The 72089-nt window shown below is 42.8% G+C and overlaps 1 protein-coding gene across 1 annotated transcript; it reads left to right on the top strand.

Annotated features, from left to right (window-relative positions):
* The first annotated feature begins 33391 nt into the window (after positions 1 to 33391).
* LOC143933684 (fish-egg lectin-like) lies at positions 33392 to 40984 on the top strand. Its single transcript, XM_077456669.1, has 4 exons — positions 33392 to 33537; positions 35857 to 36084; positions 37947 to 38280; positions 40587 to 40984. Exons 1-4 carry the CDS (start codon positions 33483 to 33485, stop codon positions 40732 to 40734), a joined length of 765 nt encoding a protein of 254 aa, XP_077312795.1. The 5' UTR covers positions 33392 to 33482; the 3' UTR covers positions 40735 to 40984.
* The last annotated feature ends 31105 nt before the right edge of the window (positions 40985 to 72089 follow it).

Genomic DNA, 72089 nt, shown 5'->3' with positions numbered 1-72089 from the left:
TGGTTCCACCCCCCTACCCACCTCCTAGTAGGGCCTTTTTAGTATATACAGAGCCAAGTAACATTTGTGGTACTAATTTGTATGACATTTTTTTACCACCTCCCGCCCACCGTATAGGCAAATGGCGGCAGCGGGGTGGTTCTACTGTTCTGGGATGATGTCATATGACGTGCCACTCTGACCATGCTTGTGCAACCATGCGAAGATCAGTGGCGCACTGTGTCCTCAGGATGTGGCGCATTCACGATCCTGGTAAAGAGCCGATGACTAGGATTTTTACCCAAGTGATTGGACATAGCTGATCACATTTAAACAAGGAAATGCTGGTTATCGGCTTTTCTCTCCACACAGACAGCGTGTGAGGAGAGGAAAGCCGATCGGCGGCCTTTCCTCCCAGGGGAGACCTGCACAGATAATCAGGGCACTGATTATCAGTGCAGCCCCAACAGTTCCCATTGGCGATGCCAGTCAGTGCCCATCAGTGTTGCCAATCAGCGACCATCAGTGATGTCAATCAGTGCTGTCTTTCAGTCCCCCTCAGTGCCTGCTCATCAGTGCCGCCCATCAGTGCAGCCTCTCCGACACTTTTTTTCTCAGTCTCTTTTCAGCAAAAAAGAAAAATCCCAGTGGCATTTGAGCAAAAGAAAGATCTATCGGTCTCAAAAAAAATATATATATAAAAATGTCATATGGGTACTCTGGCATGACCACGCAATTGTCATTGAAAGGGCGACGGTGTGGAAAGCTGAAAATTGGCCTGGCAGGGAGGGGGTAAAAGCACCCGGTATTTGGTTTCTGCTGGTTAAGATTTATTGATGATGTGTTTGCTATATGGGGGGAACCTATGAGATTCTGACGTTGTTCCATGCCTATATAAATGATCTATTACCCAGGCTAAAGTTTAATATCATATGGCGTAAAGAACAGGTTTTCCTTTCTTGAGAAGTCTTTAAAAATACATGAGAATCAGATAGTGAGTGATTTGTGTACTAAACCCAGTGATAACAATGAATTACTTCATTACAAGGGTTGTCATTTACCTGGGGCGTTTAAATCTGTCCCCAAGAGCCAATTATGTTGGGTTGCTAGAATTGTGACATATCTGGTAAAATGTGAAAACAGGCTTGTAGGAATGGAACAGAGGTTTACTCAAAGAGAATATTCTTCACGTCTTGTATGAAGAGAGAGAGTTAATTTAACCCAATCTCATATAAATACCTCAGGTAGTAAAAAGATACCATTTATATAACAAGCCCATCCCTTCTCCTATAAGATATAATATCCCTAAATATCACCGCTTCATCTTACATGATAATGATCCCTTTATCTCTGAATTCTGTGCCCCTCCTTTACAATCATATAGGAGAGGTAGGATCGGGACTTTTTTTCTCAGAGGATAGGTGAAGGAACTCACCCTTTCTGAGTTACCCCGTGTCTCTGCCCCTACCTACCTCAAAGGACCGTTCCTTGGTTCCACCCCCCTACCCACCTCCTAGTAGGGCCTTTTTAGTATATACAGAGCCAAGTAACATTTGTGGTACTAATTTGTATGACATTTTTTTACCACCTCCCGCCCACCGTATAGGCAAATGGCGGCAGCGGGGTGGTTCTACTGTTCTGGGATGATGTCATATGATGTGCCACTCTGACCATGCTTGTGCAACCATGCGAAGATCAGTGGCGCTCTGTGTCCTCAGGATGTGGCGCATTCACGATCCTGGTAAAGAGCCGATGACTAGGATTTTTACCCAAGTGATTGGACATAGCTGATCACATTTAAACAAGGAAATGCTGGTTATCGGCTTTTCTCTCCACACAGACAGCGTGTGAGGAGAGGAAAGCCGGTCGGCGGCCTTTCCTCCCAGGGGAGACCTGCACAGATAATCAGGGCACTGATTATCAGTGCAGCCCCAACAGTGCCCATTGGCGATGCCAGTCAGTGCCCATCAGTGTTGCCAATCAGCGACCATCAGTGATGTCAATCAGTGCTGTCTTTCAGTCCCCCTCAGTGCCTGCTCATCAGTGCCGCCCATCAGTGCAGCCTCTCCGACACTTTTTTTCTCAGTCTCTTTTCAGCAAAAAAGAAAAATCCCAGTGGCATTTGAGCAAAAGAAAGATCTATCGGTCTCAAAAAAAATATATATATAAAAATGTCATATGGGTACTCTGGCATGACCACGCAATTGTCATTGAAAGGGCGACGGTGTGGAAAGCTGAAAATTGGCCTGGCAGGGAGGGGGTAAAAGCACCCGGTATTTGGTTTCTGCTGGTTAAGATTTATTGATGATGTGTTTGCTATATGGGGGGAACCTATGAGATTCTGACGTTGTTCCATGCCTATATAAATGATCTATTACCCAGGCTAAAGTTTAATATCATATGGCGTAAAGAACAGGTTTTCCTTTCTTGAGAAGTCTTTAAAAATACATGAGAATCAGATAGTGAGTGATTTGTGTACTAAACCCAGTGATAACAATGAATTACTTCATTACAAGGGTTGTCATTTACCTGGGGCGTTTAAATCTGTCCCCAAGAGCCAATTATGTTGGGTTCCTAGAATTGTGACATATCTGGTAAAATGTGAAAACAGGCTTGTAGGAATGGAACAGAGGTTTACTCAAAGAGAATATTCTTCACGTCTTGTATGAAGAGAGAGAGTTAATTTAACCCAATCTCATATAAATACCTCAGGTAGTAAAAAGATACCATTTATATAACAAGCCCATCCCTTCTCCTATAAGATATAATATCCCTAAATATCACCGCTTCATCTTACATGATAATGATCCCTTTATCTCTGAATTCTGTGCCCCTCCTTTACAATCATATAGGAGAGGTAGGATCGGGACTTTTTTTCTCAGAGGATAGGTGAAGGAATTCACCCTTTCTGAGTTACCCCGTGTCTCTGCCCCTACCTACCTCAAAGGACCGTTCCTTCGTTCCACCCCCCTACCCACCTCCTAGTAGGGCCTTTTTAGTATATACAGAGCCAAGTAACATTTGTGGTACTAATTTGTATGACATTTTTTTACCACCTCCCGCCCACCGTATAGGCAAATGGCGGCAGCGGGGTGGTTCTACTGTTCTGGGATGATGTCATATGACGTGCCACTCTGACCATGCTTGTGCAACCATGCGAAGATCAGTGGCGCACTGTGTCCTCAGGATGTGGCGCATTCACGATCCTGGTAAAGAGCCGATGACTAGGATTTTTATCCAAGTGATTGGACATAGCTGATCACATTTAAACAAGGAAATGCTGGTTATCGGCTTTTCTCTCCACACAGACAGCGTGTGAGGAGAGGAAAGCCGATCGGCGGCCTTTCCTCCAAGGGGAGACCTGCACAGATAATCAGGGCACTGATTATCAGTGCAGCCCCAACAGTGCCCATTGGCGATGCCAGTCAGTGCCCATCAGTGTTGCCAATCAGCGACCATCAGTGATGTCAATCAGTGCTGTCTTTCAGTCCCCCTCAGTGCCTGCTCATCAGTGCCGCCCATCAGTGCAGCCTCTCCGACACTTTTTTTCTCAGTCTCTTTTCAGCAAAAAAGAAAAAACCCAGTGGCATTTGAGCAAAAGAAAGATCTATCGGTCTCAAAAAAAATATATATATAAAAATGTCATATGGGTACTCTGGCATGACCACGCAATTGTCATTGAAAGGGCGACGGTGTGGAAAGCTGAAAATTGGCCTGGCAGGGAGGGGGTAAAAGCACCCGGTATTTGGTTTCTGCTGGTTAAGATTTATTGATGATGTGTTTGCTATATGGGGGGAACCTATGAGATTCTGACGTTGTTCCATGCCTATATAAATGATCTATTACCCAGGCTAAAGTTTAATATCATATGGCGTAAAGAACAGGTTTTCCTTTCTTGAGAAGTCTTTAAAAATACATGAGAATCAGATAGTGAGTGATTTGTGTACTAAACCCAGTGATAACAATGAATTACTTCATTACAAGGGTTGTCATTTACCTGGGGCGTTTAAATCTGTCCCCAAGAGCCAATTATGTTGGGTTCCTAGAATTGTGACATATCTGGTAAAATGTGAAAACAGGCTTGTAGGAATGGAACAGAGGTTTACTCAAAGAGAATATTCTTCACGTCTTGTATGAAGAGAGAGAGTTAATTTAACCCAATCTCATATAAATACCTCAGGTAGTAAAAAGATACCATTTATATAACAAGCCCATCCCTTCTCCTATAAGATATAATATCCCTAAATATCACCGCTTCATCTTACATGATAATGATCCCTTTATCTCTGAATTCTGTGCCCCTCCTTTACAATCATATAGGAGAGGTAGGATCGGGACTTTTTTTCTCAGAGGATAGGTGAAGGAACTCACCCTGTCTGAGTTACCCCGTGTCTCTGCCCCTACCTACCTCAAAGGACCGTTCCTTCGTTCCACCCCCCTACCCACCTCCTAGTAGGGCCTTTTTAGTATATACAGAGCCAAGTAACATTTGTGGTACTAATTTGTATGACATTTTTTTACCACCTCCCGCCCACCGTATAGGCAAATGGCGGCAGCGGGGTGGTTCTACTGTTCTGGGATGATGTCATATGACGTGCCACTCTGACCATGCTTGTGCAACCATGCGAAGATCAGTGGCGCACTGTGTCCTCAGGATGTGGCGCATTCACGATCCTGGTAAAGAGCCGATGACTAGGATTTTTACCCAAGTGATTGGACATAGCTGATCACATTTAAACAAGGAAATGCTGGTTATCGGCTTTTCTCTCCACACAGACAGCGTGTGAGGAGAGGAAAGCCGATCGGCGGCCTTTCCTCCAAGGGGAGACCTGCACAGATAATCAGGGCACTGATTATCAGTGCAGCCCCAACAGTGCCCATTGGCGATGCCAGTCAGTGCCCATCAGTGTTGCCAATCAGCGACCATCAGTGATGTCAATCAGTGCTGTCTTTCAGTCCCCCTCAGTGCCTGCTCATCAGTGCCGCCCATCAGTGCAGCCTCTCCGACACTTTTTTTCTCAGTCTCTTTTCAGCAAAAAAGAAAAAACCCAGTGGCATTTGAGCAAAAGAAAGATCTATCGGTCTCAAAAAAAATATATATATAAAAATGTCATATGGGTATTCTGGCATGACCACGCAATTGTCATTGAAAGGGCGACGGTGTGGAAAGCTGAAAATTGGCCTGGCAGGGAGGGGGTAAAAGCACCCGGTATTTGGTTTCTGCTGGTTAAGATTTATTGATGATGTGTTTGCTATATGGGGGGAACCTATGAGATTCTGACGTTGTTCCATGCCTATATAAATGATCTATTACCCAGGCTAAAGTTTAATATCATATGGCGTAAAGAACAGGTTTTCCTTTCTTGAGAATTCTTTAAAAATACATGAGAATCAGATAGTGAGTGATTTGTGTACTAAACCCAGTGATAAAAATGTATTACTTCATTACAAGGGTTGTCATTTACCTGGGGTGTTTAAATCTGTCCCCAAGAGCCAATTATGTTGGGTTGCTAGAATTGTGACATATCTGGTAAAATGTGAAAACAGGCTTGTAGGAATGGAACAGAGGTTTACTCAAAGAGAATATTCTTCACGTCTTGTATGAAGAGAGAGAGTTAATTTAACCCAATCTCATATAAATACCTCAGGTAGTAAAAAGATACCATTTATATAACAAGCCCATCCCTTCTCCTATAAGATATAATATCCCTAAATATCACCGCTTCATCTTACATGATAATGATCCCTTTATCTCTGAATTCTGTGCCCCTCCTTTACAATCATATAGGAGAGGTAGGATCGGGACTTTTTTTCTCAGAGGATAGGTGAAGGAACTCACCCTTTCTGAGTTACCCCGTGTCTCTGCCCCTACCTACCTCAAAGGACCGTTCCTTCGTTCCACCCCCCTACCCACCTCCTAGTAGGGCCTTTTTAGTATATACAGAGCCAAGTAACATTTGTGGTACTAATTTGTATGACATTTTTTTACCACCTCCCGCCCACCGTATAGGCAAATGGCGGCAGCGGGGTGGTTCTACTGTTCTGGGATGATGTCATATGACATGCCACTCTGACCATGCTTGTGCAACCATGCGAAGATCAGTGGCGCACTGTGTCCTCAGGATGTGGCGCATCCACGATCCTGGTAAAGAGCCGATGACTAGGATTTTTACCCAAGTGATTGGACATAGCTGATCACATTTAAACAAGGAAATGCTGGTTATCGGCTTTTCTCTCCACACAGACAGAGTGTGAGGAGAGGAAAGCCGATCGGCGGCCTTTCCTCCCAGGGGAGACCTGCACAGATAATCAGGGCACTGATTATCAGTGCAGCCCCAACAGTGCCCATTGGCGATGCCAGTCAGTGCCCATCAGTGTTGCCAATCAGCGACCATCAGTGATGTCAATCAGTGCTGTCTTTCAGTCCCCCTCAGTGCCTGCTCATCAGTGCCGCCCATCAGTGCAGCCTCTCCGACACTTTTTTTCTCAGTCTCTTTTCAGCAAAAAAGAAAAAACCCAGTGGCATTTGAGCAAAAGAAAGATCTATCGGTCTCAAAAAAAAAAATATATATAAAAATGTCATATGGGTACTCTGGCATGACCACGCAATTGTCATTGAAAGGGCGACGGTGTGGAAAGCTGAAAATTGGCCTGGCAGGGAGGGGGTAAAAGCACCTGGTATTTGGTTTCTGCTGGTTAAGATTTATTGATGATGTGTTTGCTATATGGGGGGAACCTATGAGATTCTGACGTTGTTCCATGCCTATATAAATGATCTATTACCCAGGCTAAAGTTTAATATCATATGGCGTAAAGAACAGGTTTTCCTTTCTTGAGAATTCTTTAAAAATACATGAGAATCAGATAGTGAGTGATTTGTGTACTAAACCCAGTGATAAAAATGTATTACTTCATTACAAGGGTTGTCATTTACCTGGGGCATTTAAATCTGTCCCCAAGAGCCAATTATGTTGGGTTCCTAGAATTGTGACATATCTGGTAAAATGTGAAAACAGGCTTGTAGGAATGGAACAGAGGTTTACTCAAAGAGAATATTCTTCACGTCTTGTATGAAGAGAGAGAGTTAATTTAACCCAATCTCATATAAATACCTCAGGTAGTAAAAAGATACCATTTATATAACAAGCCCATCCCTTCTCCTATAAGATATAATATCCCTAAATATCACCGGTTCATCTTACATGATAATGATCCCTTTATCTCTGAATTCTGTGCCCCTCCTTTACAATCATATAGGAGAGGTAGGATCGGGACTTTTTTTCTCAGAGGATAGGTGAAGGAACTCACCCTTTCTGAGTTACCCCGTGTCTCTGCCCCTACCTACCTCAAAGGACCGTTCCTTGGTTCCACCCCCCTACCCACCTCCTAGTAGGGCCTTTTTAGTATATACAGAGCCAAGTAACATTTGTGGTACTAATTTGTATGACATTTTTTTACCACCTCCCGCCCACCGTATAGGCAAATGGCGGCAGCGGGGTGGTTCTACTGTTCTGGGATGATGTCATATGACGTGCCACTCTGCCCATGCTTGTGCAACCATGCGAAGATCAGTGGCGCACTGTGTCCTCAGGATGTGGCGCATCCACGATCCTGGTAAAGAGCCGATGACTAGGATTTTTACCCAAGTGATTGGACATAGCTGATCACATTTAAACAAGGAAATGCTGGTTATCGGCTTTTCTCTCCACACAGACAGCGTGTGAGGAGAGGAAAGCCGATCGGTGGCCTTTCCTCCCAGGGGAGACCTGCACAGATAATCAGGGCACTGATTATCAGTGCAGCCCCAACAGTGCCCATTGGCGATGCCAGTCAGTGCCCATCAGTGTTGCCAATCAGCGACCATCAGTGATGTCAATCAGTGCTGTCTTTCAGTCCCCCTTAGTGCCTGCTCATCAGTGCCGCCCATCAGTGCAGCCTCTCCGACACTTTTTTTCTCAGTCTCTTTTCAGCAAAAAAGAAAAAACCCAGTGGCATTTGAGCAAAAAAAAGATCTATCGGTCTCAAAAAAAATATACATATAAAAATGTCATATGGGTATTCTGGCATGACCACGCAATTGTCATTGAAAGGGCGACGGTGTGGAAAGCTGAAAATTGGCCTGGCAGGGAGGGGGTAAAAGCACCCGGTATTTGGTTTCTGCTGGTTAAGATTTATTGATGATGTGTTTGCTATATGGGGGGAACCTATGAGATTCTGACGTTGTTCCATGCCTATATAAATGATCTATTACCCAGGCTAAAGTTTAATATCATATGGCGTAAAGAACAGGTTTTCCTTTCTTGAGAATTCTTTAAAAATACATGAGAATCAGATAGTGAGTGATTTGTGTACTAAACCCAGTGATAAAAATGTATTACTTCATTACAAGGGTTGTCATTTACCTGGGGCGTTTAAATCTGTCCCCAAGAGCCAATTATGTTGGGTTGCTAGAATTGTGACATATCTGGTAAAATGTGAAAACAGGCTTGTAGGAATGGAACAGAGGTTTACTCAAAGAGAATATTCTTCACGTCTTGTATGAAGAGAGAGAGTTAATTTAACCCAATCTCATATAAATACCTCAGGTAGTAAAAAGATACCATTTATATAACAAGCCCATCCCTTCTCCTATAAGATATAATATCCCTAAATATCACCGGTTCATCTTACATGATAATGATCCCTTTATCTCTGAATTCTGTGCCCCTCCTTTACAATCATATAGGAGAGGTAGGATCGGGACTTTTTTTCTCAGAGGATAGGTGAAGGAACTCACCCTTTCTGAGTTACCCCGTGTCTCTGCCCCTACCTACCTCAAAGGACCGTTCCTTCGTTCCACCCCCCTACCCACCTCCTAGTAGGGCCTTTTTAGTATATACAGAGCCAAGTAACATTTGTGGTACTAATTTGTATGACATTTTTTTACCACCTCCCGCCCACCGTATAGGCAAATGGCGGCAGCGGGGTGGTTCTACTGTTCTGGGATGATGTCATATGACATGCCACTCTGACCATGCTTGTGCAACCATGCGAAGATCAGTGGCGCACTGTGTCCTCAGGATGTGGCGCATCCACGATCCTGGTAAAGAGCCGATGACTAGGATTTTTACCCAAGTGATTGGACATAGCTGATCACATTTAAACAAGGAAATGCTGGTTATCGGCTTTTCTCTCCACACAGACAGCGTGTGAGGAGAGGAAAGCCGATCGGCGGCCTTTCCTCCCAGGGGAGACCTGCACAGATAATCAGGGCACTGATTATCAGTGCAGCCCCAACAGTGCCCATTGGCGATGCCAGTCAGTGCCCATCAGTGTTGCCAATCAGCGACCATCAGTGATGTCAATCAGTGCTGTCTTTCAGTCCCCCTCAGTGCCTGCTCATCAGTGCCGCCCATCAGTGCAGCCTCTCCGACACTTTTTTTCTCAGTCTCTTTTCAGCAAAAAAGAAAAAACCCAGTGGCATTTGAGCAAAAGAAAGATCTATCGGTCTCAAAAAAAATATATATATAAAAATGTCATATGGGTATTCTGGCATGACCACGCAATTGTCATTGAAAGGGCGACGGTGTGGAAAGCTGAAAATTGGCCTGGCAGGGAGGGGGTAAAAGCACCCGGTATTTGGTTTCTGCTGGTTAAGATTTATTGATGATGTGTTTGCTATATGGGGGGAACCTATGAGATTCTGACGTTGTTCCATGCCTATATAAATGATCTATTACCCAGGCTAAAGTTTAATATCATATGGCGTAAAGAACAGGTTTTCCTTTCTTGAGAATTCTTTAAAAATACATGAGAATCAGATAGTGAGTGATTTGTGTACTAAACCCAGTGATAAAAATGTATTACTTCATTACAAGGGTTGTCATTTACCTGGGGCGTTTAAATCTGTCCCCAAGAGCCAATTATGTTGGGTTGCTAGAATTGTGACATATCTGGTAAAATGTGAAAACAGGCTTGTAGGAATGGAACAGAGGTTTACTCAAAGAGAATATTCTTCACGTCTTGTATGAAGAGAGAGAGTTAATTTAACCCAATCTCATATAAATACCTCAGGTAGTAAAAAGATACCATTTATATAACAAGCCCATCCCTTCTCCTATAAGATATAATATCCCTAAATATCACCGCTTCATCTTACATGATAATGATCCCTTTATCTCTGAATTCTGTGCCCCTCCTTTACAATCATATAGGAGAGGTAGGATCGGGACTTTTTTTCTCAGAGGATAGGTGAAGGAACTCACCCTTTCTGAGTTACCCCGTGTCTCTGCCCCTACCTACCTCAAAGGACCGTTCCTTCGTTCCACCCCCCTACCCACCTCCTAGTAGGGCCTTTTTAGTATATACAGAGCCAAGTAACATTTGTGGTACTAATTTGTATGACATTTTTTCTTACCACCTCCCGCCCACCGTATAGGCAAATGGCGGCAGCGGGGTGGTTCTACTGTTCTGGGATGATGTCATATGACATGCCACTCTGACCATGCTTGTGCAACCATGCGAAGATCAGTGGCGCACTGTGTCCTCAGGATGTGGCGCATCCACGATCCTGGTAAAGAGCCGATGACTAGGATTTTTACCCAAGTGATTGGACATAGCTGATCACATTTAAACAAGGAAATGCTGGTTATCGGCTTTTCTCTCCACACAGACAGAGTGTGAGGAGAGGAAAGCCGATCGGCGGCCTTTCCTCCCAGGGGAGACCTGCACAGATAATCAGGGCACTGATTATCAGTGCAGCCCCAACAGTGCCCATTGGCGATGCCAGTCAGTGCCCATCAGTGTTGCCAATCAGCGACCATCAGTGATGTCAATCAGTGCTGTCTTTCAGTCCCCCTCAGTGCCTGCTCATCAGTGCCGCCCATCAGTGCAGCCTCTCCGACACTTTTTTTCTCAGTCTCTTTTCAGCAAAAAAGAAAAAACCCAGTGGCATTTGAGCAAAAGAAAGATCTATCGGTCTCAAAAAAAAAAATATATATAAAAATGTCATATGGGTACTCTGGCATGACCACGCAATTGTCATTGAAAGGGCGACGGTGTGGAAAGCTGAAAATTGGCCTGGCAGGGAGGGGGTAAAAGCACCTGGTATTTGGTTTCTGCTGGTTAAGATTTATTGATGATGTGTTTGCTATATGGGGGGAACCTATGAGATTCTGACGTTGTTCCATGCCTATATAAATGATCTATTACCCAGGCTAAAGTTTAATATCATATGGCGTAAAGAACAGGTTTTCCTTTCTTGAGAATTCTTTAAAAATACATGAGAATCAGATAGTGAGTGATTTGTGTACTAAACCCAGTGATAAAAATGTATTACTTCATTACAAGGGTTGTCATTTACCTGGGGCATTTAAATCTGTCCCCAAGAGCCAATTATTTTGGGTTCCTAGAATTGTGACATATCTGGTAAAATGTGAAAACAGGCTTGTAGGAATGGAACAGAGGTTTACTCAAAGAGAATATTCTTCACGTCTTGTATGAAGAGAGAGAGTTAATTTAACCCAATCTCATATAAATACCTCAGGTAGTAAAAAGATACCATTTATATAACAAGCCCATCCCTTCTCCTATAAGATATAATATCCCTAAATATCACCGGTTCATCTTACATGATAATGATCCCTTTATCTCTGAATTCTGTGCCCCTCCTTTACAATCATATAGGAGAGGTAGGATCGGGACTTTTTTTCTCAGAGGATAGGTGAAGGAACTCACCCTTTCTGAGTTACCCCGTGTCTCTGCCCCTACCTACCTCAAAGGACCGTTCCTTGGTTCCACCCCCCTACCCACCTCCTAGTAGGGCCTTTTTAGTATATACAGAGCCAAGTAACATTTGTGGTACTAATTTGTATGACATTTTTTTACCACCTCCCGCCCACAGTATAGGCAAATGGCGGCAGCGGGGTGGTTCTACTGTTCTGGGATGATGTCATATGACGTGCCACTCTGACCATGCTTGTGCAACCATGCGAAGATCAGTGGCGCACTGTGTCCTCAGGATGTGGCGCATTCACGATCCTGGTAAAGAGCCGATGACTAGGATTTTTACCCAAGTGATTGGACATAGCTGATCACATTTAAACAAGGAAATGCTGGTTATCGGCTTTTCTCTCCACACAGACAGCGTGTGAGGAGAGGAAAGCCGATCGGCGGCCTTTCCTCCAAGGGGAGACCTGCACAGATAATCAGGGCACTGATTATCAGTGCAGCCCCAACAGTGCCCATTGGCGATGCCAGTCAGTGCCCATCAGTGTTGCCAATCAGCGACCATCAGTGATGTCAATCAGTGCTGTCTTTCAGTCCCCCTCAGTGCCTGCTCATCAGTGCCGCCCATCAGTGCAGCCTCTCCGACACTTTTTTTCTCAGTCTCTTTTCAGCAAAAAAGAAAAAACCCAGTGGCATTTGAGCAAAAAAAAGATCTATCGGTCTCAAAAAAAATATACATATAAAAATGTCATATGGGTATTCTGGCATGACCACGCAATTGTCATTGAAAGGGCGACGGTGTGGAAAGCTGAAAATTGGCCTGGCAGGGAGGGGGTAAAAGCACCCGGTATTTGGTTTCTGCTGGTTAAGATTTATTGATGATGTGTTTGCTATATGGGGGGAACCTATGAGATTCTGACGTTGTTCCATGCCTATATAAATGATCTATTACCCAGGCTAAAGTTTAATATCATATGGCGTAAAGAACAGGTTTTCCTTTCTTGAGAATTCTTTAAAAATACATGAGAATCAGATAGTGAGTGATTTGTGTACTAAACCCAGTGATAAAAATGTATTACTTCATTACAAGGGTTGTCATTTACCTGGGGCGTTTAAATCTGTCCCCAAGAGCCAATTATGTTGGGTTGCTAGAATTGTGACATATCTGGTAAAATGTGAAAACAGGCTTGTAGGAATGGAACAGAGGTTTACTCAAAGAGAATATTCTTCACGTCTTGTATGAAGAGAGAGAGTTAATTTAACCCAATCTCATATAAATACCTCAGGTAGTAAAAAGATACCATTTATATAACAAGCCCATCCCTTCTCCTATAAGATATAATATCCCTAAATATCACCGGTTCATCTTACATGATAATGATCCCTTTATCTCTGAATTCTGTGCCCCTCCTTTACAATCATATAGGAGAGGTAGGATCGGGACTTTTTTTCTCAGAGGATAGGTGAAGGAACTCACCCTTTCTGAGTTACCCCGTGTCTCTGCCCCTACCTACCTCAAAGGACCGTTCCTTCGTTCCACCCCCCTACCCACCTCCTAGTAGGGCCTTTTTAGTATATACAGAGCCAAGTAACATTTGTGGTACTAATTTGTATGACATTTTTTTACCACCTCCCGCCCACCGTATAGGCAAATGGCGGCAGCGGGGTGGTTCTACTGTTCTGGGATGATGTCATATGACATGCCACTCTGACCATGCTTGTGCAACCATGCGAAGATCAGTGGCGCACTGTGTCCTCAGGATGTGGCGCATCCACGATCCTGGTAAAGAGCCGATGACTAGGATTTTTACCCAAGTGATTGGACATAGCTGATCACATTTAAACAAGGAAATGCTGGTTATCGGCTTTTCTCTCCACACAGACAGCGTGTGAGGAGAGGAAAGCCGATCGGCGGCCTTTCCTCCCAGGGGAGACCTGCACAGATAATCAGGGCACTGATTATCAGTGCAGCCCCAACAGTGCCCATTGGCGATGCCAGTCAGTGCCCATCAGTGTTGCCAATCAGCGACCATCAGTGATGTCAATCAGTGCTGTCTTTCAGTCCCCCTCAGTGCCTGCTCATCAGTGCCGCCCATCAGTGCAGCCTCTCCGACACTTTTTTTCTCAGTCTCTTTTCAGCAAAAAAGAAAAAACCCAGTGGCATTTGAGCAAAAGAAAGATCTATCGGTCTCAAAAAAAATATATATATAAAAATGTCATATGGGTATTCTGGCATGACCACGCAATTGTCATTGAAAGGGCGACGGTGTGGAAAGCTGAAAATTGGCCTGGCAGGGAGGGGGTAAAAGCACCCGGTATTTGGTTTCTGCTGGTTAAGATTTATTGATGATGTGTTTGCTATATGGGGGGAACCTATGAGATTCTGACGTTGTTCCATGCCTATATAAATGATCTATTACCCAGGCTAAAGTTTAATATCATATGGCGTAAAGAACAGGTTTTCCTTTCTTGAGAATTCTTTAAAAATACATGAGAATCAGATAGTGAGTGATTTGTGTACTAAACCCAGTGATAAAAATGTATTACTTCATTACAAGGGTTGTCATTTACCTGGGGCGTTTAAATCTGTCCCCAAGAGCCAATTATGTTGGGTTGCTAGAATTGTGACATATCTGGTAAAATGTGAAAACAGGCTTGTAGGAATGGAACAGAGGTTTACTCAAAGAGAATATTCTTCACGTCTTGTATGAAGAGAGAGAGTTAATTTAACCCAATCTCATATAAATACCTCAGGTAGTAAAAAGATACCATTTATATAACAAGCCCATCCCTTCTCCTATAAGATATAATATCCCTAAATATCACCGCTTCATCTTACATGATAATGATCCCTTTATCTCTGAATTCTGTGCCCCTCCTTTACAATCATATAGGAGAGGTAGGATCGGGACTTTTTTTCTCAGAGGATAGGTGAAGGAACTCACCCTTTCTGAGTTACCCCGTGTCTCTGCCCCTACCTACCTCAAAGGACCGTTCCTTCGTTCCACCCCCCTACCCACCTCCTAGTAGGGCCTTTTTAGTATATACAGAGCCAAGTAACATTTGTGGTACTAATTTGTATGACATTTTTTCTTACCACCTCCCGCCCACCGTATAGGCAAATGGCGGCAGCGGGGTGGTTCTACTGTTCTGGGATGATGTCATATGACATGCCACTCTGACCATGCTTGTGCAACCATGCGAAGATCAGTGGCGCACTGTGTCCTCAGGATGTGGCGCATCCACGATCCTGGTAAAGAGCCGATGACTAGGATTTTTACCCAAGTGATTGGACATAGCTGATCACATTTAAACAAGGAAATGCTGGTTATCGGCTTTTCTCTCCACACAGACAGAGTGTGAGGAGAGGAAAGCCGATCGGCGGCCTTTCCTCCCAGGGGAGACCTGCACAGATAATCAGGGCACTGATTATCAGTGCAGCCCCAACAGTGCCCATTGGCGATGCCAGTCAGTGCCCATCAGTGTTGCCAATCAGCGACCATCAGTGATGTCAATCAGTGCTGTCTTTCAGTCCCCCTCAGTGCCTGCTCATCAGTGCCGCCCATCAGTGCAGCCTCTCCGACACTTTTTTTCTCAGTCTCTTTTCAGCAAAAAAGAAAAAACCCAGTGGCATTTGAGCAAAAGAAAGATCTATCGGTCTCAAAAAAAAAAATATATATAAAAATGTCATATGGGTACTCTGGCATGACCACGCAATTGTCATTGAAAGGGCGACGGTGTGGAAAGCTGAAAATTGGCCTGGCAGGGAGGGGGTAAAAGCACCTGGTATTTGGTTTCTGCTGGTTAAGATTTATTGATGATGTGTTTGCTATATGGGGGGAACCTATGAGATTCTGACGTTGTTCCATGCCTATATAAATGATCTATTACCCAGGCTAAAGTTTAATATCATATGGCGTAAAGAACAGGTTTTCCTTTCTTGAGAATTCTTTAAAAATACATGAGAATCAGATAGTGAGTGATTTGTGTACTAAACCCAGTGATAAAAATGTATTACTTCATTACAAGGGTTGTCATTTACCTGGGGCATTTAAATCTGTCCCCAAGAGCCAATTATTTTGGGTTCCTAGAATTGTGACATATCTGGTAAAATGTGAAAACAGGCTTGTAGGAATGGAACAGAGGTTTACTCAAAGAGAATATTCTTCACGTCTTGTATGAAGAGAGAGAGTTAATTTAACCCAATCTCATATAAATACCTCAGGTAGTAAAAAGATACCATTTATATAACAAGCCCATCCCTTCTCCTATAAGATATAATATCCCTAAATATCACCGGTTCATCTTACATGATAATGATCCCTTTATCTCTGAATTCTGTGCCCCTCCTTTACAATCATATAGGAGAGGTAGGATCGGGACTTTTTTTCTCAGAGGATAGGTGAAGGAACTCACCCTTTCTGAGTTACCCCGTGTCTCTGCCCCTACCTACCTCAAAGGACCGTTCCTTGGTTCCACCCCCCTACCCACCTCCTAGTAGGGCCTTTTTAGTATATACAGAGCCAAGTAACATTTGTGGTACTAATTTGTATGACATTTTTTTACCACCTCCCGCCCACAGTATAGGCAAATGGCGGCAGCGGGGTGGTTCTACTGTTCTGGGATGATGTCATATGACGTGCCACTCTGACCATGCTTGTGCAACCATGCGAAGATCAGTGGCGCACTGTGTCCTCAGGATGTGGCGCATTCACGATCCTGGTAAAGAGCCGATGACTAGGATTTTTACCCAAGTGATTGGACATAGCTGATCACATTTAAACAAGGAAATGCTGGTTATCGGCTTTTCTCTCCACACAGACAGCGTGTGAGGAGAGGAAAGCCGATCGGCGGCCTTTCCTCCAAGGGGAGACCTGCACAGATAATCAGGGCACTGATTATCAGTGCAGCCCCAACAGTGCCCATTGGCGATGCCAGTCAGTGCCCATCAGTGTTGCCAATCAGCGACCATCAGTGATGTCAATCAGTGCTGTCTTTCAGTCCCCCTCAGTGCCTGCTCATCAGTGCCGCCCATCAGTGCAGCCTCTCCGACACTTTTTTTCTCAGTCTCTTTTCAGCAAAAAAGAAAAAACCCAGTGGCATTTGAGCAAAAGAAAGATCTATCGGTCTCAAAAAAAAAATATATATAAAAATGTCATATGGGTACTCTGGCATGACCACGCAATTGTCATTGAAAGGGCGACGGTGTGGAAAGCTGAAAATTGGCCTGGCAGGGAGGGGGTAAAAGCACCCGGTATTTGGTTTCTGCTGGTTAAGATTTATTGATGATGTGTTTGCTATATGGGGGGAACCTATGAGATTCTGACGTTGTTCCATGCCTATATAAATGATCTATTACCCAGGCTAAAGTTTAATATCATATGGCGTAAAGAACAGGTTTTCCTTTCTTGAGAATTCTTTAAAAATACATGAGAATCAGATAGTGAGTGATTTGTGTACTAAACCCAGTGATAACAATGAATTACTTCATTACAAGGGTTGTCATTTACCTGGGGCGTTTAAATCTGTCCCCAAGAGCCAATTATGTTGGGTTGCTAGAATTGTGACATATCTGGTAAAATGTGAAAACAGGCTTGTAGGAATGGAACAGAGGTTTACTCAAAGAGAATATTCTTCACGTCTTGTATGAAGAGAGAGAGTTAATTTAACCCAATCTCATTTAAATACCTCAGGTAGTAAAAAGATACCATTTATATAACAAGCCCATCCCTTCTCCTATAAGATATAATATCCCTAAATATCACCGGTTCATCTTACATGATAATGATCCCTTTATCTCTGAATTCTGTGCCCCTCCTTTACAATCATATAGGAGAGGTAGGATCGGGACTTTTTTTCTCAGAGGATAGGTGAAGGAACTCACCCTTTCTGAGTTACCCCGTGTCTCTGCCCCTACCTACCTCAAAGGACCGTTCCTTGGTTCCACCCCCCTACCCACCTCCTAGTAGGGCCTTTTTAGTATATACAGAGCCAAGTAACATTTGTGGTACTAATTTGTATGACATTTTTTCTTACCACCTCCCGCCCACCGTATAGGCAAATGGCGGCAGCGGGGTGGTTCTACTGTTCTGGGATGATGTCATATGACGTGCCACTCTGACCATGCTTGTGCAACCATGCGAAGATCAGTGGCGCACTGTGTCCTCAGGATGTGGCGCATCCACGATCCTGGTAAAGAGCCGATGACTAGGATTTTTACCCAAGTGATTGGACATAGCTGATCACATTTAAACAAGGAAATGCTGGTTATCGGCTTTTCTCTCCACACAGACAGCGTGTGAGGAGAGGAAAGCCGATCGGTGGCCTTTCCTCCCAGGGGAGACCTGCACAGATAATCAGGGCACTGATTATCAGTGCAGCCCCAACAGTGCCCATTGGCGATGCCAGTCAGTGCCCATCAGTGTTGCCAATCAGCGACCATCAGTGATGTCAATCAGTGCTGTCTTTCAGTCCCCCTTAGTGCCTGCTCATCAGTGCCGCCCATCAGTGCAGCCTCTCCGACACTTTTTTTCTCAGTCTCTTTTCAGCAAAAAAGAAAAAACCCAGTGGCATTTGAGCAAAAGAAAGATCTATCGGTCTCAAAAAAAAATATATATATAAAAATGTCATATGGGTACTCTGGCATGACCACGCAATTGTCATTGAAAGGGCGACGGTGTGGAAAGCTGAAAATTGGCCTGGCAGGGAGGGGGTAAAAGCACCCGGTATTTGGTTTCTGCTGGTTAAGATTTATTGATGATGTGTTTGCTATATGGGGGGAACCTATGAGATTCTGACGTTGTTCCATGCCTATATAAATGATCTATTACCCAGGCTAAAGTTTAATATCATATGGCGTAAAGAACAGGTTTTCCTTTCTTGAGAATTCTTTAAAAATACATGAGAATCAGATAGTGAGTGATTTGTGTACTAAACCCAGTGATAACAATGAATTACTTCATTACAAGGGTTGTCATTTACCTGGGGCGTTTAAATCTGTCCCCAAGAGCCAATTATGTTGGGTTGCTAGAATTGTGACATATCTGGTAAAATGTGAAAACAGGCTTGTAGGAATGGAACAGAGGTTTACTCAAAGAGAATATTCTTCACGTCTTGTATGAAGAGAGAGAGTTAATTTAACCCAATCTCATTTAAATACCTCAGGTAGTAAAAAGATACCATTTATATAACAAGCCCATCCCTTCTCCTATAAGATATAATATCCCTAAATATCACCGGTTCATCTTACATGATAATGATCCCTTTATCTCTGAATTCTGTGCCCCTCCTTTACAATCATATAGGAGAGGTAGGATCGGGACTTTTTTTCTCAGAGGATAGGTGAAGGAACTCACCCTTTCTGAGTTACCCCGTGTCTCTGCCCCTACCTACCTCAAAGGACCGTTCCTTGGTTCCACCCCCCTACCCACCTCCTAGTAGGGCCTTTTTAGTATATACAGAGCCAAGTAACATTTGTGGTACTAATTTGTATGACATTTTTTCTTACCACCTCCCGCCCACCGTATAGGCAAATGGCGGCAGCGGGGTGGTTCTACTGTTCTGGGATGATGTCATATGACGTGCCACTCTGACCATGCTTGTGCAACCATGCGAAGATCAGTGGCGCACTGTGTCCTCAGGATGTGGCGCATCCACGATCCTGGTAAAGAGCCGATGACTAGGATTTTTACCCAAGTGATTGGACATAGCTGATCACATTTAAACAAGGAAATGCTGGTTATCGGCTTTTCTCTCCACACAGACAGCGTGTGAGGAGAGGAAAGCCGATCGGTGGCCTTTCCTCCCAGGGGAGACCTGCACAGATAATCAGGGCACTGATTATCAGTGCAGCCCCAACAGTGCCCATTGGCGATGCCAGTCAGTGCCCATCAGTGTTGCCAATCAGCGACCATCAGTGATGTCAATCAGTGCTGTCTTTCAGTCCCCCTTAGTGCCTGCTCATCAGTGCCGCCCATCAGTGCAGCCTCTCCGACACTTTTTTTCTCAGTCTCTTTTCAGCAAAAAAGAAAAAACCCAGTGGCATTTGAGCAAAAGAAAGATCTATCGGTCTCAAAAAAAAATATATATATAAAAATGTCATATGGGTACTCTGGCATGACCACGCAATTGTCATTGAAAGGGCGACGGTGTGGAAAGCTGAAAATTGGCCTGGCAGGGAGGGGGTAAAAGCACCCGGTATTTGGTTTCTGCTGGTTAAGATTTATTGATGATGTGTTTGCTATATGGGGGGAACCTATGAGATTCTGACGTTGTTCCATGCCTATATAAATGATCTATTACCCAGGCTAAAGTTTAATATCATATGGCGTAAAGAACAGGTTTTCCTTTCTTGAGAATTCTTTAAAAATACATGAGAATCAGATAGTGAGTGATTTGTATACTAAACCCAGTGATAAAAATGTATTACTTCATTACAAGGGTTGTCATTTACCTGGGGCGTTTAAATCTGTCCCCAAGAGCCAATTATGTTGGGTTGCTAGAATTGTGACATATCTGGTAAAATGTGAAAACAGGCTTGTAGGAATGGAACAGAGGTTTACTCAAAGAGAATATTCTTCACGTCTTGTATGAAGAGAGAGAGTTAATTTAACCCAATCTCATATAAATACCTCAGGTAGTAAAAAGATACCATTTATATAACAAGCCCATCTCTTCTCCTATAAGATATAATATCCCTAAATATCACCGGTTCATCTTACATGATAATGATCCCTTTATCTCTGAATTCTGTGCCCCTCCTTTACAATCATATAGGAGAGGTAGGATCGGGACTTTTTTTCTCAGAGGATAGGTGAAGGAAGTCACCCTTTCTGAGTTACCCCCGTGTCTCTGCCCCTACCTACCTCAAAGGACCGTTCCTTGGTTCCACCCCCCTACCCATCTCCTAGTAGGGCCTTTTTAGAATATACAGAGCCAAGTAACATTTGTGGTACTAATTTGTATGACATTTTTTCTTACCACCTCCCGCCCACCGTATAGGCAAATGGCGGCAGCGGGGTGGTTCTACTGTTCTGGGATGATGTCATATGACGTGCCACTCTGACCATGCTTGTGCAACCATGCGAAGATCAGTGGCGCACTGTGTCCTCAGGATGTGGCGCATCCACGATCCTGGTAAAGAGCCGATGACTAGGATTTTTACCCAAGTGATTGGACATAGCTGATCACATTTAAACAAGGAAATGCTGGTTATCGGCTTTTCTCTCCACACAGACAGCGTGTGAGGAGAGGAAAGCCGATCGGCGGCCTTTCCTCCCAGGGGAGACCTGCACAGATAATCAGGGCACTGATTATCAGTGCAGCCCCAACAGTGCCCATTGGCGATGCCAGTCAGTGCCCATCAGTGTTGCCAATCAGCGACCATCAGTGATGTCAATCAGTGCTGTCTTTCAGTCCCCCTCAGTGCCTGCTCATCAGTGCCGCCCATCAGTGCAGCCTCTCCGACACTTTTTTTCTCAGTCTCTTTTCAGCAAAAAAGAAAAAACCCAGTGGCATTTGAGCAAAAGAAAGATCTATCGGTCTCAAAAAAAAATATATATATAAAAATGTCATATGGGTACTCTGGCATGACCACGCAATTGTCATTGAAAGGGCGACGGTGTGGAAAGCTGAAAATTGGCCTGGCAGGGAGGGGGTAAAAGCACCCGGTATTTGGTTTCTGCTGGTTAAGATTTATTGATGATGTGTTTGCTATATGGGGGGAACCTATGAGATTCTGACGTTGTTCCATGCCTATATAAATGATCTATTACCCAGGCTAAAGTTTAATATCATATGGCGTAAAGAACAGGTTTTCCTTTCTTGAGAATTCTTTAAAAATACATGAGAATCAGATAGTGAGTGATTTGTATACTAAACCCAGTGATAAAAATGTATTACTTCATTACAAGGGTTGTCATTTACCTGGGGCGTTTAAATCTGTCCCCAAGAGCCAATTATGTTGGGTTGCTAGAATTGTGACATATCTGGTAAAATGTGAAAACAGGCTTGTAGGAATGGAACAGAGGTTTACTCAAAGAGAATATTCTTCACGTCTTGTATGAAGAGAGAGAGTTAATTTAACCCAATCTCATATAAATACCTCAGGTAGTAAAAAGATACCATTTATATAACAAGCCCATCTCTTCTCCTATAAGATATAATATCCCTAAATATCACCGGTTCATCTTACATGATAATGATCCCTTTATCTCTGAATTCTGTGCCCCTCCTTTACAATCATATAGGAGAGGTAGGATCGGGACTTTTTTTCTCAGAGGATAGGTGAAGGAAGTCACCCTTTCTGAGTTACCCCCGTGTCTCTGCCCCTACCTACCTCAAAGGACCGTTCCTTGGTTCCACCCCCCTACCCATCTCCTAGTAGGGCCTTTTTAGAATATACAGAGCCAAGTAACATTTGTGGTACTAATTTGTATGACATTTTTTCTTACCACCTCCCGCCCACCGTATAGGCAAATGGCGGCAGCGGGGTGGTTCTACTGTTCTGGGATGATGTCATATGACGTGCCACTCTGACCATGCTTGTGCAACCATGCGAAGATCAGTGGCGCACTGTGTCCTCAGGATGTGGCGCATCCACGATCCTGGTAAAGAGCCGATGACTAGGATTTTTACCCAAGTGATTGGACATAGCTGATCACATTTAAACAAGGAAATGCTGGTTATCGGCTTTTCTCTCCACACAGACAGCGTGTGAGGAGAGGAAAGCCGATCGGCGGCCTTTCCTCCCAGGGGAGACCTGCACAGATAATCAGGGCACTGATTATCAGTGCAGCCCCAACAGTGCCCATTGGCGATGCCAGTCAGTGCCCATCAGTGTTGCCAATCAGCGACCATCAGTGATGTCAATCAGTGCTGTCTTTCAGTCCCCCTCAGTGCCTGCTCATCAGTGCCGCCCATCAGTGCAGCCTCTCCGACACTTTTTTTCTCAGTCTCTTTTCAGCAAAAAAGAAAAAACCCAGTGGCATTTGAGCAAAAGAAAGATCTATCGGTTTCAAAAAAAAAATATATATATAAAAATGTCATATGGGTACTCTGGCATGACCACGCAATTGTCATTGAAAGGGCGACGGTGTGGAAAGCTGAAAATTGGCCTGGCAGGGAGGGGGTAAAAGCACCCGGTATTTGGTTTCTGCTGGTTAAGATTTATTGATGATGTGTTTGCTATATGGGGGGAACCTATGAGATTCTGACGTTGTTCCATGCAAAATTTTAAATAAATATCACATTTGAAACCAATGCGACTTTGGAAATAAATCGCTAAAAAGTTCCATCCAGATAGTTTGTTGCAAACATCAATAACCTTGATAATAAACATAACCTTGATAACCTTAATAATTTTTTGGGGGTTAATTCTCCTTTAGGGGGGTGTGGCAGGAGGCGTGTCCTATGCCTACATATGTTTTCTAGTAGGGGTGCCTCATTCCCAGCTTAAAATGTTGGGAGGTATGAATCAAGTCCTGTATTTGTGCACATGGTCAGGAGCTACACAGGCTCCAGGATTTATATGACTCTATCAACTCTCAGCCCTTCAGTCTAGGAAGTAGACGCTGACCCTGGATGATACCCGAACAAAGATGGTGCTGTCCTTCTGAAATTAAAACCAGATGAAAACAGAGAACTGTGATCACTGTGGAAGGTAATGAATATCTGAAAGGGTTACACAGTATCTACCCATTATTCAGTAAGCATGCTTCTAACATGAGCAATACATGTAATGTTGGGTCTACTTTATGAAGCGCAGTAAAACCTTTACTTTTAACTTTTTTTTCATGTTCCCATTCCTCCCAGATGTGGAAGAGAAAGAGGCAGAGGGATTGGGGTCCGTAAATTCAGACCTTTATGGCAGAATGATTATCTAAGTATCTTTACATACTGTAAGCCTCCTTAAGCCTAAAGGTGGGAAAAACACATAAGAACACAGTATCTACCCAGTAATCAGTAAGCATTTTAACCAGTGATAGTGAGAAGTCCCCCTTTGGTATTACTCTTACCAGACTCAGCTGGTTTCACAAGCCTTATCGGAAAATCTTGTTGGTTGTTAATTCAGGTTTCCTTCACCATCGTATATCAAGCCACCAGATCTCAGAGAGGGATAATCATAAAAAAACACATATAGTGTAATTCCATCGCACAACAAACATGCTTTATTTAATCAAAAAAACATCAAACATTGCACTCACAAACATAAAATCTTTCAAAGCATTGGTTCTTATGTATACACAGCTTATGGGATCAGCAAGGTTGAAGGATAGTCCTACCGCCCTCAGCAATTAATCACTGATATCTCCCGGATCGGATACCTCTCCACTTTCTCTCCTGTCAATCCTGCTGTGCTATTTGAAAGAGAATATCATTGTACAGAGTTTAAGATGGGAAGTAACACCACAGGACGGGTTAGATGATGATGAATCCATGAGAGAGTGGTTGGATTTTTTTAATGGGGTGGGTTTCAAGCTTCAGCAATTAGTTTTAAGGAGGAAAGAGAGAAAAATTAAACAGCTGAAAAAACGTATTGAGGAATTATCTAGTGAACTAGTGAGTATTAAAGGAACTCAACAATGGATTGATTTTAATTTTAATATAAATAAGAAATTAGAAAAAATTGACACAGATACTCAAAAAAAGAAAGTAAAAAAATTTCATAGGGATCTAAATGATTTTAAAAATGAAAATATTTATGTGTGGCAGAGTAAACTAGCGAATAAACCCTCTGGAAATATAGTGAATGGAGAGTGCCCTCCATTGACTCCTAGAGCTGGGGGTACCGGTGGGTCTCTTAAACCTAATAGTCATTCTACCCCAAGATATGAGGAACAAGGATGGACCCAGGTAGAACCACGTTTGAAGAGAAAGGGAAAAAAAGGGAATTTTCCGAGAGGCTCTAAACGGGGAGAATATATAGGGGGGGGGGACCTGATGTCTATCCACAATTTAGACACGAATATGTTGAATGCAGGGGGTACCAATTTCAAATAGATTTGATCCTTTAAGGGCAAACCCCAGTACTGACTACAACCCCCACGTCCTTTTTTATGGAGAGGAGGGTTGAAAGGAAGATTGATACCCCGGGGGATGGGGAGGAATCTCCCTTACAACAATTATTCTCAGAGAAATTGGTTTCCCCCGAGATCCCAGCAGGGATGGTGGAATCCCCCACAAAGTCAACCCAATCTACAACCTTCACTAAAAGCCCCCCAGCTGCAACAAGCGATCATCATCAGATGATGGAGCCACCTCCAGAAGGAGCCCATCATACAGGAGACAGAAAAGGGGCTGCAGAGCAGGTCGGCGAATCCAAAAAAAAGAAAGAGGGATCAGGATCAGTTGGAATTTATAATCTGAGTAGCAGTATATTAACACCTAAAGAATCGAATATTCTACAATTAGGGTTAAAATGTGCCCCTAGAAAATCCATGAATAAATTTAATGTTTATATGGATATTCATAAATATATTCAGAAAATAAACATGAAAAAATATTTTTTAAATAGAAACTATATGTGTCGCTGTTCTACTCTCAGTGTTTCTATTTAAAAAATATTTTTTCATGTTTATTTTCTGAATATGTTGAAGCATGTTGAGGTGTTTAAAAATTGAATCTTAAAAGATTTGGAAACCATAGTACCAAAAAAGAATATAAACCCACATTATTTACAAGAGGGTATTAAAATGTTAGAGAGGAGGAAGGAAATTATAATTAGACCAGCGGACAAGGGAGGCGGGGTTGTGATTTTGGATAAGGCATTCTATGAAACACAATTGGAAAATATGTTGTCCGATAAGGACACATATGTACAATTAAGCAAGGACCCAACTTCGTTATACCACCGAAATTTAGGAAAGTTGATTTCCTTGGGAGTAGAAAAGAAGGTATTGAATGCGAAGGAATCAAGATTTCTTGTACCAAGTTATTGAAAAGTGCCTACAATCTACACATTACCCAAGGTGCATAAGAACCCAACGAGACCACCGCTAGACCAATTGTAAACTGTATTGGATCTGTGACAGCGAGATTGGGACAGTATCTCGACAAGTTTTTACAAGCCAGTGTCCAAAATACGAAAGCGTATCTAAAAGACGCAAAAAATTTACTACAGTTAATTAGTCAGATTAAATTAACAGAAGGTGCTGAAATACATCTAGTCACAGCAGATATATCCTCGTTGTATAGTATCATTCAACACGATGATGCTCTGCTGGCCCTAAATTGGTCCTTGAGTCAAAGGGACGATATCCCTCATGAACAGAAAGTTTTTCTGGGACGAGCTTTGGATTTTTATTTGTCCCAGAATTACTTCTGGTACAACCAACAGTTTTACTCCCAGAAAAGAGGCGTAGCCATGGGGGCTAAATTTGCCCCCAGCATAGCAAATTTGTTCATGGCCGAATGGGAGGATAGGGTGGTCTTTGCACGACAACAACAACATAGAGCATCACTAGTATTTTATAAAAGATTTATTGATGACCTCTTGTTCATTTGGGAGGGTTCAGAAAGTTCCTTGCATGAGTTTATGAGGTTTTTAAATGCCAATAAGAACAATATTTGTTTGGAATAAGAATATAGCAAGGAGAAAATACATTATCTGGATGTGGATATAATAAGGCAAGGAGCTGGCCTTATTACAAGAGTATATTTCAAACCCACAGACAGGAACAGCTATCTACCTTTGAATAGCCGACACCACCCACAGTGGTTAAAAAATATTCCCAAGGGTCAAGTGATGCGTATTCGGCGTAACTGTACATTAGACAGTGATTTTTACGCCCAGTCAGATATTATTAAGAAACGATTCGTAGAAAAGGGGTATAGCGAAAATGATTTGAATAAAGTAGTAGTAGAAATAGGAAAAATCCCGCGAAATAAATGTCTTGAGAATAGATTAAAGGAGAATTCCCCCAATCAAGAATGGGGGTTCATCTCCTGTCCAGTATAAAGAAGTAGAGACTATACTGAACCGGCACTGGCATATATTGCTCCTAGATAAAACATTGGCGCAGTCCCTACCATTTCGCCCGTTTTTTATTTACAGAAGGCTCCCAATTTTGGGGACCAGGTGGTAAAAAAGGTATTGAACCCCCCTAAAAAATTGGAAACCTTTTGGGATAAATGCGTTTTTTTCTCATGTAGAAGGTGCCAACCTTGTATCAGAGGTAATCACGTGATCAGAGGCCTAGTAGAGTTTATCTCAACAGGCAATAACAGAAAATTTGAAATTAAAGAATTTATTACATGTAACTCCATACGTGTTACAGTGCCCATGTAACCTCATGTATGTGGGAAGAACAAAGAGGACCCTGAGGAAGCTTATATCGGAGCACATGTATAACATAGAAATAGGATACAAAGATCACAGTGTGTCCCTGTATTTTAAAAAATATCACAATCAAGACCCTTCTTTATTAAAATGTTGGGGGGTAGACAGGGTATATACTAATTGGCAGGGATCAAATATGGTCCGGGAAATTTCTAAGAAAGAATCCCAATGGATATATCGAATGAACACCCTTACGCCTAACGGATTTAATGTCGAATTAGATGTGAATTGTTTCATTAGTGATTTTTAAAAATATTCTTTGTATAATTTTATGAAGGGGGTCTGTGTCAATATAGTTAGATTAATATTTAAGATGAATAGCTCATTTACCCCGTAAAATGGTTGTTTGGGGAGTGAGGAAGGGGGGTATAGATTGGATAAGTAGGTACATAGATGAATATGCTAGGTAACTTACTTGCCTTCTAGAGTTCTTTTTAAAGAGGAAGTAAACCCTGATGAGTTTCATTCCCTGCAAAGGCAAAGCATAATGGACTACTATGCATCGCATAGTAGCCCATTATGTGTCACTTACCTGACACAGGAGCCAGCGAAGTCGCCGCTGTCCCCTGTAGTCCGCCACATCCATCTTGTTGGTGGGTCTCGCAGCTCCACCGCTGTCATTCGGCGAAGCCGCGATGACGTCACTCACGAACATGCGCACGGGAGCTGACACGCGTGGCAGCTCCGTCGCTGAGAATGCCGCGCTCAGTGCGCCTGCGTGCCGCTGTCTGCGGTGCATGCGCCATAGACAGCGGTGCCCGTTTTTGGGAAAATATCTCCTAAACCATATAGGTTTCGTAGATATTGCTTGGACCTACAGGTAAGCCTTAATCTAGGCTTACCTGTAGGTCAAAGTGGTTTGTAAGGGTTTACAACCACTTTAATGTTGCAATTCATTGTGGGGTTTTTATTCATTGTATCATTTGAGATTTTTTATAATGTTTATCTGTGTATCCAATTATTTATATAAGGATATAGCTGTATATTTAATAGATGTAGCCAGATAAATATGTGATTATTATGTGGCTTGTCTTGCACCGGGGGGGTGATTTATATGAGAACATGTTCTTTTTATGAAGTTTTAATAAGAATTTCTAGTAGATCTCCTTTTAAATATGTATTAAATTATATTTGGGGTGAAGTGGATTATAACAGAGAAGGTTGTCACATTTTTGTCCTCCACTGACAATTAAGATCGGGCAGTGTATGGTCTATTGAGACAGGTTAAATGGGTGCCCATCGGAGGGGGGGCGGTACCAATGCTGGATCATCGATCCGTCAGCAGGAGAGGGAGACTGGGCTATCCACCGACTGAGGAGGGATGGCTTCAGATATCCGTAAGTCCGAGGATAGTATGAGGCTGAAAGACAAGCGATGCAGGGACAGCACTTCTAGCGGTCAGCTGGGTATGAAAATGAAGCCAGGTGGGTCCCCCATTATGAACGAGGAGGCAGGGGATGACCGGGACTAGTAGACCATCACCCTATCCCCTGAGGAGCAGCGTTTAGGGTCCCCGTTTCGATGCACAATACATATGTAGTTTGCACTACTGCTTCATAAGAGTAACATTATTTTGAATGGGATAGCACTTGCAGTGGGGGTGGAGAGAACCCTTACTAAAGAGTGAGGGGAGACGATTGGGATGGAGCAATACTAGTGATGATCTCACAGATTAGGATATGTTTAGAATAGCCTGCTGGTATTATTGAGTGATAGAGCTGAATACCGAGTATAGGGGTGTGCAGTAATAGGAATGATAGTACTCCATGAAGGGTTAATAAAACTCACCCCAGAGGTATAAAAAGGTGGTGGGAACGTAGGGCTTCACCCTCAGATGATGTCAATACGACGAAACGTACCATAGGATACTAGCACAGCAGGATTGACAGGAGAGAAAGAGGAGAGGTGTCCGATCCGGGAGATATCAGCGTGGAGTGATTCATTGCTGAGGGCGGTAGGACTATCCTTCAACCTTGCTGATCCAATAAGCTGTGTATACATAAGAACCAATGCTTTGAAAGATTTTATGTTTGTGAGTGCAATGTTTGATGTTTTTTTGATTGTTGTGCGATGGAATTACACTATATGCGTTTTTTTATGATTATCCCTCTTTGAGATCTGGTGGCTTGATATACGATGGTGAAGGAAACCTGAATTAACAAGATTTTCTGATAAGGCTTGTGAAACCAGCTGAGTCTGGTAAGAGTAATACCAAAGGGGGACTTCTCACTATCACTGATTTTTCGGTGTGCTGTGTGTGTGTGCGTGCACGCGTGGAGGTGTATTCCGGGCAAAGGTGCAATACATGTCAAGAGTTTAAAGAACTGTGTCAGATTTCTGCGAGATTGAAATTCACCATCAAGAGTTAATAATTGAATATTGGAGATGGACTATAGGATTAGACACAGAGTTTGAATTTATGGACCATATATATACTATGAATTCATACATAAGCATTGTGGATTACCTGAGCATTTATTGCACTTAACCGTCATTTTTTGCAAATGTAGTATTATGCGCTGTTTCTTTCTATTTGATGGATTAATTTATCGTTTGATGTATTGATTCAGTTTATAGAGTTTCTTTTGTGACATTGAAAGGGTTTTATTTGATATAAAATCTGATTTAAAACAGCTGCTAAATAGGAGTGAAATTCCACAGTCCCCAGAAGAGACACACACAATTTTGGGGGTGTAAGCGCTTGTCTTTGTACATCTAGCGGTGCGGTTGTTATTTGTAACAAAGTCGGAGAAGCATTTTAACCACTTAAGGACCAGGCCTATTTTTTACATTTGGTGTTTACAAGTTAAAATTTTTTTATTTTTTTGCTAGAAAATGACTTACAACCCCCAAATACTATATATTTTTCTTCAGACACCCTAGAGAATAAAATGGCGGTCATTTCAATACCTTATGTCACACCATATATGCACAGCGGTCTTACGAACGCAATTTAAAAAAAAAAAATACACATTTTTGAATTAAAAAATAAGGAAACAGTAAAGTTAGCCCAATTTTCTTATATTAAGAAAGATAATGTTACGCCGAGTAAATTGATACCCAGCATGTCATGCTTCAAAATTGAGCCCGTTCGTGGAATGGCGAAAAAACCTTTACCCTTAAAAAATCTCTACAGGTTACCAGTTTTGAGTTACAGAGGAGGTCTTTTACTAGAATTATTGCTTTCGCTCTAACAATCACGGCGATACCTCACATGTGTTTTTTTACGCTGTTTAGATCTCACATTTACACTTAAATGCAATAAAAAAAAAACAACAAAAAAGTCCCTTTAAAGCGGAGATCAGCCCACTCAGGGCCATCTTAAAAATTGATTGGACCCTGGGTAAAACTTTTCTTGGCCCCCCCAGGCAGTTTTGCTCTCCACCTGCTCTGAGGCCGCGTACACACGGGCGGACTGTTCGCCCAACTTTGTCCGCTGAACAGTGTTTGGGCGGACAGTCCGCTCGTGTGTGGGCTTTCAGCGGACAGTTTCAGCGGACAGTTGGACGGACAAGGTTTTTCGGAATTTCCGAAAAACTGTCCGCTGAAACCTTGTTTCAGCGAACAGCTCGCTCGTGTGTAGGCTTGTTTGTGAAACAAAGTTGCGCGCATGCTCAGAAAGGATTTTCACGCCGAAAGCTATAATGCAGTGTATAGGACGTCGTATTTTTCGTCCCGTCGTACGTGCCGTTCACGTCATCGCGCACGGTTTCAGCAAACTGTTCGTCCGTCGTGTGTGGCCATGTCCGTCCATGCTAAGTTTGAGCGGACTGTTTGCCGAAACTGTTGGACGGACAAAGTTGGGCGAACAGTCCGCGCGTGTGTACGCGGCCTGAGACATACAATAAATAGTAGCTAGACTCAAAATTTGTTTACTGAATCAGATCACGCAGCTATCGCGATTGGTTGCCAAAGGTTACAATGTATCATTACCGCTCACTGACTGGTTGCTAGAGATTACAGCACACATTACAGCTCACTGATTAGTTACTAGTGGTTACAGCAAATGGTTTCTGCTTGTTGATTGGTTGCTAGAGCTTACTGTAGATATGACCTCAGGGGGGACATGATATTCATATTTACATATGAATGTCGCCGCTATTGACATATGAATTCTGGTCATTTGCATGTAAACACAGGGTCTGCAGGTGAGTCATCTGCACACAACAATAGGGCAGAGCTGGGCAGCATTAGTAGCAGCACTTCACACTGAGATATTGGGACTCGGCACAGGACTAAAACCTCAAGGGACAAGGGAATTTAAACCAGTATACTTGGCAAGTATGAGGCAGCTGCTTTGGGCCCCACAACAAAGACAGGGCCCAAGGCAGCTGCCCCTTGTGCCCTGCCTTAAAAATGGCCCTGGGCTCACTGCTACAAAAATTAAAAGCCAGCAGCTGCACATACTGCAGCTGCTGACTTTTAATAATCGGACACTCACCTGTCCTGGAGTCAAGCGATGTTGGCACCGCAGCTGATGTTTCCATCAGCTGTCGGGTGCATGCCGTCTTCATTGCGAGTTATGCCGCATACACACGACCGGACTTTGACGGACTTGTTTGACTGGAATCCATCGGACAATTCGATTATGTGTGGGCTCCAGCGGACTTTTTCTTCCCAAAAGTCTGCTGGACCTAGAAATAAAACTTGCTTCAAATCTTTCTGACTGACTCGAGTCCGGTCGAAAAATCCGGTCGTCTGTATGCTAGTCAGACGGACTAAAACCGATGCTAGGGCAGCTATTGTCTACTGGCTATGAACTTCCTTATTTTATATCATCACGTTCGAATCCGTCGGACTTTTGGAGTGTGTGGCCAAGTCCATTCGTTTGAAAGTCCATTGAAAAGTTTGTTCGTGTGTACGCAGCATAAGGGAACCCGGGAGTGTAGCCTTACGGCTTCACGCAGGGAAACCTACTGCGCATGAGCAAGGCTCTGCAAGGCTCTGCTCCTCTCTCCTAACTGACAGTGACAGGTATGCTGTCCCCCCCCCCCCCCCCCCCGAAGACAAGGAGCAGAATTTCCACTTTTGGGTGAAACTCTGCTTTAAGGCCGTTGGGAGGAAGTGACGTTAGACGGCGCTTCCGTCATTCAACGGCATTGAGTCGAGTGGGGGCCATCATTCCCTCAATCGACTTCCTGCTTCACAGAAGAAAGGATCTGATAGTCTCCACTGCTACCGATGGTTCCTGTAAGTGACGGAGACAACCAGGATGTGGTGGGAAGGAGGGGGGCATCTCTTGTGCCACAGATAAAAGTGATCTCGCAGCAAATCTGCCACTTTTATCTTAACACGGAGCACCCATTAAAGAAAATATGAGGGTATGGCAGCTATCTGCTGTCATAACCTCGGTATTTAACATCAAATTACTGACGTATAACGATGGCGGTAGGGTGACCAGTTGTTCTGGATTGCCAAGGATTGTCCCTGAATTCATATTTGTGTTCCACTGTCCCCCTGTCCATCCCACAGTCTCCCTGTCCATCCTACGGTCCCCCTGTCCATCCCACTGTCCCCCTGTTCATCCCACTGTCCCCCTGTCCATCCCACTGTCCTCCTATCCATCCCACTGTCCCCCTGTCAATCCCACAGTCCTCCTGTCCATCTCACCGTCCTCCTGTCCATCCCATGGTCCCCCTGTCCATCCCACGGTCCCTCTGTCCATCCCACGGTCCCTCTGTCCATCCCATGGTCCCTCTGTCCATCCCACGGTCCCCCTGTCCATCCCACTATCCCCCTGTCCATACCACGGTCCCAATGTCCATCCCACTGTCCCCCTGTCCATCCCACGGTCCCTGTCCATCCCGAAAACTTTTTTCAGGTTAGACTTTAACATAGGAATAAAATAATAATAGGGTTATTCTACAGATCTATAGATTACACCTAACGAGGGACAGATGTGGAAGAAAAAGGGGCAGAGGGATTGGGGTCCAGAACAGGAACTGCCCCCCTAAAAAGGAACATTTGGGAACTACAAATAGTCATTACACCACACCTTAAGTACAGAATATTTCAATTACTTCCTTTAGGATCAATTCAGACCTTTACAGCACAATGATTATCTAAGTATCTTTACACACTGTAAGTAAGCCTCCCTAAGCCTAAAGGTGGGAAAAATACATAAGAATAAGCTGAATGGCAAATATATATATATATATATATATATATATATGGACAAATATATCCTGTTTCCTGCCAATGTGAGAAATTACAACTAGATTGAGATCTTTTACATTTATGTAATAACATTGCGTAATATTGTATATATACAGTATATATGACTTTAACAAAAACATTTACACCATAAGAAAATAATACCGGATGATGTTTGTTTTATTAAATTCCTTCTGCTTGCCAATGGTGGACCAGATCCCCGTAATAGGTGGAGTCCAGGCACCATATATAAAGAGCAAAGTCTCCCAGCTCTCTATACCTGCCACCTCCATCCTCATCTGCCAAGATGTTCTTTGCTGTGAGCCTCCTCCTGCTGTGTACTGGAATCTCTGCCTCGGCGGGTAAGAACTCTCTCTCTCTTCTCATCTATTTTCACATAATAGGGAGGTTAGACATTATTGATCAATATTCTATACTACAGTAGTCACAGTGGTGGCCTACAGTCATATATTTAAAGCCAATCAGAATTCAGTATTTGGCAGCTTGGAATGGGCAGGCTAATTTAAGTAATTGCATTGGGTTGCTGTACATAACTTCTTCTTGCATTGTTCTTGAACATTGCATTGAGAGAGAGAAATAAATGAAAGAAAGAGCGAGAAAAGAGAAAGAAAGAGCGAGAAAAAAGAAAGAGAGAGAAGAAAAAAAAAGCAAGAAAGAGAGAAAGAAAAGAGGAGAGAAAAGAATAAAGTAAGGAAAAAAGAGAGGTAATGTGGAAAGAAAGGAGGAATGAAAGGAGGGGAAAAAAAAAGATTAAAGAAAGGAGAAAAGAAGTGAAAAAAGGAGGAAAGAAGGGACATAAGAATTGAGGAAAGATAAAAGGAAAGAAGTAAAGAAAGGGGAAAGATAAAAGGAAAGAAGGAAAGAAAGGAGGAAAGGAGGAAAGAAGCGAGGAAAGAAGGAAAGAAATGAGGAAAGACATGAGGAAAGAAGTAAAGAAAGGAGAAGAGAAGTAAAGAAAAGAGGAAATACAAAAAAAAAGATGAAAGGAAAGAGAAAAGAAGTAAAGAAAGGAAAAGCAAAGAGGAAATGATAGCTCATAATCCCTAAATTTACATGGGAAACACATACAAATTAGGGCTGCACTGATACCACTTTTTATTAAATCTGAGTAGAATTACCAATACTTTTTTTCCAGTACTAGCCGATACCGATTACTGATACTTTTTTTTAATGTCATGTGATAATGGCACTAATATGCAGCACTCATGGACACTGATAGGTGGCCCTGGTGAGGCATGGACTGTGTCAGTAGTTTTTCATTTTCATTTTATTTATTTTTCATAAATGTGTTTAAAAAAAAATTTAAATTATTTTTACAATTTATATATATATATATATATATATATATATATATATATATATATATATTTTTTTTTTTTTTTTTTGGGGGGGGGGGGGTGTGGAGGGAGTGGACAGTGTCAGTGTTTTTTTATTGTTTTTTCCAATTGTACTTTTAAATATTTATTTATTATAATGCTACTTTTTTTTTAATCAACCCTGTTGGGGGGTGGGCAGTTAAAGGGGCAGAGGACACAGATTCCTCAGTCCCTTTCTCTGCAGCCTCGGCTGCACTGGAGATGAATGGACAGGAGACAGCAGCTCCTGCCTATTCATAAACTGATGATCAGTTATGAATGGACAGAATCAATGACTTTGTCCATTGAGAAAAGGAAGGAATCGGTAAATTACATATATACCGGCTCCTTCCTCCACTCTTCATCCTGATGAATCTGGGAAAAGGGAGAGCGTAGGAGCACAATGGGTGACATGAGGAGGACACGGCGGACCCGGAAAGCTTAAGGGAGGAGTGCATGGAGTAGGACACAGGGGAACCAGAGGAGCACAGGGAGGAGCGCATGGAGGATAACATGGGGAACTGGAGGAGCACTGGGAGGAGCGCACGGATGAAAACACAGGGAACTGGAGGAGCACAGGGAGGAGCGCTCGGAGGATAACACAGGGAACTGGAGGAGCACAGGGAGGTGTACACTGAGGAGGACACAGGAGATCCGGAAGAGCATAGGGAGGAACGCATGGAGGAGGACACGGGGAGAAATGGAGGAGCACAGGGAAGAGCACACAGAGGACGACATGGGGAACCAGAGGAGCATAGGGAGAAGCGCACAGAGGAGCACAGGGAGGAGCACAGGGAGAAATGCACGGAGGACGACACAGGGGAACTAGAGGAGGACACGGGGGATCCGAAGGAGGATGTGGGGGAACCAGAGGAGGATGCAGGGGAACCGGAGGAGGATGCGGGGGAAGCGGAGGAGCACAGGGAGGAGCGCACAGAGGAAGACATGGGGAACCGGAGAAGCACAGGGAGGAGTGCACAGAGGATGACACAGGGGAACCGGAGGAGCACAGGGAGGACATGGGGGAACTGGAGGAACACAGGGAGAAGGGCATGGAGGAGGACACGGGGGAAGCGGAGGAGCGTACAGAGGAGGACAGGGGGGGAACTGGAGGACAACAGGGAGGAGCGCACAGAGGAGGACACGGGGGGGAACCAGAGGAGCACAGGGAGGAGTGCACTGAGGAAGACACGGGGGGGACTGGAGGAAGACACAAAGTGGTGTTGATACAGAAATGGAATGGTAATGAATGAAAAAGTTTATATATATATAGATTTTGTTTTTTATGATTTTTCTTGAATTCAGATTTTCAGTGTACAATAATCCCAGGAAAACTGAGACAGATTGATGCCGGCGCTGGTGAAGTGTATGGTGTGAACGATAATGATGACATTTTCCGCTGGGTGGACAATAACTGGAAGAACATTCCTGGAAAGCTCATCCATGTTTCTGTTGGACCTGCTGGAGTTTGGGGTGTGAACAGAGCCAACAACATCTATAAGATCCAGGACAATGAATGGGTGTCTGTAGCAGGTAAAAACATAAAAATCTCTGATAAATTACACACCAGATAAGAATAGTATAGGAAGAAAATTATACATGGATGCAACCCAATGCTGCTGCTTTCCCTTTGGCTGGTGGCAGTCGACCATGCAGAGTAATCATGTTAAAGTGTCCCTAATGGGATCTCTGCATTAGTCTGGCTGGGTTCCCCCATCCTCCATGTAACGGACCAGTTCTCTACACTTAAGTTACCATGGTTTTATCTCTCTGATTTCAGAGTGCTCGTTATCTTGTGCTCATTATATGGTTTCTAACTGTTATAGAGAAAAGGTCCGATAGGTTGCCCCTGAGAAAGAGAAAGTCTCAAAATGCGTCAGTGGTTTGGGCATTTCCTTTGCAAATATATTAAGAGGAGGATGGATATATTGTCATTACTGTGTACAGTCTAAAAGGGGAAAAAAGTATTTCTGAACTAAATCTGACATGCTGAGTAAATTTTAGATGTATGGCTTGGATGTAAAATTTTATCTGTCACTTTACTCATTTATTTTTATTATTATTAATGTGATTTTCTGGTTTTGTGCCTATTAAAGTCCCGAACACTCGACCTACCATTTGGTTCTATGTATTGATCGGGTATTTGTGTGACTTAAAGAATGCTGTAGGTGCACTTACATTTAGGGGTTAAAGAGGAAGTCTTTGATTCCCTGCAAAGGTAAAGCATAATGGACTACTATGCATTGCATAGTAGTCCATTATGTGTCACTTACCTGACACAGGAGCCAGCGAAGTCACCGCTGTCCCCTTGTGTAAGGAGCGTCCATCTTCTTGGTGGGTCTCGCTGCTCCGGGGCTGTCATTCGTCGGAGCTGCGATGTCGTCACTCCCGCGCATGCGCACGGGAGCCGCCACTCGCGGCATATCGCCGTTAACTGCGGCGCGCCGTAGACAGCGGTGCCTGTTTTTCGCCAAATATCTCCTAAACCGTGTTTAGGAGATATTTCTTGGACCTAAAGGTAAGCCTTAATCTAGGCTTACCTGTAGGTCAAAGTGGTTTGTAAGGGTTTACAACCACTTTAAGCACTTTCTTTTTTTTTTGTATGTAAAAGTTTAAAGTTCTGCTTTGAGTTACAGCACACCCTACTGGAGAAATCAGGTTCTCCACTGGCATAATCCATTACAATGGTCCATCTCTGTGAAAACCGTTGTGTTTGCTCCCACATTCAGTCTATATTGTTACATAGTTAGTCAGTTTGAAAAAAGACACAAGTACATCTAATTCAACCAATAAAAAAAATCATACAATCCAATATACACAATCCTATACACACAGTTGATCCAGAGGAAGGCAAAAACCCCCAGCAAAACATGATCCAAATTGCTCCAGCAGGAGAAAAAAATGCTTCCTGGTCCCACGAGAGGCAATTGGATATTCCCTGGATCAACTTTACCTATAAATGTTAGTATCCAGTTGTATTATGTATATTTAGGAAAGAATCCAGGACTTTTTAAAAGAAATCTACTGAGTTGGTCAGAACCAGCTCTTGAGGGAGTCGATTCCACAATTGGAACACATGGTGTTTCAAAAGTCAATACTTGATATGATATATACTGTAACATAGATATAACATTCTTCGATAGAATGAAAGGAAACTTACTTGTGGCAAGGAATGGCTGCCCGGCTATCCCTACTGGATTTGAGGGGACGCCACTTATTTTGCGAAATAGAAGATTGGCCTGCAAAAAAGAAAACTTGACAACTATGCTATAATCAACATTAGGGTGCAGTCACTGCATAGAGGGTGTTAATTCCATTTAACAATTGTTTAATCCTCTCTCTGTTATTACATTTAATTTAATGGACCAATGTTGTATTTTGTGTTTCTACAACAGGGCTCTTGAAGCAGGTGGATGCTGGAGGGGATAAGTTCTTGGGTGGAGTGAATGCACAGGACAACATCTTCTGCCTGAGACAGAGTTGCACAGTTTCAAGATCTTCTGCTGTATCCTGGACCCCACTGGAAGGGGGACTGAAATATTACAGCTGTGGGCCAGTGAGCTGCTGGGGAGTAAACAGTGTAAACAATATTTACTTCCGCCATAATGTCAACCCAACAGCCTGCCAGGGAACCCAATGGCAGCAGGTAGAAGGCAATCTGGTAATGATAGAGGTTAGCACCGATGGTTCTGTGTATGGTGTCAACTCAGCAGGCAACGTGTACCGAAGGTATTCTTCTTCTTTTTTTATCTATGTATGCAAAATCATTAAGGCAATATGTAAAAAAAAAAGTTACTTTGGCAAAGTGTTAATGGTAAATGTTGAGGATATGCCAATTAGACAACTTTACTATTTATATATATAGTTACAGAGTTACATAGTAGATGAGGTTGAAAGTCCATCAAGTCCAACCCATGTGTGTGATTATATGTCAGTACTACATTGTATATCCCTGTATGTTGCGATCATTCAGGTGCTTATCTAATAGTTTCTTGAAACTATCAATGCCCCCCGCTGAGATCACCGCCTGTGGAAGGGAATTCCACATCCTTGCCGCTCTTACAGTAAAGAACGCTCTATTTAAGGTTAAACCTCTTTTCTTCTAATTTTAATGAGTGGCCACGAGTTAAACGTACTTTTGGGAAAAAGTTTTATCCCTATTGTGGGGTCACCAGTACGGTATTTGTATATTGAAATCATATCCCCTCTCAAACGTCTCTTCTCCAGAGAGAATAAGTTCAGTGCTCGCATCCTTTCCTCATAACTAATATCCTCCAGACCCTTATTAGCTTTGTTGCCCTTTTTTATACTCGCTCCATTTCCAGTACATCCTTCCTGAGGATTGGTGCCCAGAACCGGACAGCATACTCCAGGTGCGGCCGGACCAGAGTCTTGTAGAGCGAGAGAATTATCGTTTTATCTCTGGAGTTGATCCCCTTTTTAATGCCAATATTCTGTTTGCTTTGTTAGCAGCAGATTGGCATTAGCAACCACTGTGTATGCTCATACAGTGCCTTGAAAAAATATTCATACCCCTTGAAATTTTACACATTTTGACATGTTGGCACATAACTGTGAAGTGGAAGGAAAACGATAAATGGTTTCAACATTTTTTACAAATAAATATGTGGAAAGTGTGGCGTGCATTTGAATTCAGCCCCCTTTTACTCTCATACCCCTAACTAAAATCTAGTGGAACCAATTGACTTCAGGAGTCACCTAATTAGTAAATAGAGTCCACCTGTGTGTAATTTAATCTCAGTATAAATAAAGCTTGTTCTGTGAAGCCCTCAGAGGTTTGTTAGAGAACCTTGGTGAACAAACATTATCGCGAAAACCAAAGAATACACCAAACAGGTCAGGGATAAAGTTGTGGAGACGTTTAAAATAGGGCTAGGTTATAAAAAAAAAATACCAAGCTTTGAACATCTCATGGAGCTCTGTTCAATCCATCATCCAAAAATGGTAAGAGTATGACAACTGCAAACCTACCAAGATATGGACGTCCACCTAAACTGACAACTGACAGGCCGGGCAAGGAGAGCATTAATCAGAGAAGTAGCCAAGAGGTCCATGGTAACCTGGAGGAGCTGCAGAGATCCACAGCTTAGATGGGAGAATCTGTCCACAGGACAACTATTAGTTGTGCTCTCCACAAATCTGGCCTTTAAGGAAGAGTGGCAAGAAGAAAGCCATTGTTGCAGGAAAGCCATCAGAAGCACCATTTGCAGATTGCGAGAAACCATGTGAGGGACACAGCAAACATGAGGAAGAAGGTGCTCTGGTTAGATGAGACCAAAATGTTATTTTTTGTTATAAATGCAAAACGCTATGAACACACCATCCCCGCTGTGAAACATGGTGGTGGCAGCATCATGTTGTGGGGATACTATTCTTCAGCAGGGACGGGGAAGCTGGTCAGAGTTGATGGGAAGAGGGATGGAGCCAAATACAGGGCAATTTTAGAAAAAAACTTGTTAAAGTCTGCAAAAAGACTTGAGACTGGGGTGGAGTTTCACCTTCCAGCAGGACAATGACCCTAAACATACAGCCAGAGCTACAAAGGAATGGTTTAGATCAAAGCATATTCATGTGTTAGAATGGCCCAGTTAAAGTCCAGACCTAAATCAAATTGAGAATCTGTGGCAAGACTTGAAAATTACTGTTTACAGACACTCTCCATCCAATCTGACAGAGCTTCAGCTATTTTGCAAAGAAGAATGGGCAAAAATGTCCCTCTCTAGATGTGCAAAGGTGGTAGAGACATCCCCAAAAAGACTTGCAGCTGTAATTGCAGAAAAATGTGGTTTTACAAAGTATTGACTCAAGGGGGCTGAATACAAATGCACCAGTGACCATGTTTTTTTATTTATTTTTTTATATGGTGACCATTTGGTCAGTCTGGAAAGCTTATTCTAGTAATTCCCATAGCTATATGAGTTGCTATGTTGGCTGGTATTCCATACATTTTTCTTTAGAGGAAAAGGCTATATTTAATATTTTTTTATGTTCTATAACTGAGATTTTTCTTTCAGGGATGGAATCAGTGCCAAAACCCCAATCGGAACATCCTGGACCCAGCTAGACTTCTGCGCCACTTTCAAACACGTCACTTACGACAACGGCTATCTTTGGCTTCTCAGCCCAACTGGTGACATCTATCGATGTGCAGACAATAAATAACTGATACGGCCATAACACAAGACCAAGCCGAGCAATCTATTGCGTGATCTGAGCCGAGATGACTACATAGACTACATAGACTGCTTTCTTCTTCTATCCATTTTCAGTTGGTGTTTGGGTATTCTGGTATTTCTCCAATATTTTGCATTACTACTAAAAGCCTCTAATGCTAGCTAGGACTTTAAGTCCATTGCACATTTGTGTCTTTTTTCAAAAATGTTTCAGAGCAAATAAATGTTGTTGCAGACAATTGTTTTCTTTGTTATTACCAGAGAAATATTGTTAAACAAACTCATATCACTTTATCTCAATATAACATTTTTGATTTTCCAGTAGTCATGTCTTTTCACTGTCCAGTTAGAAACTGGGGGAAGGAAAAGACTCATCATTTTTTTTTTCAAAAATCTGTATATGTTGAATTAAGCAGAGAACAAGAAAAAGCAAATCCAGCATACAGTACATAAATTGTGTTAGTGGGTGGATTGGTGCAACGTGGTGCGGAGGCAGAATACACTCTGAATCCAGTTACAGAAAACAGAACTATATTGAAATTGAAGTTTGCCAATACACAAGCCCGGTGGGAAGGCTCCCGACCGGGAACACTTACAGGATGTACAATGATGAGCAGTAGATGAAGGTTTCAGGTATGCCGAAAGCAGCTGTTTCGAGGGGTGAACTGTGGCCTGGTTGGTCCGTGCCCAAGTGGGTAGGCTTCCAGGTAGGATGGTGTATCCCTGCACTTTTCCTTACTCTTCAGGAACCTTTTCCTGATGCTAATCCCTGTCTATGTCAGACAGGTGACCTGTCCTCAGGCTAGCCAAATGCAAAATGCATGCCAAACCCAGGAGCCGGGGTCTTAAATAGACTCTGCCTGACCCAAGATCGTCACCACATTGGGTGCCACCTCTCTATGACCAAGGAAACCATAGAGGAGCTAAGTTCCTCTCACCTTCCCCCTCCACCTGCATTGCCGCTACAGATGAGCACCACTTGCAGTGGAGAAAATAGACTGCACCTGCCTAAAAGGGCATACAACCATATATGTTCCATAACATTTTGCCTAAGGTGATGCCAAGAATAATTCCTCTCTCACACGGTCAATAGAAATATACTTAGCCTTACATAGGCAAAGGATTGAAAAAAAATAAAAACATAGAAAAAGTACTCTCCTGACGTCACACATCCCCAAGTTAGTACCAAATATCAAATTGTGCATCCTGTAGAGTGAGCAATGTGCTTCTGAAGACCCACCCGTGTGGACCGCAGCTGTAGTAAAATTAATCCATGTAGCCCAAAACTTGTTCATATCAGTCCTACACTTTATATACCCATTACTAGGCTTCCACTGTATCTTTTTCAATGTTGGGGAGCTTTTTTGGAGAGCTGTGGTGTTTCCATAATAATTGAATCAAGTTGCATTTCAGCATTTAGAAGATGAAGTATCTGATATCTTTTTTTTCTCCGATTGATATTTATTGACATGAAGCAGGACAAAATTTCGTCAGTCTCCTCTTCCCCATTTATCATGTAGGCAGGAAGGAAAGGGTTAAATCTGTTTTGCGGTTTCCAGTCTTTTTGAGCTGTGACCTCTCCACTGTGCTAAAAGGGGGAAAGGCTATGGTCACAGAAAGCTGCTACATAGGAAGAAGACAGAGACAAGCCAAAAGATCTCCAACTGCTTTGAGGACTCTCTGAGCAGACATACAGTAGGTCTGCTGCACATTGCAGTCCATTGGAGGCACCAGAGTTCTGGAGGACAGCAAGGACATAGAACACACCAGCTATTGACTGTCACCTGTAAAGGTATGCCTGGGCAGCCAAATAGGTGTAGATTGGGTTAGGATGTGGACATTGTTCATGTTTGACTGTACTAAGAAATTACATTAACTGTTCTGAGTCTGGACTGAAGTTACTTAAAATGGGTGCATGAAGGTTGATGGCAATTAAAAAAGTTTGGGTCTGTAAAGCACAAAGGAGTATGTAATTCAAGGGTTGCCTCTGAAAGACAAGGAGGAGGAATGTAGCTGTACTGAGTCGGAATCTGCTGCTGGAGATTCCGACTCTGCGGGAAAAAATAGCCGCCCGAGTTCAGGAACCATCAAAAAATAAAAAATAAACACCTGTAGCACACCGCTAGTAACAGGGACGCGTTTCAAAGCAATTCAGCTTCTTTATCAACCTGTAAAATCTGTCTAACTACACACTATAAATAAGCCCCACCCAGGAGAGGGAGGGCGGGCCTAACCTCGCACCTGCGGTGAGCACAGATAACTACAGCATTGTTCCTTCCCAAGGGGTGTAAACACTAACCAGATGGCAGATGTTTCTGTAAATACATGCAAAATGGGTAGATACAAAACGAAAATTATAAATATAAAAAAAGAAAGGTTTTTATAGATAATTTTTTTAGAGACCTTAGCAATGATCAATTTGATCAACTGCGTTTATAGAACTGGATAAATTAAAAATAAATGAACGATTTATAAGATCTTGGAACTACATCTCTTTATATATATACAGAGGCAAAACAGGAAATAAGTGTCAGCCTCAATCGATGGAATGGATAAATTTATATATATAAATAAAGGGGACCCTCAATTGTGTATGAGGCGGGGAATGGGGAGAGGTTTAGAGTTGTGACAGGGGTGGCAATAGAGCAGCAATGAGACTCGATGACAGATGGTAATGGACCTTTTGTCTGTATATTTTATTACTGCACACAGGCTCATCTCCAAGTCGGGGAACTGCTTTAATGTTAGACTGTTCACATGACCACAGTCTCTGCCTGGTCCTGGGCATTGATAGGCTTGCTCCGTGTGAAAGTTACCCCCATGTGCAGGGTGAGTTGACCCCGCCGACTGCCTGGCATAGCCCAAGAACCCCTGTGGGCCTGCAATCTGGAGTAGTTGGCAAGGACTCTGAATGCAACACATACACCTGTACAAGTGTGTAGAACAAGGGACAACATCTTTTGGAGGAACTGCCTACAACACTACACACTATATAACCAATGAGAGATAATCAAACATAAATGGTGGCACAGTGGTGTAGTGGTTAGCACTCTCACCTAGCAGTAAGAAGGGTCGTTGGTTCATATCCCAACCATGACACTACCTGCCTGGAGTTTGCATGTTCTCCCTGTGCCTGCGTGGGTTTCCTCCGGGTACTCAGTTTCCTCCCACACTCCAAAGACATGCAGGTAGGTTAATTGGCTTCTGTCCAAAATTGGCCCTAGTATATGAATGGGGACCTTGGATTGTGGGCTCCTTGTGGGTAACTAACTATGTAACTATGTAAATGAATGGTACCCCCCCCCCCCCCCCGGGCACTCATGAAATAACAATGATGTTAATTCGAACAACATAAGCAACCACTATAAAAATGCACAAATAAGCTAAAAAAATGCCACAGTAAAAAAGAAACACATTAGCAGCACTAAACAATCACAGCAAACAGCTGTAATAATTGTATTCAGATATTGATACATGCATCATAAGTTCATCAACAAAAGCTCATATGGGGTTAAATCCAGCAAATGACACAAAAAATGCATACACAGAATAACATAAATGCAGGGCATGCTAAAAACCACGTATAAATATTGATGCCATGGAACTTGGGATATCATGGGGTAAAGACAAGTCCTACACAACATGGGCCACTGGAAGGACTGGATGGTGTTGGAAATCTAGAGTAAAACAATATGAGACATAAAATCATTTGTATGGACATCATGCATCTATGCAAGGCATTGGGGACCCTTCAGGGGAGAATGCAAGATGTAAGAAACATAACCATATGGTATAATATTGTAGCTGAATAATAGGTATAAGTAATGGTTGTAAGGGACTGGATGGATCCCTCTTAGAGCGGTGTTCCCGGTTTGAGTAGACAGATGATCGGATAGCGTAGGATGCTGCGTGGTCACGCACTGACGGGTTTCGTCCTCACTTAATCAGAGGGCGTGGCCAAACAATGCCGCTCCTATCCTTAAATACCCTGTGCACTCTTGTTCCATCTAGTCAGATCTGCAGCATCTGCAGCATCTGCAGCATCACTTCCAGAGAACGTGTGCATTTACACAATGCCATATTATATATTCAATGATGGAATGTGAACAAACATTATCCTTAGATAGCTCAACCTGCCACCTATACAGTCTGCAGATATGCATGTCTGACAATCACCACACATGAAACAACTGATCTGTGCAATTACACATGTTCCTAACCGATCATTCCATGTATGGCGATTTTGAATCACAAAGGGAAATACACAGCTAAACGAAACAGGCTGAGATAAAACATCCCTACCTGTCTTGCTAACTGCCTTTTGCTCATTATTTACCCTATTGTTATATTGGATCGTTATTTCATATCCACTAATCCTATTTTGTATGTTCCACTAATATCTCCAACATGTATTTAAAATATATTAACCGGTTCTCGACCAGCTCACGCCGATGTACATTGGCAGAATGGCATGGGCAGGCAAATGGGAGCACCTGTACGTCCCTTTAAATTTGCCGCCCTGCCATCACAAGTGCGCCGTCGGTGGGGCGCGCTTGCGTGCTGGTCGGGACCCCCATGAGTCCGGTCGCCGGTCCCACGGACTCGATCACGAGGGCATACCCGCGATCGTCTTACGGGGCGGCTGAGCGAGGAAATGCCGTTGTAAACAGCATCTCCCTGTTCTGCCTAGCAACTAGTGACGCTGATTTCTGCTCCATGTGATTGGAGCAGAGATCAGTGTTCACTAAATTAAAGCCCAGCCCCCAACAGTTAGTAACACACCCCTAGGAACACTTAACCCCTACACTGCCACCCCCTGGTTAACCCCTTCACTGCCAGTGTCATTTACACAGGAATCACTGCATTTATATAGCAGTGATTGCTGTATAAATGACAATGGTCCCAAAAATGTGTCAAAAATGTCCAATGTGTCCGCCATAACGTCACAGTCACAATAAAAATCGCTGATTGCCACCATTACTAGTACAAAAAAATTATTAATAAAAATGCCATGAAACTATCCCCTATTTTGTAAATGCTATTATTTTTGCGCAAACCAATCAATAATCGCTTATTGCGATTTTTTTTACCAAAAATATGTAGAATAATACGTATCTGCCTAAACTGAGGGAATTTCTTTTTTATATATATTTTTGGGGGATATTTATTATAACAAAAAGTAAAAAATAATAAGTTTTTTTCAATATTGTCGCTCTATTTTTGTTTAAAAACCGCAGGGGTGATCAAATACCACCAAAAGAAAGCTCTATTTGTGGGAAAAAAATACATCAATTTTGTTTGGGAGCCATGTCGCATGACCACGCAATTGGTTAAAGTGGTTAAACATTTCAAAACATAGTTCAACGTATACTACAATTACAAGCTTTAAAAGGTAACTCCGATCACATAAACATATCATAAGAGACATTATTATATATAAAAAATCATATAAGAAATATATAAGTAAAATAAATATGAAAATATATTTCCTAGGAATAAAATCAGGTTCCAACTAATAGAATTGAGCCTACAACCATAGGTGTTGACAGCGGTTTAAAAAAATAAATCATTATTTAACCCTCCACAGCCTTTTTATAAACATACAGAAGTGTTCAAACAAATGGTTTTGAAGGATGTGGAGACATTAGTACCTAGAAAGAATGTGCACCCAAAGTATATAGAGGAAGATGTGAAATCCTTAGAGGCCAGAAAATATGTAATTGTCAGGCCAGCAGATAAGGGTGGAGGTGTGGTGATCTTAGAAAGTAAATGTTATCATTCCCAATTAAAAAGTATGTTGGCAGATAAGAATACTAATGTGGAATTAAACAGTGACCCCTCAGACAACTATAGGAAAGATCTGAATAATTTGGTAGAGTGTGGATACAATATGAGAGTACTTAATAAGAAAGAAAGGAGATATTTTATTCCAAGTTTTAGTCGGGTTCCGACGATATACACACCACCCAAAATCCACAAGGATCCCCCCCCCCCCCGCCAGTCCTACAGTAAATAGTATCAATTCAGTGTCCTCTAGAGTGGGCCAATATCTGGACAACTATTTACGAGAAAGTGTGATACAGACTATGGTATATTTAAAAGACACTAGGCACGTTTTACAACTTTTGAAAGAAATTTGTATCCCGGAGATTTCAGATATTTTTTGTAACAGCATGATGAAGCCTTGATAGCTTTGAATTGGGCATTACGCAAAAGGGATGACCTTCCATTCATACAAAAGAAGTTTTTAATGGCTTTGGACTATTGTTTGGCCCATAACTATTTTTGTTACGTGGGCATATTTTTTACTCAAAATAAAGGTGTTGCAATGGGTGCGAAATTCGCGCCAAACCTAGCGAATCTCTTTATGAGTGCATGGGAGGATAGATTTATTTATGGTCAACAAAGAGAACTCCTTTTTTTACGAAAGGTTCACTGATTTGTTTTTCATCTGGGTGGGTACAGAATCAACCCTAATAGAATTTATCGAGGAGCTCAAACGAAATAATAATAGTATCAAATTAGAATGTCAATGGAGTAGGGAGTCAATAAATTATATAGATGTTACAGTAATGTTAATCAATCACCAGCTAATCACGAAAGGGTAGTTCAAACCGACAGCTCGGTATAGCTATGTACCTATTTATAGTGGCCATCATCCAACATGGTTGAGAAACATACCAAAAGGACATTTCACAAGAATTAGAAGAAATTGCTCAGGTGATGGCCACTACCCCTCACAAGCTCAAATAATAAAAAAGCAATTTGTAGAAAAGGGTTATAAACCAGCAATTCTGGATAATGCGATTTACGAAATACATCAAATCCCACAAAGTAGATGCCAAGTAGACAGGGAAAAGCAAAATGATACTAAGCATGAATGGGGCTTCATTAGTGGTTATCATGCCCAGTACAAAGAAGTTGAAAAGATTTTTAGAAAATATTGGTCAGTATTAGGCATGGATACAATTCTGAGTAAGGCCATTCTGGATAATCCAGTGCTCGTCTATAGGAAAGGGCAGTCTTTTGGGGACCAAGTGGTCAAAATCTTGAACCCACCCATAAAACCTTCAATGTTCTGGGAGAGGCCTGGATTTTATGCATGTTGCAGATGTTTATCATGCCAAGTACACACATGATTAAGAGGATTTACCGAATTTCAATCTACAGCTAATGGCAAAGAGTTTAAGATAAAGGATTTTATCTCTTGCAGTTCAACTTATGTGGTATATGTGCTCCAATGCCCGTGCTGTCCGTGTTTTATATGACTTTGTTTCTAGTGCATGTATTGTAAATATTATGGTACTAATGTATTTTTATCTGTCTCTATGTTAGACAATGCAGTTTCTCTTCAAAATCCCTGAAAAAGGAATTATATAGAAAAATATTAATCCGAAACATGTTGGATATTTGGACTGTATTTGACGGTGCTCTTAGACTTTAGAGTTTCCCTTCTCACACTCTGGAAGAGCAACTGCATGTATTAGTTTGCTATTATGATTTATTGTAATTTATGAATAAAATTTGTTATACAGTTTTTCTTAATAATTATTTACTTGATTAATTCATTCTTAACCCCCACCTGTACAATCCCCTGGGGCATCCCCTTTTTGCTGTTTCCATATATATGATGCTAGGTTGAATATGTTTTAACAATATAGAGCAGGAAACTTTTCTATAGACAAAATTGCATTTAACAAAATTTTGGCTGTTATCAAACATTTTTCAGGGTGAGCCATAAAGTTTGGAGTAAAGTAATAGTAGATTTTTGCTCTGCAGATCCATTGGTCACACCGAAAGATAGGCAAAATAAAAACAATAGGGACAGAGGGATTTGGGTCCAGACAAGGCACTGTCCCTCTAAACAGGAATATTTGGGCGCTATACATAATCATTTTACCACATGTTAAGCACAGGATAGCAAACATTAATATATGGACAAAATTATCATGTTTCTTGCCAGTGTGTGAATTTTTCTAAATTTATTGTCATATTATATATGTATAATTATAGGTCATAATATTATACTGTATATGTGTGTATATATATATATATATATATATATATATATATACAGTTTATATATTGTAACCTGGGGGGCAGGTAACAGGTATAAAGCTCCCTGGGGTGAGCAGTTTCTCAGGCACAGATACCCAAATCCAGAAATGAAGTGACAAACAGTGCTGTGTTTATTGGTGGTATATACAAGTCCATATACAGGTGCTGTACAGTGCTCCAGAAAACAAAATAAAGGGCAAAGTAACAAAACACAAATCCTAGCCATGTCACGGCTCTAGCTATACAGTCTGCAGGCCCTCACTACCAGGCTGAACAAGTCTAATGCTTGTCAGTCTCTACAAAGAACTGCTTAACAGGTTTTACCAACCTTACTCTCTTCACAGACGAACTTTGTGTGAATGTCCCAGGCAGAGAGCAAAGGCTGTCTGCTCAGGGGAGCCTAAATTAGCCTGGGGAGGAGGACCAAGACCCGACCTGGATCACAGATTCCTGAATGTGTATGAGAGGAGCCTGGGAGAGGTATAAACCCCAAACAGGACTTTCCCAGGCTCTCTCTGGGACGCTCTGCTACATATCCTCCCCCCTTGTTTCAACCCCAGGGTTGGAACACCTGTGGCCCAACAGGAGTGAACACGGGACAGGGCATCTACATTCCCCATCTCAACACCTGGCCTGTGTTTTACGGTGAAGGAGTAATCCTGTAGAGCAAAAAACCACTGGTTCACCCGTCTATTAGTCTCCTTCTTTTGGGCCATCCACTTCAGGGGAGCATGGTCAGTTACTAACTCAAACTGGCGCCCTAACAAATAGTATCTGAGTGCATCCACGGCCCACTTTATGGCTAAACATTCCTTTTCAGTGACTGCATACTTTTTCTCATGGTCATTGAGCTTTCTGCTTAGGTACACCACAGGGTGTTCTTCCCCATTGTGTACCTGAGAAAGTACTGCCCCGATGCCAACATCAGATGCATCCGCCTGAACCAAAAAATCTTTGGAGAAATCGGGGGAGTACAGTACTGGCTGTGCACAAAGAGCCTTCTTCAGGACTTGGAAAGACTCCTCTGCTATTGAGGACCACTTCACCATTACAGAGTCTTTACCTTTCGTCAGGTCTGTCAGAGGGGCAGCTATGGTTGCATTATCTTTACCACCCACTTCCCTTGGAACAGTCTTACCGGTTGCCTGGGGTGTTTTGTATATATATATATATATATATATATATATATATACAAAACAATATGTTGTTTTATTAAATTCCTTCTGTCAGCCAATGGTGGACTTCTCATGAATGATAGGTGAGCCTCCTGCTGCTTTTTGCCGGAATATCTGCCTCTGGAGGTAAGACCTTTCTCTCCCCTCCCATCTGATTCCACATAATAGCGAGGTCAGATACTATTGTTTAATATTTTATACTACAGTAGTCACAGCAGTCGTCTGTAGTTTTCCTTTCAAAGCCAGAATTAAGTTTTTTTAAAAGGTAGACTAATTTTAATGATTTCTAAATTGCGTTGAGGTACTGCACATTACTGCCTTTTGCACTGTTATACGTTTTGTGCCTTTTGAACCATTTTTTACTTGCAGAGTCAGAGTTGTGATTTCTTTTTACTTTTATTTTCATTTTTTTTTACATATATCAGGTATAATGAGATAATAACTGTACCTGTTTGACTTCATATTACATGGAGAGAGATAAATAAAGGAGAGAAAGAGTTAGAAAGAGTGAGGAAGAGAAGAGAGAGAGAGAGACAAAAAAAAAGAAAGAAAGAAAGAAAGAAAAAGAAAAAAGAATGGGAGAAAAGAAAAGAGAATGTGAGATAGATATTGTTTCTTGTTCTCTTATGCTATTACAAAACCCATTCTGTTGGTGGTGCCATGAACTGTATTTCTCATGGTGTTTTTATGTGTATATGTATATTTAATGCATACATGGCATCAGATAGAATATAAAATGTTCTGCGCACCAAGAAGATATACTACATGCTTAGGAGAATCAATACTTCTTTCAATTTTGTTCTATTTTATTGTGTTCACTTTTTATGTTTGATATTTATGTGTACCTGCCACCCATTACGCATTGTCACTTGCCACAACATCACCTGACACCCATTGCGCATTGTCACTTGCCACAACTCCACCTGCTACACATTACGGATTGTCACTTGCCACAACATCACCTGCTACACATTGCGGATTGTCACTTGCGATAACATCACCTACAAAACATTGCAGATTGTCACTTGCCATGATGTCACCTGCCACACATTGCAGATTGTCACTTGCCATGACGTCACCTGCTACACATTGCGTATAGTCACTTGCCACAACGTCACCTGCTACAGATTGCGGATTGTCACTTGCCATGACGTCACCTATTTCGTTCTATTTTATTGTGTTCACTTTTTATGTTTGATGTTTATGTGTACCTGCCACACATTGCGGATTGTCACTTGCCACAACATCACCTGACACCCATTGCGCATTGTCACTTGCCACAACTCCACCTGCTACACATTACGGATTGTCACTTGCCACAACATCACCTGCTACACATTGCGGATTGTCACTTGCCATGAACTCACCTGCAAAACATTGCAGATTGTCACTTGCCACAACGTCACCTGCCACACATTGCAGCTTGTCACTTGCAACACATTTCGGATTGTCACTTGCCACAATGTCACCTGCCACACATTGTGGATTGTGACTTGCCACAATGTCACCTGCCACACATTGCTGATTGTCCCTTGCCACAACATCACCTGCTACATATTGCGGCTTGTCACTTGCAACACATTTCGGATTGTCACTTGCCACAATGTCAACTGCCACACATTGCGGATTGTCACTTGCCACAACGTCACCTGCCACACATTGCGGATTGTCACTTGCCACAATGTCACCTGCCACACATTGCGGATTATCACTTGCCACAACATCACCTGCCACACATAGATTGTCACCTGGCACACGTTGTGGATTATCACTTGCTGTGTCTCAGAGTGAAGGCAGGCAGCAGAAAGAGATGTAATCTCTCTGCTGCCTGCGGCTACACAGTAAGGGCGAAACTGCAGTGATACAGGGTGGGCAGTGAGAGATGATGTCATCCCTCTGCTCCCCCTCCTGCTGGTCCGCTGATTGGCCAGCACCTGCTGAATGACCAGCCCGCTCACTCAGCCACCGACCGGCCCGCTGTCTAATCCCCTGTTCTGCCCGTATGCTTCTGTCACCTCGGCGCCGGGCTCCTCCGCACTCCACCACCACCTCAGCGCCATGAGATAAGCAGCGGAGTGTGGGAACAGGCTGGCTGGTGGACAAAAATTTGCCACCCCCTGAAAGTGCCGACTGGGACCGATGGTACCATCGGGTCCTATGGTAGGGCTGGCCCTGCCTGCAGACTATTGTTTCCTTCCCTGTTGCACAAACTTATTCTGTAGCACATTATGTTTCTTGTCACATCCTCTTCTATATGCAAAAGAGCCCACTCTGAATAGTCTCTAATGCTGACTCTGATTAGTTGCTGCTACTAGGCCAAAGGTCTGCAGTACCCCTCCCCGGAGGCCTAGTAGTTTAGTAGCATGAGCTGAATGGTGGACTACTGTTCCCAGCTAGTCCACCCTGCAAATCTTGTGCCCTCGGGCCACAACGATTTGACACTATTTCCCACAGTCTCTCCTCTGTTCCAGGACTCCTCATCAATGACCATGTAAAGATGAGGACCTCATCCATGACCGTGTAAGGATGAAGTTCCCTCCAGACTTCCTGGCATGTCTCCACATCTAGCCCTTCACTGTGTCCTCCTCCCTTCAACAACCTTTCTTTGCCCCGAGTCCATGATGGAGAACCGAAATGGACCGTATGTTCTGACAGCTTCTCCTGCTCCAGGAACTCCTCATCAATGACCATGTAATGATGAAGACTTCACCCATGACCGTGTGAGGGTGAAGCTCCCTCACAGTTCTCCCGGGCCTCCTCCCGCGATCAGCGCACCCCCCTTCCCAGATGGGGGTGCTCTCCTGCTGCTGTCTAGTACTCCATTCTCCACTCCACCAGGCCGACAACTCTTCCCAGCAGGCTGTTACCTCAGCTTACATGGGGGCCTGCCCCTGCCAATTCCAGTTGGGGATTGGTCAGGGGTCCTCACATGAGCTGCCTGCCACTCCAGTTGTAGGCCCTTTCCCACTTCCAGAACATTCTCCCTGGAAGCAGGGGAGGCGCCTCAGAACTAGAGTACAGATGGTCGGGGGTGTGACCGGATGGAGTTGGGCGTGAGCGAGTGAGTGGGAGCGTGTGTGTCTGAGCTCCTGCCTCTGCCCGGTGTCATGTGGAACACCGCTCTCTGATGAGTATAGCTGCGATGACCAGACCCCCTCTACTGTAGCTCTGTAGCGTGAGCGTGAGCAGCGTGTAGCGTGGCGCGCACTGTTTCCCGACGCCCACCGCTTCGCATCGGCGGAAATTGACGGAGATCCCCGAGTGTTCCCGAGACGAGCTTTCGGAAAGCTCCGCTACTACGCTGGTCGTTCGGAGATCCACGGATAGGAGGAAGCCTAAACCCCACATGAGGCTAAGCCAAGGACACGCCGAGCAAGTTCCATGACGGCCTTGGATGACAGCATTCCTCTCGGCGATACCGGTCTGCTCCATTGAGGGAACAATCTGTCGGCAGTGCGGTGAGAAACGTTATTGAAGCTAAGGGGATGTTAGCACCTGGGCAGAGCCTGCGGCTTACCTGATACCTCAAGGTGGAGAGTTGTATAGGCAATCCCTGCTTGTTCGGAATGTCAGCCTTTTTTTTTCTACCTGTCTTGCTCTTGATGACTGTCCGTTGAAACGAGCTTATTGCATGAATATAATCAATAAGAGACTTGGCAGTGTGTGTCTCGCGCCTGGTGAGCTGTCCGGATCTCCCCCCCAGGTTCTTTCTCAAATATTTGAGCCCTTTGCTGGGAAGTAGTGATTTGGCAACACTAATGTTACAGTATTAGCCTTTATCCCCTGCCGGTTTAGCGAACCTTCTATGCGCTTTTTACCATGCTTAGCAAACGTGCGATAGAAGACGCACTTCATGGAGAGGGGAATCAAAAAACGCGGGCTGCTAAAGAAAAGCTGAATCAAGCCTCTGCAGCTTCGAAGCTTGAGCGTTTTGCACGTGTATCCTCCCCAGGTGGGAAAGCCCAACATCACCCGCTGGGACAATCTAAAATGCAGGGGTCTGCCGGGGACAGGAGGAGTGCAGGTTGCCCCCCACCAGATCCTGGTACCCCGCTGCCAGGAGGGGGGGTAGTTGAGCTGCCCCAAGAAGACAGCAGGGTGCCCCAAAAACCTGGGGAGGGTGGGGAACCGACTCTGCGTGAGATACTTACGGCAATCAACGACTGCAAGAACTCTATCTCTGGGCTAGACAGCCAACTGTGCAGTATCCAAAACGAAGTACACGCTATGAGCCAATTACTAAGTAATACTATTGTTAGAATGGACGCTCTAGAGGGAAGATTAAGCACGGTGGAAGATGAACTATTCCCTCTGCAGGAAAAAATAACTACACTTCAGAAACAAATTGTCGCACAGGCATCTAAAATTGATGATATGGACAATAAGAACCGCAGGAATAATGTGCGACTAATTGGCCTGCCAGAGGGTAGTGAGGGTCCTGACCCCATAAATTTCTTGGAAAATTGGTTCAAGGAATTACTGGGGGATGTTTCCTTTTCCTCTACCTCCAGCATCGAAAGAGCCTACAGAGTTCCTCTCAGATCTCATCTATCTGAGGGACGCTGTAGACCAATGATTTTGAAATTCATTAACTACAATGATAGAGTGATCTTGATGCGGAGAGTTAGGGGAATGGGAGACATCTTCTACAAGGGGTCTAGGGTGTCATTTTATCCAGATTTTTCGCCAGACCTACAAAAACAGAGGGCGGAGTTTATCCCCGTTAAACGTACCTTAAAATCGCATAATATAATGTATGCCTTACTGTACCCAGCCCGTCTCCGTGTGTCTGCTTTGGGCTCAACAATCTTTTTTAGTTCTCCGCAGGAGGCCATGAATTGGCTAGAGGAGCATAAGGGAGCCCTCTAATGACACTCAGAGTTGGTCTGTACTGGTTTCCCCCCCCCCCCTTTTTTTTTTTTTTTTTTTCTCTTCTTTTTGTCTGTGTGGGCAAGGTGGGATGAGTGGGGAGGGGGGAGGGTGGGAGACAGTAAAATTTGATACTAGCATCTGTGGGAATAATTTTTATACACTTTATACCTTATATACTTACTTTGGTGTGGAATTAAGGTGTCCTAGGCTACTGCTCGCTGACTACTGATGGGTAACAATAGGGCGCAATAATTTAACTAGGAATATGGTAAAACACTATGGATTATAGAGCACTGTGATATGATAAGATGAATTTATAGATATATAGATGAATTTATAGATAATATAATATTTTATCGTTAATTGCGAACGAGCTACGATGGAGGAGTTGAGTGTGTGGGATTGGTTAATGTACTATAAGTAAGTGAACACTATAGGCTGACAAGTTGGGCGGGAATAGGCACGGTCACAGATGGGGTGAGTTGGGAGGGTGGGCGTTGGGGGGGGGCCAACTACATGGGTAAATATAATTTTATGCTGTTATGTATGTATATCACTAGAAACAATTGGTGAATCCATCTTGGCGAAGGAATAGGGAGCCAAATGGCTGCCGTTTGGGTGAGATGGACGAACTAAATTGGTTAAAGCTGGGGTATAATGCTTTGGCCCATGGTACACTGAGATATATGGTGGATAGATAGCCCACATAATTTTACATTTATAGAGGTAATAGGGGGTTAGAGCTGAGTTGGGGGGGTGGGGTGGGGGGGGGAACCTATATGTTGTCCCCCCCCCCTGCCCCCCCCCCTTTTTTTTCTTTTTTTTTTCCTTTTTCTCTTTTTTTTTTTTTGGTTTAGGGGGGGGAGGGGGGGAAAGGAAGGGTGGGATTGGCACTACGGAGTGGCTATGTTTTCACTTTTCAATTATTGTGGATGGGGAGGGATATGATCGGGTGGGGGTCCGGCGAGTTCGGACACCGTTGAATGGGGTATGGGTATACCGGTTACAATTGAGACCCCTAGGGGTGGCTCTGATGGGCAGGGTTGGGCGGGGGGTAGGAGGGGGGGGGAGTTTTCGAACGCATGCTGAGAGGGATAAGGCGATAGGTGGGGACAGTTTGAGTAGGAGGGAGGCGACGGGGAGAGGATGCGGTTCCCTCTCCCCCTACCCTCCCCCCTTTAGGGGTATATCAATTATTGGAACAGATGGGTGAGAGGAATACTACTGGGGCCTATGGCTAGGTGGAATATAACCTCGTGGAACGTGAGGGGCTTGGGGGACCCTAAGAAACGCAGGTCTGTGATGTTAGAGACGGAGGGAAGGGGACCTGGCCTGCTTTTTCTTCAGGAAACCCATTTAACTCCAATTACAGCCCCTCTGCTCCATGATCGTAAATTTCAGGCATACTATCACTCTTTTCACTCGTCGTACTCTCGTGGGGTGAGTGTGCTAGTATGGAAAGGTACGGATTTTCTATGCAAAGAGTCCCAGATAGACCAGGAGGGGAGATTTGTGTTCTTGCACTGCTTAGTGGCGGGGCAAGAGTACATTCTAGCAAATATCTATATACCCCCTCCCTTTAAATTAGAGGTCATGGATAGATTTCTTATGTTCAGCCTGGGCAAAATGGGCATTCCATGGATAATTGCCGGTGACTTCAATGAAATTATAGACAAGCGCCTAGATAGGTTTCCTTGCGCAGCTGGGAATAGAACAGGTCGACTACATGAATTTCTACTGGAAGTTGGATTATGTGATATCTGGCGTATGCGATACCCCCAGGACAGGCAATACTCCTGCTTCTCCAGTACCCATCGGACGTTATCAAGGATAGACATGGGCTTGGGGAATAATGAGGCAGTAGGAGGGGTGACAGATATAGAATATGGGGTACGTGGTATCTCAGATCATTCCCCTTTAGTTATAACTTTGAATACGGGAGTGCGCGCCCCATTGAGAGAGTGGAGAATAAACCCCGCTTGGTTGGAACTAATTGATGGATCTAACCTCTTGGGGGATGAAATAGGGGAATTCCTTCAGGCTAATAGAGGGACAGCGGCCCCTGGTATGGTTTGGGATTCCCTTAAAGCCTTTATTAGGGGACTACTTATTCAGAAAATTGCAATACTAAAACGGGAGTCTCGAACTCAGGAAGAGAAAATTCGTAATAACGTTATTCAGGCTGAGAGAGAGTTTGTAGAAGACCCATCGCCGGGGAAACAACAAACCTGGGAGGATAATCAACAGATATACAAAATGGCACTCTTAAAAAAAGTGGAGAATCAATGTATTTTCCGATACCAATACTATTTTGGCGAAGGGGAGAAGGTAGGTCGAGTCCTCTCCTTATTGACTCGTGTCAACAGCCCCCCTACAGTAATATCGGCAATTAAAACGCAGAAGGGGGGCACTGTATTTAGGCCCTCCGAGGTTATGACGGAACTGGGGGAGTATTATAGAACATTATATAAATCATCGGTACAGAGTTGTGAAGATCTGGCCACTAACTTTTTGCATCAAATAGATATCCCAGTGCTTTCAGACCAGGATAAGTTGAACTTAGATCTACCACTTACTCTGGAAGAATTAAAATTGGCAATGAATAGTATGTCCAACTATAAAGCTCCTGGACCCGATGGGTTACCAGTGGAAATCTATAAGCGATACAGCGAACAGCTGATACCAGCATTACTGGAAACCTTAAACTACGCATTGGAGGCGGGGGAACTCCCCGCTTCAATGCGGGAGGCCAATATTATTTTAATTCTTAAAGAGGGGAAGGACCAACAAGAGGTCTCGTCGTACCGGCCGATATCTCTGCTATGTTCAGACATAAAAATATTAGCCAAGGCCTTAGCAACCCGTCTAAATAGTTGCATCCATAAATTAATTCACCCAGACCAATCCGGGTTTATCCCGGGCAGAACAACTAATTCCAATATTAGGAGAGTATTTTTAAACCTACAAATACCTAGAGACGGTGGCAGTCCAGGTGCTATACTAGCTTTGGACGCTACTAAGGCTTTCGACAGCCTGGACTGGGATTATCTCTGGGGTGTATTGGAACGTTTTGGCTTTGGCACCCAATTTATCAACTGGGTAAAATTATTATATAGGGGACCCAGGGCTAAGATCAAAATGGGGACCCTATTCTCCGACATGTTTTGCCTAGAAAGGGGAACGAGGCAGGGATGCCCGCTGTCTCCCCTCCTGTTCGTGTTGGCGATGGAACCCCTGGCTGTGATGGCGAGATCACGCCCTGACATCCGGGGATTCCGGCGCGGACTGGAGGAGGAGAAACTGGCTTTGTTTGCGGACGATGTTCTATTTTTTGTGGATGAGGTGCGGTCAACTTTGAGTAACGTGGTACGGCTAATGGAGGAATTTGGGCAGCAGTCAGGATTGGTCATTAATTGGAGTAAATCAGCCCTTATGCCACTAATAGAGTCTGAAGAGTTAATATTGCCTAGAGTTGAGGGTTTAGAAGTGGTACCTAAGCTGAAATACTTGGGGGTTTGGATTTCTAGATATGTAGATCGATATGTAGAGGAGAATCTGGTACCACTGCTGGCAAAGTTGAAGCAGAAGGTCAATAGCTGGTGTCGCCTCCCCTTGTCTGTGGCGGGACGCTGTAACCTTGTAAAAATGATCTGGCTGCCCCAGATTTTGTACATCCTCCATAATTCACCAGTCTGGATTAACCAGAAATGGTTTGACAGACTTGAGGGATTAATTAGAGAACTAATATGGAAAAAGAGACAGCCTCGGATTCGGCTGCGGACGCTGCAACTCCCCGTGGAGAAGGGAGGAGTGGCGATCCCACACTTAAAAACATACTTCCTATCAGCCCAGCTCCAGCATTTAGCTGGGGCTGGACTGGAGGAGGGTAGCTATCCGAATCATAAACTGATGATTAATAATGCATACCATAGAATTTTAGTTGAAGTCCTGGAGGCTAATTCATTTGCCCATAAGTGTCCCACTAACGTTCTAGCAAGGAAAGTATGGCAGCTAGCTAAACGACTCTTGGACCAGGGGGGGGTAACAGAGTATACCCCCCTATGGAACAATAGAGAACTGGCGGAACTAAATAGTATAGATCGCTCTCTTGAGTGGGAGAAGAGAGGGATTGGAAGATTGGTGCATCTCTATCAGGGGAACACTATAAAAACTTTTGAAGACCTTCGCCAGGAATTTGGTATCTCTAATAAAACATTTTATATATACTTACAAGTGAGACATGGGATACATTCCCAGTATGGCACACTTGTAATTGAGAGGAAGAAGAATCCCCTAATACAGAGACTTCTCGAGCAAGGACAATTAAAGGGCCAGATCTCCTACCTATATACAAGACTTAAGGACAAAGTTCTGAATGGAGAGGCATTGGATAAATGTAGGAAAAGATGGGAGGATGACCTGGGTCCAATTGAGCAGGTACAATGGGACGAGATCTTAGCACAGGGGAATCTGGTGTCCATCTCCCCATCGCAGCGCATGTCCCATAAGCTTTTTCTATATAGAGCATATTACACCCCTAAAAAAATGGGGAGGATAAATAGAAAGCTTAATGGCGAGTGCCCTAGATGTGGAGCACCAGGAGACTTAATCCATATGGTTTGGAAGTGCCCAAAATTATACCGCTACTGGATAGATATTGTACGTAGTATCAATAGGATTTTTAATACCATTTTGGAACCCGAAGCTAGGCTTTGCCTACTAGGGATTATGGATACGGGTAGAATTTCTGCTGCGACAAAAATATCTATATTTAGGTGCCTGTACCAGGCTAGACGCTTGATTGCGCTGAACTGGCAAGCAAAAACTCCTCCAGTATTGAGCGCATGGACAAATGCTATAAACTCCATGATCTGGTGTGAACGGGCAATGTACATTAGACAAAATAATCTTAAAAAATTCAAGTCGCTTTGGATTCCATGGCTGCGTGATATCGGCTACCCTCTAGATGAGATACCGTAGGATGAGACCTAGGCTGTATTGTACCTAGGCCGGGCCTGGTGGGGCTCGGGAGACTATCGGAAGATTCTTACTATTGTATCTGAGCCTCCTTGCCATTTCGCCACTGGTGTGGCTTGTTGAGTAGATTTGATTGGACCTCACAGCAGGCGTTCGAAGCACAGGGTTGGGGGGGGGGGGGTAGGGGTTAGTTCTGTAGTCCACTAGGGATAATTAGTGCGTTAGCCACGGTAATGTTTTTGATATTATGTAATGTATCTTTCTTCGTTTTAAAGGATAAGTTGTTATTCCCTGCTGGTATGCAAAAAAATTTTTTACAACTGTAAAAGCATGTTATTTGTATGTATATTCTAAATGCATATATATTCAATAAAGATTAATTAAATTAAAAAAAGAGAATATTCTTCACGTCTTGTATGAAGAGAGAGAGTTAATTTAACCCAATCTCATATAAATACCTCAGGTAGTAAAAAGATACCATTTATATAACAAGCCCATCCCTTCTCCTATAAGATATATTATCCCTAAATATCACCGGTTCATCTTACATGATAATGATCCCTTTATCTCTGAATTCTGTGCCCCCCCTTTACAATCATATAGGAGAGGTAGGATCGGGACTTTTTTTCTCAGAGGATAGGTGAAGGAACTCACCCTTTCTGAGTTACCCCGTGTCTCTGCCCCTACCTACCTCAAAGGACCGTTCCTTGGTTCCACCCCCCTACCCACCTCCTAGTAGGGCCTTTTTAGAATATACAGAGCCAAGTAACATTTGTGGTACTAATTTGTATGACATTTTTTTACCACCTCCCGCCCACCGTATAGGCAAATGGCGGCAGCGGGGTGGTTCTACTGTTCTGGGATGATGTCATATGACGTGCCACTCTGACCATGCTTGTGCAACCATGCGAAGATCAGTGGCGCACTGTGTCCTCAGGATGTGGCGCATCCACGATCCTGGTAAAGAGCCGATGACTAGGATTTTTACCCAAGTGATTGGACATAGCTGATCACATTTAAACAAGGAAATGCTGGTTATCGGCTTTTCTCTCCACACAGACAGCGTGTGAGGAGAGGAAAGCCGATCGGCGGCCTTTCCTCCCAGGGGAGACCTGCACAGATAATCAGGGCACTGATTATCAGTGCAGCCCCAACAGTGTCCATTGGCGATGCCAGTCAGTGCCCATCAGTGTTGCCAATTAGCGACCATCAGTGATGTCAATCAGTGCTGCCTTTCAGTCCCCCTCAGTGCCTGCTCATCAGTGCCGCCCATCAGTGCAGCCTCTCCGACACTTTTTTTCTCAGTCTCTTTTCAGCAAAAAAGAAAAAACCCAGTGGCATTTGAGCAAAAGAAAGATCTATCGGTCTCAAAAAAATATATATATATAAAAATGTCATATGGGTACTGTGGCATGACCACGCAATTGTCATTGAAAGGGTGACGGTGTGGAAAGCTGAAAATTGGCCTGGCAGGGAGGCGGTAAAAGCGCCCGGTATTTGGTTTCTGCTGGTTAAGATTTATTGATGATGTGTTTGCTATATGGGGGGAACCTATGAGATTCTGACGTTGTTCCGTGCCTATATAAATGATCTATTACCCAGGCTAAAGTTTAATATCATATGGCGTAAAGAACAGGTTTTCCTTTCTTGAGAATTCTTTAAAAATACATGAGAATCAGATAGTGAGTGATTTGTGTACTAAACCCAGTGATAAAAATGTATTACTTCATTACAAGGGTTGTCATTTACCTGGGGCATTTAAATCTGTCCCCAAGAGCCAATTATGTTGGGTTCCTAGAATTGTGACATATCTGGTAAAATGTGAAAACAGGCTTGTAGGAATGGAACAGAGGTTTACTCAAAGAGAATATTCTTCACGTCTTGTATGAAGAGAGAGAGTTAATTTAACCCAATCTCATATAAATACCTCAGGTAGTAAAAAGATACCATTTATATAACAAGCCCATCCCTTCTCCTATAAGATATAATATCCCTAAATATCACCGGTTCATCTTACATGATAATGATCCCTTTATCTCTGAATTCTGTGCCCCTCCTTTACAATCATATAGGAGAGGTAGGATCGGGACTTTTTTTCTCAGAGGATAGGTGAAGGAAGTCACCCTTTCTGAGTTACCCCCGTGTCTCTGCCCCTACCTACCTCAAAGGACCGTTCCTTGGTTCCACCCCCCTACCCATCTCCTAGTAGGGCCTTTTTAGTATATACAGAGCCAAGTAACATTTGTGGTACTAATTTGTATGACATTTTTTTACCACCTCCCGCCCACCGTATAGGCAAATGGCGGCAGCGGGGTGGTTCTACTGTTCTGGGATGATGTCATATGACGTGCCACTCTGACCATGCTTGTGCAACCATGCGAAGATCAGTGGCGCACTGTGTCCTCAGGATGTGGCGCATCCACGATCCTGGTAAAGAGCCGATGACTAGGATTTTTACCCAAGTGATTGGACATAGCTGATCACATTTAAACAAGGAAATGCTGGTTATCGGTTTTTCTCTCCACACAGACAGCGTGTGAGGAGAGGAAAGCCGATCGGCGGCCTTTCCTCCCAGGGGGGACCTGCACAGATAATCAGGGCACTGATTATCAGTGCAGCCCCAACAGTGCCCATTGGCGATGCCAGTCAGTGCCCATCTGTGTTGCCAATCAGCGACCATCAGTGATGTCAATCAGTGCTGTCTTTCAGTCCCCCTCAGTGCTTGCTCATCAGTGCCGCCCATCAGTGCAGCCTCTCCGTCACTTTTTTTCTCAGTCTCTTTTCAGCAAAAAAGAAAAAACCCAGTGGCATTTGAGCAAAAGAAAGATCTATCGGTCTCAAAAAAAAAATATGTATAAAAATGTCATATGGGTACTGTGGCATGACCACGCAATTGTCATTGAAAGGGTGACGGTGTGGAAAGCTGAAAATTGGCCTGGCAGGGAGGGGGTAAAAGCGCCCGGTAGGCAAGTAGTTAATGATAGCAAGCAGTAAAATAGAAGCCCGGCAGTCAACAACAATAGACCCCAAGCAACAATGGACCACCTGCAACAAAATACCCCCCCCCCCCAGCAACAACAGATCTCCCCGCAGACAGCATCAGCAGACCCTCCAGACGCCAGCTACAATAGACTGCTCCTTGAACAGTAGATCATTCAAAGCAACATTACATAAGACTCACCCCAGGAACAATAGATCCCCCAGCAGCTAGCATCAATAGACACTGTAGCACAACCAAGCACCCCATGCCAATACATACATTCAGTGCTTACATTGACTGAACTGCGTTCCCCCACGTTCCCACTGAGAAAAAGTCCTGGGTAGGACTGTATGGGACCAACTGATTAGATCTGACCAAATTATTCCTTCTAAACCATCTGTCAGCTTTTTGGAATCACTTAACACAGCTTCATTCCCCTGTTTGAATTATATCCAATGCAATTGTATCAATAGAGATCCAAAATCCCACATAGAGGGACCGATATAAAAATGTAAGATTATTAAGTGTTCTTGCATAGCAAGAGCACTTACTGTTATCTCACATATATATTATTATTTTTATAGCCAAATTTACCACACTAACTCCTCCCACAGCTTTTACACTACATAGACAGTAATACACCAAAACGTGCCGATTGTCCCCAATTGGTGTGCTATTACTTTGTGGAACGTTTCGCCGAATGGTCCACGAAATATTGGCGTTTTGGCGGCACAATTTGTCCCATAGGAATGAATGGCGAAATGTTCAAAACTAGACTGGGAGTTGACAAAAGCTGACAACCCCATGACCAGCCAAAACATTATGACCAGCCAAAACATTATGACCAGACAAAACATTATGATCAGCCAAAACATTATGACCCCCCCAGTTACTCTGCCCACTCCAGTAGGTGGAGACAAGAACACTTCACACAATTTCCCCAGAAATTGTAGCTTTTCTAGTTTTACAGGTCAGTCTTCATTTGTTGTATATTTTATCGAATTTACTTCATGTGGGTGAGATAATCCAGAAGCAAAGGTGGACTGACAACTCATGGGGCCCCCGGGCAATAGGAGATTATGAGGCCACACAGTATACACACACAGTATACACACACACACACACACAGTATACACACACAGTATACACACACACACACACACACACAGTATACACACACACACACACACACACACACACACACACACAGTATACACACACACACACACACACAGTATACACACACACACACACACACACACACAGTATACACACACACACAGTATACACACACAGTATACACACACAGTATACACACACAGTATACACACACACACACACAGTATACACACACAGTATACACACACAGTATACACACACAGTATACACACACACACACAGTATACACACACACACACACACACAGTATACACACACACACACACACAGTATACACAGACATGTTTCTATTGGCTGAGAAGGTACTGGAGAGGTGGGGCAGCTATAATCTCAGCATTTGTAAACCAAAAGGATGTCGGTAAGGGACATTTCAGAGACAGATGTAAAACAAAACACAGATTTTTACATACTGTCCCTGGTTTTACTGAGGCTGACAACCCTGATGGGGCCCCCTAGTGGCTCGGGGCCCTCGGGCAGTGTCCGAGTGGCCCAATGGTCAGTCCGCCCCTGCCCAGAAGGTGACTTTGTTGAAAAGGGACATACAGTGTCACAACTAAAATTCTTGGTTATTGATGGAGTAAAGAAAAACAGACGAGGGGGTGATCATGAGCTGTTTTTAAAAAGACTGGAAGGACAATGGATACACCGATTAGACACTTTAATCCCTAGGGGATGGAACTCTATCTGTGACTTACATTTATTTTTGTGATGTGAATGATCTATATTATTATATCTGTGTTAACACAAAGCGTACTAAGATGATTCCTGAGTGATCTGTGATTATTGATATACATTATCATACTATATGAAGGGGGTAAACTACAGTACATTTATTTGAAAACACAGAGGGGAAAAGGGGGGAAAAATTAGGGGACATTTATTGTACAGTTTACATTTGTGCATATTGTTCATTTACTACTGATGTTTTATATTAATAATCATTTTGCTTGTGTTTTTAAATAATGTTTCTTGTTTGTAATTTAGTCCTAATTTTGGCTGTTTTTAATTTTTGTTACAGGCTTTCTACGGGTTATCTTTTCCTCCTTTGGAGTGAGGAACAAATGTCATTTGATAGCTATCATTCAGAAACAACAAAAAACAATTGTATTAGGTGTTACTGATGTGTGATATTTGATTCATTCCTTCCTGTGTTAGAGAGATGTACTCTCTCTCTCTCTCTCTCTCTCTCTCTCTCTCTCTCTCTCTCTCTCTCTCTCTCTCTATATATATATATATATATATATATATATATATATATATATATATATTACCAAAAGTATTGGGACACCTGCCTTTACACGCACATACACTTTAATGGCATCCCAATCTTAGTCCATAGGGTAGTAGTTCAATATTGAGTTGGCCCACCCTTTGCAGCTTCAACTCTTCTGGGAAGGCCGTCCACAAGGTTTAGGAATGTGTCTATGGGAATGTTGGACCATTCTTCTAGAAGCACATTTGTGAGGTCAGGCACTGATGTTGGACGAGAAGGCGTGGCTCTCAGTCTCCACTCTAATTCATCCCAAAGGTGTTCTATTGGGTTGAAGTCAGACCAGTCAAGTTCCTCCACCCCTAACTCGCTTATCTATGCCTTTTCAATACTTTTGACAATATAGTGTATATCATTTTTTTATTTTTTATTTTTGTAATTTTGTCCTAATTTTGTCTGTTTTTAATTTTTGTAACAGGTTTTCTACAGGTTCATTTTTCCTCCTTTGGAGTGAGGAACAAATGTCATTTGATAGCTATCATTCAGAAACAACTAAAAACAATTGTATTAGGTGTTTCTGGTGTGTGATAAATGATTAATTTGCTCCTGCTTTAAATGATTTGCTTGTTAGAGAGATATACTGTGTATATATATATATATATATATATATACATATATATATATATATATATATATATATATATACATATTATATATATATATATATATATATATATATATATACATATTATATATATATATATATATAGATAGATAGATAGATAGATAGATAGATAGATAGATAGATAGATAGATAGATAGATAGATAGATAGAAAGATATAGTATATCTCTCCAACAAGAAAATCATTTAAAGCAGGAAAAAAAAAATATATATATATATATATATATATATATATATATATATATATATACACACTATATTACCAAAAGTATCAGGAAGCCTGCCTTTACACACACATGAACTTTAATGGGATCCCAGTCTTAGTCCGTAGGGTTCAATATTGAGTTGGCCCACCCTTTGCAGCTATAACAGCTTCAACTCTTCTGGGGAGGCTGTCCACAAGGTTTGGGAGTGTGTCTATGGGAATGTTGGACCATTCTTCCAAAAGCGCATTTGTGAGGTCAGGCACTGATGTGGATGAGAAGGCTTAGCTCGCAGTCTCCACTCTAATTCATAATTCATCCCAAAGGTGTTCTATTGGGTTGAGGTCAGGACTCAGTGTAGACCAGCCAAGTTGCTCCACCCCAAACTCGCTCATCCATGTCTTGTCAATACTTTTGACAATATAGTCATTTTCTTTTCATTTTATCATCAATTCCCGACTCAACTATGCAAATTCCCTCTACCTAGGACTTCCAAAATACCAGATTTCACGTCTACAAACCGTCCAGAACACAGCAGCCAGACTGGTAACTGGAAAAAAAAACATGGGAATCAATCACCCCGTCCCTGAGGACCCTTATTTGGCTAGCCGTGAAGGATCGAGTTACATTCAAGGTCCTCTGCCTCACTCACAAATGTGCACAAGGAAAAGCCCCGCAATACCTCTGCGACAAAATAAAGCACTACACCCCGGGTCACGCTCTCCGGTCAACTAACCAGAACCTCCTCCACATCCCCAAGACCCGTTACAAATTAAAGGGTGAACGAAGGTTCGCAGTACAAGGACCACGGCTATGGAATGCTCAACCCGCGGACATCCGCTTGGAGGAAAACTATCTGGCCTTCAGGAAGACGCTCAAGACCCATCTCTTCTGAAAACCCAGATGGACACTGGCAGCAAAAGCGCCCTGAGGTGATTTAGTTTGCATATGTAGTAGACATGTGCACACTGAAATATTTTGTTTCGGAATTTTGTTTTCGTCCGAAAAATACATTTATTTACTTACTCCCGAAATTTGTTTTTATTTATTTTGTTTCATTAAAAAATGCATTTGTCCGAAAATCCGAAATAATTAAGGTCGAATCTGTCGTTAAAAGCTTATGGTGTCTGTGGAATGTTCTAAGAAGATTCGACGGAGCAGCTAAACTGTACGACGCCGCAATCGTACATTTCCGGGCCAATGTTCTGCCTACAGGCTATAGTAGAATTCTAATGTTGTATGACACTAGTAATAATTATATTTACTAATTATTATTACTAGTCAACCAACATTAGAATTCTTCTATAGCCTATGGGTGGAGCATTTGACCATAAATGTCCGCTCGCGGTGACTGCTCCGTCAAATCTTCATGTCAAATCTTTTCTCTCTATGCCGAATAATCTTGGACTAATAGAGTTAGGTTAGGAACATTCAACCTTTTTTGCTATTGTCACTATAATGTTGAATCTTTTCTCTCTATGTTGAATCTTTTCTCTCTATATAGAATAATCTTGAACTAACAGAGCTAAGGTTAGGCACATTTGACCACAGATTCAATAGACACAGATCACTATTGTCAGCGTCATGTTGAATCTCCTATCTATATCGAACTGTTGCCACAACGAAAATGAAAATAAAGCATTTGTTTATGTCGGATCTTTCGGTTTTCAGATTCTGCACGTTCGTTATCGTTTGTTAAGACAATAACGAAAATACCCGAAATATACAGTATCTCACAGAAGAGAGTACACTCAATTATACTTTGCTACAATGTAAAGTAGTGAGTGTACAGCTTGCATAACAGTGTAAATTTGCTGTCCCCTCAAAATAACTCAAAACGCAGTAATTAATGTGTAAATTGCTGACAACAAAAGTGACTACACCCTTAAGTTAAAATGTCCAAATTGGGCCCAAAGTGTCAATATTTTGTGTGGCCACCTTTATTTTCCAACACTGCCTTAACCCTCTTGGGCATGGAGGTCACCAGAGCCTCACAGATTGCCACTGGAGTCCTCTTCCACTCCACCATGGCGACATTATGGTTCCCTCAATGAACTGTAGCTCTCTCTGTGCTGGTAGTACTCATGCAGCCCCAGACCATGACACTCCCACCACCATACTTGACTGTAGGCAAGACACATTTGTCTTTGTACTCCTCACCTGGTTGCCGCCACACATGCTTTACACCATCTGAACCAAATAAGTTTATCTTGGTCTCATCAGACCACAAGACATGGTTCCAGTAATCCATGTCCTTAGTCTGCTTGTCTTCAGCAAACTGTTTGTGGGCTTTTTTGTGCATCATCTTTAGAAGAGGCTTCCTTCTGGGATTGCAGCCATGCAGACCAATTTGATGCAGCGTGCGGCATAAGGTTTGAGCACTGACAGGCTGACACCATGCCCCTTCATCCTCTGCAGCAATGCTGGCAGCACTCATATGTTTATTTTCCAAAGACAACCGCTGGATATGACGCTGAGCACGTGCAGTCAAATTCTTTGGTCGACCATGATGAGGCCTGTTCTGAATGGAACCTGTCCTGTTTCACAATTGTATGGTCTTGGCCACCGTGCTGCAGCTCATTTTCAGGGTCTTGGCAATCTTCTTATAGCCAAGGCCATCTTTATGTAGAGCAACAATTCTTTTTTTCAGATCCTAAGAGAGTTCTTTGCCATGAGGTGCTGAACTTCCAGTGACCACTATGAGAGAGTGAAAGCCAATTATAACACACCTGCTCCCCATTCACGCCTGAGACCTTGTAACACTAACTAGTCATGTGACACCGGGGAGGGAATATGGCTAATTGGGCCCAATTTGGACATTTTCACTTAGGGGTGTACTCACTTTTGTTGCCAGTGGTTTAGACATTAATGGCTGTGTGTTGAGTTATTTTGAGGGGACAGCAAATTTACACTGTTATACAAGCTGTACACTCACTACTTTACATTGTAGCAAAGTGTCATTTATTCAGTGTTGTCACATGAAAAGATAGAATAAAATATTTACAAAAAATGTCAGGGATGCACTCACTTTTGTGAGATACTGTATGAAATAGACTGAAACTATAATCATATCTCTCTCTCTCTCTCTCTCTCTCTCGAGAGAGAGAGAGAGAGAGAGAGAGAGAGAGAGAAATAGCTATATCAATCTCTCTATATATATAGATTTATATATCCACATATATACACAGTGTATGGTATATACTGAAGCAACAATGAACCCCTATGGCTCAAAATTGATATGTTCCAGAAACCACTGGATTGGTATAAGGCCAATGTGAGGCCTATATGTAAATGGGATTAAAGTCTTTACCAAGTAGCTACAGACTGGGTAGTTTAACTTCTATAGTTGGGAAGATACTGGAGAGTTTATTAAAAGACCACATAGATGAGTTTTTCCTAGAAAACACATAGCCAGCATGGATTCATGAAAGACAGAAGTTGTCAAACAAATTTGGTTTATTTTTATGAGGAAATAAGCAAAAACTTGGTATACTTGGATTTTGCAAAAGCGTTTGACACAGTTCCCCGCACATGGTTAATCTGTAAGGTAAAGTCTACAGGTTTGGAAAAATCAGTTTGTAAATTGATTGAAAACTGTATAAAAGGCAGAATTCAGAGAGCAGTAGTAATGATTCCTACTCTGAATGGTTATTAGTGGTGTACCCCAAGATTCAGTGTTGGGATCCTTACTTTTTAATATATTTATAAATGATACAGAGTTTGGATTTAGAAGTACCATTAACGTATTTACCGATGACACGAAGCTATGCAGTGGAATAGCATCCATACAGGATGTCTCCAACTTACAAGTTGACCTCAATGCTCTGTTTAATTGGGCAACTAAGTGGCAAATGAGGTTTAATGGTGATAAATGTAAAGTTATGCACTTGTAGGCTAGGAATATGCATGAATCATACATACTGGGGGGTACAACTGGAGGGATCAATGGGGGAGAAGGATCCGGGTGTTCTGGAGAAAGTAGACTTCAGAGAGAGAGAGACACAATTTTGCCCCAATACAAATCAAATTAGTAAGATGTCACCTGGAATATGCAGTTTAGTTTTGGGCACTAGTTCACAAAAGGGATATCGGGGAAATGGAAAAGGTGCAGAGAAGGGCAACCAAACTGATAAGAGGCATGGAGGAGCTCCGCTATGAGGAAAGATTAGAGGAACTGAATTTACTTTCCATTGAAAAGAGGAGATTACGGGAGGAATTTGATCACCATGTATAAATAAATACATAAGTGGTCCATGTAGTGAACTTAGCGTAATAGACTCCCTCAAGAGCTGGCTCTGGGTAGATCGTTTTAAAAAAGGGCCTGAATTCTTTCCAAAATGCACAAAATATAACTGTATACTAATATGTATAGGTAATACCACCAGTGATAGCTGATCCAGGGAATATCAATTGCCTCCTGGGGAATCAGAAAGGATTTTTTTTCTTTCCTCACTGGACCAGTGCTGGACCATGCTTTATTGTTTTTTTTTTTTTTTTGCCTTCCTCTGGATCAACTGTGGGTATAGAATTGTGAATGTGGTGTTTTGTATGTGTGTGTTTTTCTTTTAGTTGAACTAAATGGATTTGTGTCTTTTTACAACCAGACGTTTTGATAGTGCTTCTGTGCATGCTTACACAAACTTTTTTTCAGAATGACCCTGTTATTTTTCAACCTCAGGAAGACTAGACACAAGGGGTTACTGTTAAAGTTCTGGCCAGGATGACCAAAAGCTCTGGAGGTTATAAATCTATTCACAGATAGAGAGATGCAAAGGAGATCTGTGACTAATAACATTATGATCCTAGAGCATGATTTTGTGAACCTGACGTCAGCTCTTCTGGAGTAGAGACATCTAACAGCCTCCCAAATGGGGCCCCTTTCCCGCCCTTGAACCTAATGGACTAATATGGCTTTGGTTATGCCATTGGACCTTGTCCTCTAAAAGTTTCCAATCTAAGGTCCTTATCACACATACAATTTAGACACGATCATCGTGTCTTTTTAGAGTATCTAAAACATTATTATTATTCCTAAACCATGAAGAAAAGCAGCCTTAATATTACAAAATATGATAAAGAGTAGGGATGAGCCGAACACCCCCCAGTTCGGTTCGCACCAGAACTTTCGAACGGACCCCAAATTCGTACGAACGTTAGAACCCCATTGAAGTCTATGGGACTCGAACGTTCGAAATGAAAAGTGCTAATTTTAACGGCTAATATGCAAGATACTGTCCTAAAAAGGGTTTGGGGACCTGGCTCCTGCCCCAGGGGACATGGGTCAATGCCTAAAATGTTTTTAAAAATGGCCGTTTTGGCGGGAGCACTGATTTTAATGACGATTAAAGTGAAAAAAAAAAGTGAAATATTCCTTTAAATATGGTGCCTGGGGGGTGTCTGTAGTATGCCTGTGAAGTGCCACGTGTTTCTCGTGTTTAGAACAGTCCCTGCACAAAATGACATTAAACGGAAATAACACCATTTAAAACCGCTTGCGGTTTTAATGTTATATCTGGTTCCTGCAATATGGTTGAAAATCATTGAGAAAAATGGCATGGGTAGCCCTCCCTGCCCATTACCAGCCTATTTGGGTCTTGTACGCATATTAAGGGGAACCCTGTACCCATATTAAAAAAAGGAAATGCGTGTGGCCCCCAGGCCCTATATACTCAGAACAGCAGTATACAGGCGGTGCAAACAAGACAGGGACTGTGTAGGTTTGTTGTGTTAAGTTGAATCTGTTTGTAATTTTCAACTGGTACATTTTTAAAGTGTAGCTCCAGTCAAAAAAACTATTTTTAAGCTTTTTGGAAAACATAGGGAAGGGTTATCACCCCTGTATAATTTGTTTTGTCGTCCATCTTTTTTCATCTCACTTGCTGTTGTCTCCTTCCATTTGCAAGTAGGAGATGTTTGTAAATTGGATGTTTGAAAGTAGGGGCCTGCCCTATATGCTCTGCAGAAATGGCGGAACAAGGTGTTGGTTTTGCCACAACATTGTAAGCCC

The sequence above is a fragment of the Lithobates pipiens genome, unplaced genomic scaffold (assembly GCF_037356315.1).
Source record: "Lithobates pipiens isolate NorthernLeopardFrog02 unplaced genomic scaffold, aLitPip1_a1.2 Scaffold_27, whole genome shotgun sequence".
Taxonomy (NCBI): domain Eukaryota; kingdom Metazoa; phylum Chordata; class Amphibia; order Anura; family Ranidae; genus Lithobates; species Lithobates pipiens.
Note: the sequence above shows the minus strand (reverse complement) of the source record. Positions and strands in the feature narration are given on the sequence as shown.

Bases quoted from the DNA above. Each gene is read 5' to 3' on its own strand.
- LOC143933684 (XM_077456669.1), top strand. From the start codon at position 33,483: ATGTTCTTTGCTGTGAGCCTCCTCCTGCTGTGTACTGGAATCTCTGCC. The intron at 33,538-35,856 runs GTAAGAACTCTC...TCTTGAATTCAG, and splicing joins TGGAATCTCTGCCTCGGCGG to ATTTTCAGTGTACAATAATC. The intron at 36,085-37,946 runs GTAAAAACATAA...TTTCTACAACAG, and splicing joins TGAATGGGTGTCTGTAGCAG to GGCTCTTGAAGCAGGTGGAT.